The 69,176-nt window shown below is 49.4% G+C and overlaps 2 protein-coding genes across 2 annotated transcripts; both read left to right on the top strand.

The window, feature by feature from the left end:
• Positions 1-9,379: 9,379 nt before the first annotated feature.
• LOC141919099 (hydrocephalus-inducing protein homolog) lies at positions 9,380-19,406 on the top strand. Its single transcript, XM_074814085.1, has 14 exons — positions 9,380-9,469; positions 9,997-10,209; positions 10,891-11,029; positions 11,163-11,183; positions 11,292-11,360; positions 11,782-11,828; positions 12,096-12,303; positions 12,567-12,785; positions 13,259-13,512; positions 13,696-13,894; positions 15,569-15,849; positions 16,196-16,415; positions 17,254-17,446; positions 19,270-19,406. The coding sequence occupies exons 1-13, from the start codon at positions 9,417-9,419 to the stop codon at positions 17,350-17,352; spliced, it is 2,022 nt and encodes a 673-aa protein (XP_074670186.1). The 5' UTR covers positions 9,380-9,416; the 3' UTR covers positions 17,353-17,446; positions 19,270-19,406.
• Positions 18,616-21,992, top strand: LOC141919098 (hydrocephalus-inducing protein-like). The gene is given in 7 exon segments (XM_074814084.1): positions 18,616-18,690; positions 19,082-19,420; positions 19,844-20,074; positions 20,699-20,922; positions 21,103-21,139; positions 21,412-21,601; positions 21,604-21,992. Coding segments are annotated over 7 exon segments (1,377 nt in total). The 3' UTR covers positions 21,885-21,992.
• Positions 21,993-69,176: the final 47,184 nt, after the last annotated feature.

Genomic DNA, 69,176 nt, shown 5'->3' with positions numbered 1-69,176 from the left:
TGCTTTACAGGAGAAAAAAAATCCTGGGCATCTTCCTTGGAGGAGTCTGGGGTTGCAACCCAGGATTAGGCCTGCCTTAAAGCTGGGGTCAAAGCACTGCAGGACATGCCTGAGAGGAGTCTTGGGTGGGTTCTGGAGCAAACCTCTTGCTTTACAGGAGAAAAAAAATCCTGGGTATCTTCCTTGGAGGAGTCTGGGGTTGCAACCCAGGATTAGGCCTGCCTTAAAGCTGGGGTCAAAGCACTGCAGGACATGCCTGAGAGGAGTCTTGGGTGGGTTCTGGAGCAAAACTCTTGCTTTTACAGGAGAAAAAAAATCCTGGGCATCTTCCTTGGAGGAGTCTGGGGTTGCAACCCAGGATTAGGCCTGCCTTAAAGCTGGGGTCAAAGCACTGCAGGACATGCCTGAGAGGAGTCTTGGGTGGGTTCTGGAGCAAAACTCTTGCTTTACAGGAGAAAAAAAATCCTGGGCATCTTCCTTGGAGGAGTCTGGGGTTGCAACCCAGGATTAGGCCTGCCTTAAAGCTGGGGTCAAAGCACTGCAGGACATGCCTGAGAGGAGTCTTGGGTGGGTTCTGGAGCAAACCTCTTGCTTTACAGGAGAAAAAAAATCCTGGGTATCTTCCTTGGAGGAGTCTGGGGTTGCAACCCAGGATTAGGCCTGCCTTAAAGCTGGGGTCAAAGCACTGCAGGACATGCCTGAGAGGAGTCTTGGGTGGGTTCTGGAGCAAAACTCTTGCTTTACAGGAGAAAAAAAATCCTGGGTATCTTCCTTGGAGGAGTCTGGGGTTGCAACCCAGGATTAGGCCTGCCTTAAAGCTGGGGTCAAAGCACTGCAGGACATGCCTGAGAGGAGTCTTGGGTGGGTTCTGGAGCAAACCTCTTGCTTTACAGGAGAAAAAAAATCCTGGGTATCTTCCTTGGAGGAGTCTGGGGTTGCAACCCAGGATTAGGCCTGCCTTAAAGCTGGGGTCAAAGCACTGCAGGACATGCCTGAGAGGAGTCTTGGGTGGGTTCTGGAGCAAACCTCTTGCTTTACAGGAGAAAAAAAATCCTGGGCATCTTCCTTGGAGGAGTCTGGGGTTGCAACCCAGGATTAGGCCTGCCTTAAAGCTGGGGTCAAAGCACTGCAGGACATGCCTGAGAGGAGTCTTGGGTGGGTTCTGGAGCAAACCTCTTGCTTTACAGGAGAAAAAAAATCCTGGGTATCTTCCTTGGAGGAGTCTGGGGTTGCAACCCAGGATTAGGCCTGCCTTAAAGCTGGGGTCAAAGCACTGCAGGACATGCCTGAGAGGAGTCTTGGGTGGGTTCTGGAGCAAAACTCTTGCTTTTACAGGAGAAAAAAAATCCTGGGCATCTTCCTTGGAGGAGTCTGGGGTTGCAACCCAGGATTAGGCCTGCCTTAAAGCTGGGGTCAAAGCACTGCAGGACATGCCTGAGAGGAGTCTTGGGTGGGTTCTGGAGCAAAACTCTTGCTTTACAGGAGAAAAAAAATCCTGGGCATCTTCCTTGGAGGAGTCTGGGGTTGCAACCCAGGATTAGGCCTGCCTTAAAGCTGGGGTCAAAGCACTGCAGGACATGCCTGAGAGGAGTCTTGGGTGGGTTCTGGAGCAAACCTCTTGCTTTACAGGAGAAAAAAAATCCTGGGTATCTTCCTTGGAGGAGTCTGGGGTTGCAACCCAGGATTAGGCCTGCCTTAAAGCTGGGGTCAAAGCACTGCAGGACATGCCTGAGAGGAGTCTTGGGTGGGTTCTGGAGCAAACCTCTTGCTTTACAGGAGAAAAAAAATCCTGGGTATCTTCCTTGGAGGAGTCTGGGGTTGCAACCCAGGATTAGGCCTGCCTTAAAGCTGGGGTCAAAGCACTGCAGGACATGCCTGAGAGGAGTCTTGAGTGGGTTCTGGAGCAAACCTCTTGCTTTACAGGAGAAAAAAAATCCTGGGTATCTTCCTTGGAGGAGTCTGGGGTTGCAACCCAGGATTAGGCCTGCCTTAAAGCTGGGGTCAAAGTACTCCTGTACTCCCATTTTACTACATTTGAATTAAACTCTATTGTAGTTTAATTACATTCTGCTCCTTTTAGTATTTTCTGTACTGTTTGGTTGTATTTTAATTACATTCCAATGCCTCTGAACAGTTTTTTTTCCTGTCTGATTTTACTTAAACTTTGTGCTAACAGCTGTGTTTGAAGCAGGGTAGCATGCTGGGTTCTCCATGCTGGACCAGCAGCAGTGCGTTGTCAATCCACATGCCACCCTGTACCCACACCAGTGGGGTTGTGTTCTGTGTTCCCTTTTCTTAGTTGATGATAGACCTGTTGGATGAAGGGGGAGTTTTCTTCTTGAAAGCCAGGCCCGCCACACACTGCATCTACCAAGCTGCAGGCATGGAGGAGGACGCTCCTGGAGAAGGTAAATTCAATAACCATCAAGTGTGGTCAGTCATTGGGAAGATGTGTGCCCTGCTCTTGGCTTGGCCAAGCAGCAGCCAGATGTTAGACACAGTTTCTTTCCTGGGGCTCTCTGTACCCCTAGTTTTTCATGTGGATGCTTTGTAGGGTTTCCTCCTAACAAGTTGTAGGAAGTTTTTCTGTTCTTCTGGACATGGTGGGGTTGAGTTGTGGGGGACTATCACCACTTCAGTGAGGTCTTCGCTGCATTTGGGAAGTTACCAGCCTGAATGGAGGCAGCCCTTGAGCCCACAGCCAGCCAACAGAAATCAAAACCACCCTTTGACTCAGCTTTATGTATAGCAGGAGCTGGCTGGGTGCAGTTTGAGTGAGAGCTGGGTGTTACCCTGAGGTTAAGACACTTTAGCAGTGATATGCACAGTGGTGTCATAGTCTTGTGACCATAGGAGGAGGGTCTGGAACCATCGGTGGGAGAACCTGTGCTTAGAGACAGCTGGGTTTCAACCTCTTACTCCTCCTATACCCCATGGAAATATTTTTCTCTCTACAGCTGTATCACTTTTCTCTGATTTCCATTGTTGTGCAGAGAGGAGGCCTCACACCGCTTCCTTGGTCCTGCATCACGGGGAATCAGCAGAGTTTGATGTGCTTTTCAAACCCACCCTGGCCCAATGTGTGGAAGCGAGGATCCACCTATCAGTGGTGGACAACCCCTACGAAGAAACCAACATTCAGCTGGTGGGTGAAGGCTACGAGGATGACTTCATGCTAGATAACATCCATGAACTAATGGCAAACAGCGAGGAGAACACTGAGGGCAATATGGAGGAAGACATAATTGAGGGTAAGAGAGGAGAGACTGACAAGATGGAGCAAGGAATAGGAAAATCCACATTTCTGCTCACCTTGTGCTGGTGCAGGTGTGGTCCAACCTTAGGAGACAGATCCTGTTGCCTTTTGTAGCCTGGAGAGCAGCCACACTTGAGAACAAAGGGAAGATCCTCTGTCAAGGGAGAAGCTTACAGGCTAGTAGGGTGGGGTCAGAGATACCAGCATTCAGCTGAGTATCTCTAAAAGGAGGTCTGCTCGCCCGTGGGATATTGTGGAGATGAAGACCGTGTATGATAATCTGTGTCCTCTATATGAGCAGGCCTGTGCTGTCACCCAGCGGAGCTGGCGGTCTGTGAGCGTGCCAGCCGTGTGCACAGAGGCAGTGCAGGCTGTACTGCATGTCTCTGCACAGCTGCAACCACATGTTTAGGGATGTGTCAGGGCGTTTCCCTGAAAGTGGTAGGATGGGGAGCAGCTGCATCTCCCAGGGGGAGGAAGGTTTGGAGCAAGGAAGAGTTGGACATAACGTGTCTGTAGATGGGGGGGGGCAGATGGACCTCACCACACACTGAGATCCCTTGCTCTCATTGTTAACAGCTGCCAGAGGTGGATCACATGCAGTTCGGGGACTGTCACATCGGGACACCCTACACCGTGAGCTTCACAATCACCAATCGCAGCAGGACGGAGGCGATGTGGTTTGAGTGGCTGGCAGGCGCCCTGTTTCACTTCTCCCCCCAGGTGAGCTTGGACAGCTCTGCCTTTCCCCGCTGCTCAAGCAGTGCCCGGCGGGTTCCCGGGAGCTCGCAGGGAGTCCCCACAGACCAGTGAGAGCCCGGCTCAGAGCCATGTAGGAGCTGCGATCCCTGGCTTTGCTGGGGCAGGGCTGTCTGCCCCACAGAAAAGGCTCCATGTTACGGGAGGTGGCATCTTTTGTTTGTACTTTATCAAACTTCAGATAGATACACAGTAAGACGCAGATTCCTGGCACAGCTGCTCAGCACATCAGTCCCTTTGCTGTCAGTCCTGCCCTTGCCAAGGATTCCAGTTTGGTCTTCGGTCTCTGGTTCTGCCTAGGTGGGACACCTCCATGCTGGCTGTGCTAAGAACATCACAGTGACCCTGAGATCGGACATTGCAGTCGCCTTCAAAAAGCACCCTGTGAGGTGTAAGGTGGCTCGGATCGCTTTGCAGCTGCTGCCAGAGCAGGTTCCCGACTGGGACGACTGCCTGCACACCGTCAAGTGGGTGGATGCCATGAGGGGCCCGGCAGCCACATGGCCTGTCAAGAAGAAGGTAAGAAGCACAATAGCAAAAGCTAACTGAGCATCCACAAGAAGAACAGCCAACGGCAGCAGGCTGCCATCTCTGCTGGCTAAGCAGTTCCTGCCTCCTCCTGACATTTAATCCACCTGTGCGGTTAACCAGCAGTGCATTTCAGGAGAGGTGGATGCACGGTGGCCTGATACACCCCCACAAGATGGGGAAGTCTTTTTGACAAGAGACATTTTGCCACTTGCAAACTATTGGTCTCTGCCAAAAGCAGAAGTGTTGCAGCCTGTGTTGAATGCCACATTTTATGATAATACATTTTATGGTGTTAAAATCTCTTCACCTGATTCAGTACCTTTTCACCAACAAGGAGTTAAATCCACTGTGCTCTGTCTCTTGTTCTGAAGTGGAGAGCAACACTAGTGCTCTTCTGTGTGTGCTGGCTAGCCCACCAGCACGCTGTGGGCGAGCTCTGAGCTCTGCCTACACTGGTACCAGAGGTTCTGGTTGTGGTCTCTGTATGGTGTAGGATGTCTCATTATGGAGCAGCCCAGGTACTGTATGGCAGTCACGCAGGAGTCTGGAGAAGTGTCATCTCCAGAAACTCTTGCTTTTACTATTGTTGTTGCCAGACACATTTATCTTGGGTGATGGTTCTTCCCCAGTTTCTGAACCATTTTAAGACCTGTAAACCGAACTTCTTCCCCATCAGAGCATCAGCAGTCGGAGACTTTCCTAGTGAGTTCACTCCCATCCCAAAATGCCCATCCCCAGCCACCACCAGTGTGGCTGTTGCCCCGCACATGACATCTGGAAAGCACTTTCTCCTGAGACAAGAAGGAAAAGGTGCTTTCTAGGTTTGTTCAGTCTTGGGGTTCTCCATCCACAGAGCTCCAGCAGGGGAACTTAATCCTGATTTGGAAGCCTGCTGGACTTGTAGGAGGCCAGGAAAAAGGTCAGACACTACAGGGTTGAAACACAGAGGCTGATACCCGGTCATAGTCCCCATGGGTGTATTCACAGTCGTGGTGACTGCTGTGATCAGTAGGTAGAAACAAATACTATAGCGGAAGGGTCAAATTTGGTTATCTTTCGAGGGAAATAAATGGGAATGGTCCTTTCTAGCCCTTATATGTGGCTGATTTTAGAGGCCAAAAGATTCCCTGCTCAGCCTGGCTTTCTGGGCTCTGGTCAGTGATTCTTCCCTCTCCTGTTTGGAGGTGATCGAGACCGACCCAGAACCAGCTCACACTGTCCTGGAGAAGAGCATCCGTGAGGTGGAACTTCGCCTCAGTGCTGTCGTTGACTATGCCAAGTTCAAGCTGAAGACGGACATGATTGAGTTCAAGGAGACCTTGCTCTTCCAGACGAGGATGTTCACATGAGTGCCAGACAGGGACCTACAAGTGGGGACTGCCTTTGCCCAGGGCTGACCCATGTCTGCTTCCCCAGAGCTGCGCTGTGCTCTCCGGTGGCCACTGCTTTTCCTTCTACTCATGGTCCTGTGCCCGCTAAAGTTACACTGACATGTTTATTGCTCAGCCACTTAATAAACCTCTTCTGATTTCTAACAGGCTGATCAGCCTTAGAGGGGGGTGCTCCTGCCTGCTGAGTCTGAGGTTTCAGCTTCCACACATAATCTGGCACATCCCAGGGCCTGGAGATCTCCCACATGTGGACCTGAGTCCCTTCTCGGGCTTTACATTCAGTCTCACCTGCTGTTCATCCTTTTAAACAAATCCTTTATTGTTTCATCCTTTCCAAGTCCTGGCTGGGTGCTGGGGCCCATATATATGCACAGAAAGCCAAGCAGGAGATGGTGGCTGCCATTGCACCAAGGCGTGCCAGCAGAGGTTCAATTCTGCTGTGCCTTTCTGCTGAGAACAGCCGTGGTTTTGCTTTCATTGCATGGTGCCTGTCCTTATCTGCTCAAGGACGGGTTTGCAGTCAAAATAATGTGAAACGGAGACGTAAGACCAGAATAAGTCTCCTGGGCACCATGTCTGCCCTTTCCTCTGTAACTTCCAAACTCGGAAATACTTCTGGGGCAGCCCAGGGCAGCAATCTAGATGTGGCAGAGTTGTCTGGGAAAGAAGATGCTACTCAGCATAAAGAAAGGGGTGTCAGGAGCCCACCACACAGTGTTACTTCTCTACTCACTTTGTATTTATTAGGCTTTTTCTTTTTTTTTTTTTTAAACTCCTCCTTGCTTTCCAGTTTCCAGCTGTCCAATACAGGGAATGTGGCCCTGGAATACACCTGGATGGCGGCCATGGAGGATGAAAGTGCAGTGAGCCATGCTGGGGAGCCGCTCCCACCCAGTCTGGATGGTAAGGGACTGGCTCTGTGTGACAGCTCAGGGTGCCCAGGGCATTTTGGCTGGCAGCTGAGGGCTTGGGGAGATGACCATGCCGCTTCCCCCCAAAACATGAATTTCTTTTTTGTCCCTGTCTGGTTGTCCACTTTCATCAGCATCTTCCCAGCTGCAGCTGGAGACTTTTTCCCTGCCCCTTCTCTACCTTTCAGAGCCTCCTGTGAGTGTTCTGACACTTGTGCTCTGCACGGGAGCTGAGCCTGGCTCGGGGGAGAGCCACGTGGTGGGTCAGGTCTGGGAAGGGGGAGATTCGGGCACCTCTTTGGGAAGTCTCTGAGACTGGGGAAAATTCATGGTGTAACGACGAGTTAGCTGACCTGCAGTCACTGTCCGTGTGCAATTCCCTGATCCAGGGAAAATGCGACGTCACTGTCGAAAACTAACCCTCTTAACTCGGGCAGGGGAGTGTTTGCTGCAGGCAGAGCCCCTGCTCACAGCAGCCATTGGAGCTCAATGGCGGGGCCGTGACTCACCAACCCGCAGTAACGCGGTTGTGTCTGAGCGCACAGTCTGCTTGGGAGCAGCGTGGTTCTACAGGGAAACAGGGCTGTGTGTCCAAGAGGTCTCATCAGAAACAGGAGTGAGGAGAGCTGGCAACCCATGTGTTTCCTAGCACAGGCAGCTTGCCTGATGGTCAAGATGGGACAACTCAGCCCAAGTCCTTGATGCCCTGAACATGCTTATCTCCCTCCTCTGTGCGTCCTGGCATTGGCTCTTCCCCGGCACAGGGCACACTTGTGCTGAAGCCAGTCTGCTGGGCTGTGCCATCAGCTCTCTGGTCATTGGTTATGAAAGCCCGACAAAGAGGAAGGGGGGAAAGGGTGTGAAGGTCAGAGCAGCGCTGTTCCCCAAAGCCTTCTCTCCACCACATGTAACAAACAAAACTCAATTCTGCAGGCGACAGGGGAGCAGGACTTAATGCTGTCCTTAATGAACATATCCTTAATGCTAAGCACTGAGGCTTGTATCGGCAGTAGCGTGGCCAGCAGGGACAGGGAAGTGATCTTCCCCCTGTGCTCGGCACTTGTGAGGCCGCACCTCAATTACTGTGTTCAGTTTTGGGCCCCTCACTACAAAAAGGACATTGAATTACTCGAGCATTGTGGCATTGCTGGAGAACAACGGACATGTTGTGAGCGATCCAGACCGAGGGGCCTCACTGTAACAGCAAGCTGCAGCTGTGTTCAAGGACATAAACAAGGCCGAGATGGCCTGAGAAACTACATTCCTGGCCAAGAGATAAAGATGTTGGAATGTCGAAAACAGGGGGTCTACCTGGGGGGAGAGCAGCGCATGGACACCACACCGGGACCAATCATAGAGGGCAGAAGGGCGAGTGAACAAGTAGCTTTAGCCTATTAACAAGAAGATAGCGCTGCGTGAAGCTTCTGATAGTGTATAAATTGATGTGTATCCTGTAATAAAGTGGCATCAACTTGATCAAATTGGTCATATAAGTTGTGTCCGGGACTTCCACGTCAGCAGAGCGTGTCCAGAGAAGGGCAACGAAGCTGGTGAAGGGTCTGGAGCACATGTCGTACGAGGAGCGGCTGAGGGAACTGGGGTTGTTTAGTCTGGAGAAGAGGAGGCTGAGGGGAGACCTCATCACCCTCTACAACTCCCTGAAAGAAGGTTGCAGAGAACTGGGGATGAGTCTCTTTAACCAAGTCATAGACAATAGGACAAGAGGGAATGGCCTCAAGTTGCACCAGGGAAGGTTTAGACTAGATATTAGGAAGTATTTCTTTCCAGAAGGGGTTGTTGGGCGTTGGAATGGGCTGCCAGGGAGGTGGTGGAGTTCCCATCCCTGGAGGTGTTTAAGAGTAGAGTCGACATAGCGCTTAGGAATATGATGTAGTTGGGAACTGTCAGTGCTAGGTTAACGGTTGGACTGGATGATCTTCAAGGTCTTTTCCAATCTAGATGATTCTGTGATTCTGAGGCTGGCTGTACTGGGACATGAAATGATGCCCAGAAATTTATCCAGGTGCTGTAACACACACACATCTCTACTGTTAGTTCCTGGACATGATTCGGGAATGAAAGCTGGCCAGAAACCATTCTGCAGAAGTTTGCATTAGGTCCCCAGTCCTGGAGATGGAGAGAGTTTAACAGACTGGAGTGAAGCAGTTGACTTCAGTCCTGGGCCTGTTGAATTTGCTAACATACACTTTCCCTTTGCTTCACTGGGAGTCCTGCTGAAAACCCTTGGCCAGAGGTGCTCCAAGTGCATCCCAGCTCCCTTCTGTCCACCTGCAGCAGGAGGCAGAGTTGCTGGGAACAAAGGATTTTCTCCTTGAAAGAAGATGTCATGCTATAACCTCTTCCTTTACTGCAGGGGGTTTCCTCGCCTCCACTTCTGGTGCCTCTGTGAAGCTCCAGTCTAGCCGCTGTTCGAGCCAGCTGGGCCGCGCTCTGGAGCAGGTCTCTTCCTCCCTGAGCTCGTCTCTGAACACCGTCAGTGCCTCCTCACTGTTCTCTGTCAAGCCCCGCAGCAGCACCATCCCTGCAGGACAGGAGCAGCTCTTGTAGATGAAGTTCTCTCCGGTGTACGTGGGGGACTTTGAGAGCCGTATGCTCTGCAGGTAGGAAGCATCCAGGCACTTTTCAACTCGTGCTACTGCTGGGTAGTTGTGGTATTGCCTGTGATTGGGGTGGGTGGGAGTGCAGACCTGGGGACAGCCAGCCCCAGTGAGGCAGCAGAAACAACCAACATACAGGAGCAAAGGCAAATTATCATCCAGCCTTGGTAGAAGCAGGTATGGAGACACTGGGACAAGACACTGTATGAAATACTAAGCTTCCGGAGGGTTCCAAAATCTGGAACGAGAGATCCAGAAAGGCTGTCAAGGGGCCAGCTAGTCCCTAGCTATGCTTTCTTATCAGACAAGCATGGCCACCTTATCTACCTAGAAACCTGTGTGCTGCAGTCAGTCTCTGTGTTTCTGCCATTTCACCTCCACTGCCTCTGGTGGGGAGTGCAGTTCTGTTTGATTTGCTGATCGGTGCTTGCATGGAGAGAGGATGCAACACTGTGCTGCACAAGGAGATAAACAAGCAGCTGGCTGGCTGGAAATGTTAGTCTGGCTAATACTGGTCCCTTTCTTTCTAGTATTCCTAACCTGAGGCCAAATCAGAAGGGCCCGGAGGTGGCTGTGAAGGGGAGAAGCCTGATGTCACTTTGCCACTTTGAGCTGGAAGACTCTGACTACATCACTGCAAAAAGGCGTGTACCAGAGTTGCAGGGACCAAAGGGGGCAACGTTAGATCTCAACACAAGAGTGATTGAGTTTGAGGCAATTGGAGTGCGTGGCAGGCACAGCAGGTAAGTGTGTGGACATGGCTTCTCCTGATGACCGTCTCCTGGTCACCCTTCTTAACCAGAGACCTCTCCAGCTGCTCTTCCAAGCCTCAGGGCACATTTGTGCCTTGTCTCTGATCTGCTGACCCTTGGCCATGAGTCTGTTTTGGACCTGGCACAAGGTGGTCACTGAAGTCCAACTGGCCCATTTTTTGTTCTCTTTGTCCCTTTCTTCAATAAGGTATGGGTCAGTCTGGGACGACCACGTAACCCCAGCTTGTGCAATAGGGCCAGTACAACCTTCGTCCCTTTGAAGAGCATCCTTGGGACATTCTTGCTCTTTTGAGATACCAGTCAGACATGGTCAATGAAGGCTGCAACCACAACCAAGAGTACCATCTTCCAAAGGAGTCTGACTGGACTTGATTTTACCATTTTCGCTTGATCTTATCGTTTTAGCATGCAAGACTTTGGCTATATCCTTGCGAATTTCTTTGTCAATAGACGTTAATCTGTAGCCACCCAGGAAACAGACAGGGCCCTTATAAAGCAGATGAAATGTTTGTGCTCCCAATCTTGTTCCACTGTACCAAATAACTCCTTCCGGGTAGTGTCGAGGACGGGCAGTGCCTGATGTCTGCTGCAGGACAGAGTCACTAATGTCCCAGCACCACCTTAGTAGTCCTTTTTGCTTTGTGTTCCCAGGACCTTCATGGTTATGAACCCATCCAGTTCCACGTATTCCTTCCAGTGGACTTGCCAAGACCCTGAAGCCCCACCAGAACAGGTGGCCGCCTTCTGCCACACAGAGAGAGGTCGCATCCAGCCAGGGAAGCAAGCAGAGGTGGGTGCAGAAATTCAGGCTTTGGATCTTCTAGTTTTGGTGACAAAAGCATGTTTGGGGGTATTACCCCTGTGACCCCTGAGCCAGCAGCTCTAAGTGGGCAAGGTCTCCTCTCTTCCCTGTGTTCCTTTAGCGAGAAAGCCCACCATGCGCGGTCGGTGCAGGGCCAAAAACAACAAAGCACAGAAGCAGCACTGCAGGCAGCATTTGAGCCCGTCATGGGGGACAGCAACAGGCTTAGGCGACTAGCTGTGTTTTGCAGGATCACCTGTCAGAAAGCAGATGCTCTTTTCTTGTAAACTGCAGCCATGATTTGTGCTCAGACGTGATCGTGAGTTCAAGCGGTATAAGCAGTCACCAACTCATTTGCTGATCCATCATGGATGTCCCTGTGCCCACTCCCAGCCTGCCAGGGTGTAAGGAGAACACATTAGCTCCAGGCAGCTTTGCTGTGTCTTAAAAGATGCTGAATTTTGGCTTGCCACAGAGTGCAAGAAAGCATCCTGCATCAGTTACTGTGGCTCACCTGAGAAGTGGTAATTCCTTAAATCTCTGTAGTTTGTTTGGTTTTGATCACATACCCAGAAATTACCCACAAAAATTACAAAGAGGCAGTTTGGTGGCACCCACGCTGTGCTGCTGTCACGGGAGCTGGACGACTCCTCTTGGCAAAGAGGATGTTACTTACCCTTGTCATATAGATCAGAGAGACTGGGGGTCTCCATGAGTGCCCTCCTTTGTGTCTGGGACAGAAGCGGGGTCTCGACCCGGTGGTGCCCTGTAGCACGTGGACAGGGCAGTAAGGTCAGCGTTAGCTCAGGGTTTGATGCCTTGTTGTTGTATCCTCTGGCATTTCATTGCATGGGATCATTGTACCCTAAGCAGGGCTGACCAGGGCTTGCTCCATAGTGGAAGGCCCTGGAAAGGCAGAGTGCTGCTCCTGCTTTCTCCCAGGCCTGGGGCCTCACCAGGGCCATTGCACAGCTGCTCTCCCATAGAGCAGGCAACGTGTGGCCAGGAAAGCCAAGAGATGGCAAATGGAGCAAAAAGGGTCTTCTCTCGCCAGGTTTCCCATTACAGTCTTCTTCACACCAACGCTAGAAGGAGAGGCGGTCTTCAGCCTCAAGTGCGATGTCAAGAGGAAGACCCAGCCCCTCTCCTTGAATATCAAGGCCACCGGCTATAGCGTGCACACGTCTGTCAGGTGTGAGGACAGCGACGGCTGTGTCACGGAGCTCAGTGCACAGGAGATCAACGTCATTGATTTCAAGGAGGTGAGCAGCACTGCTTCCCTGAACCATTTGCCCCACAAAGGCCTGCAACGTTGGGCCTGAACCAGGAGCTTCACAGAGATGTTTGAACACAAGGGAATGTTTTTCTTCATTTATGGGTCTCTGGAGGGAGGGAGATTGATCTTTCATACAGGTCATTAGCTGAATATGAAAAATGCAGGAGCACATTAGGGAGGAGCACTTGCTGGGCCAGCTGACACTTTGCATGTGCTCTAACCCCCAGTCCTCACTGCTTTTCCCTGCAGGTACAGCTGAACAAGAATGTCCAGCATCTCTTTAGCATCCACAATAACAGCAAGTTCAGCTTCACCTTCTCGTGGGAACTGAGTGGCCCCGCAGCCTGTAAGCAGGTCCTTACTGTCACCCCTCAGACAGTCTTGCAGGCGAAGGGGAAAGCAGAGACCCAGCTGGCTTTTCACCCACAGAGGATGTGCTCTTTAAAAGACGTAGAGCTGACGCTTCAGGTGAGGCACGAGGGTTTAATACGGGACCTTCACCTCCTACGCAGCAGCTTGGCAGCAGGAGCCCAGAGCTAGGGGTGAGCTCTGTCACTGAAGAGCCTGAACAAGGCAAAGAGGCTCCTGTTGCAGAAATAAAGAGCCTGACAGCTTCTGAATGGAGTATTTTAATAAGTGCTTACCCAGGATGACTTTGGGCAGCACTTTTGTGGCAGGGCATATCCCCCAGGCCCCCTCTGCCCCTAATCTGGGGGGGTCCTAGATGTGTGTGGAGATGGAGCTGTTTCTCCTTGCCAGGCCTCTGCTGCGCTGGTCCCACCGTGCAGAAAGGTCCTGCCAGCATGTGGCCGCACAGCTCAGCATGTGGCTGCACAAAGCAGGGCCACGACTCTCCAAAAACCCATTCCCTCTTGGACCAAGCCTTCTACCTTCTATTGCCATTCTGGAGTCTTTTGGCACTTGCTTTTCCTTATTGTCAGTGCAGCCAGCTGCCCCCCATCCTCTTCCTCGGTGTTTGCAGTTGTAGTTCCCATCTCTTCAGTGGGCTTATGCTGTCTTTCTCCTCGCCAGATCAACAAGGGTTTACCTGCGTGTTCCTGGCCACTGTGGTAGTGCCCACTGTCCACTTCTCCACTACCAGACTCAACTTTGGAACCTGCTTCATCTACTATGCTGGAATGGCACCTTCCCATCAGAGCCTCATCATCACGAACCAGCCAGATAAGGATGTGAGGTAGGCCTTCTCCACACACTCCTTCGGCCCTTGCTTAGCATGTGCCTGCTCCATGTCTTCATGAGCACTGTGGGTGACATCCTGAGGACGCAGGGAGAGGAGACAGGAGAGCCCTAAGTAGCCCTGATGTTGCACACACAGCCTTGTGACACCTCTGCTCCTCTCAGCTGTGCTTTCTGCCAGTCTGAGCTGCTTGTTCACCAGCACCTCACACCTCCATGTGGACTTCCCAGGGTACGTCCTACGCCCAGGAGGGACAGTGGCGGTGCCCATCACTTTCTATCCCAGAGAGATTGCGTCTTACCATGAGCTCATCCCTTTTGAAATCAACGGTCTTTGCCAGCAAACTATTGAGGTCCGAGGAAGGGGCACGGAAATGAAGGTGAGATGAAATCCAAATCTTAAAACCCCAGGTGGCACAGGCCGCGGGCACAGCTTTCTCGCTCGTTTTCCTCGTCTCTTCCCCAGCCTACCATGTTTTAGTTTTCTGCCACAAGGGTGTCAGAAAACCTTTTCTCCTTCTTTCCTTTTGCTTTATATTAATTTCTCCTGCCTTAGGTTGACGTTGTGGTGTTTTGCTGATTAGGGATATCAATTAAACTCAGACACCAGAGTGAAAAGAGCAGGCATATTTTACTAGAAATAACTAAATAATATAACAGAATAATACAGAAAACATACAGTAAGAAAAGACAGAATAGTGCATTTAAACAAATAGGAAAATACAGGGTAATGCATGAAATCATTACTACCTGAGAGAGAGAATAGTGATTAAGAAAGATCCATCACCACTTGCACCCGTTCCCACCATCCAGACCTGCAGGCGCTGGGCAGCCCCGGGTGCAGCGAGGATTTGTTGAGCCTGTCCCGGCGAGTGGGAAATCCTACGCAGTGCGTCCACCCATAGGTGAGGGACCCAAAGTCACTGTGAGCGGGTCCAGCCTTATATACCTAAAAATCAGCAAGCCAGAATAGCTGGCACCTTTGTTTTAAGTGGAAATATCTGGTTTAAATTTCACATTAGGTTCCCCCCAGAGCCTGGCCAGGGCTCAAGGAAGAAACTAAGGGAATTTCTCTGCTTATCGGATCGGATTATGCACAAGGTCTCACATCAGGCCTCGAGGACAGGCACCTGCCTCCATGACTCTGTTATTCTATTCATATACAAAGGAAGGGAAAGATACATCCAAGATAGCTCCATCCTCCATGCATATTTCATTAATGATTACATACTGAGTTAACAGTTTTGGTTCAGGGCCTGTTGCTCAGGCTTCAACACTTCCACCCTTTATATCAGAATAGGTGGTTTGTTATAACTTAGTATAATACCTGTTAGCACAATGGTTATAAAATATACAGGATTCATCTATAGGTCAACTCTGGCTTGGGCCTATGGTCCAAGCCTTAGCACTTCATGTGGAACCACAAGGAAAGGTGGTGAAGCTGGGAGCCCTCTCCATCGGACAGATGGTGAAGAAGATTGTCACCATAGCCAACAACAGTGCTGCTCCTCTCACTTTTAAGCTCAGTCTCAAGTCAACCATGCCAGAGCTGCAGGAAGGCCCCTTTCTTCACTGGAGAGCACTTTGCTGTGCCTCCAGGGATGCCTGCAGGTAGCTGTGAGCTGCTCTGGGGGGAGCTAGTAGCTAATTACAGTTGTGTGCTGTCCTGTCCTCCCTGCTGGGCAGTGTGAGTGCCTCATCTGAGCCAGGTGTCAGGACTCCCCTCATAGCCAGAAGTGAGAAGAAGGTACCATTCCTCACCTGTTTCAGACACATATGTTAGGATGTATTAGGTATGGAAATGTAATCTTTAAAGACCAAGAGTTATGGCTCTCCTGGAGCTCAAGTGAAATTACTTTGGAAGACGTAGTCCAGCTCACCGTGGCTGGATGCACACATCACAGGAAAATTCCTTTGGTAGCTGAGGATGTGTACCTGGGAATGAGTAGGACTGGGGCAATGTTGATGGGAACAGAACAGGAATGGGAAGACTCTATGGAGGATTCACAGCTCGGTTGCCCGATGAAGTAGTCTCCACTCATTTCTTTGGGCAGGTTCTCTGCTTGAAGCCCACCAATGAACTAAGCCTGAAGCCCAAAGGAGAGACCTGTAAAGTGGAAGTGATCTTCTCCCCAAAGTGCTGCATCCAGCCGTTCACCGAAGAAGTGATGTTGGAGTGCAGTGGCCTGGTGCGTTCCCTCTTCATGGTGTGGGGCTCCTGCCAGGGCACCCACGTGAGCTTGGACCAGGAACACCTCAGCTTCGGAGTGGTGGTGCAGCAGAGCTACACATCCTGGCACCTCACCATGCAGAACACGGGCGACATAGGAGTCAAGTAATGCAAAGCCCTGTCCTCTCTGGTGGCCGAGAGCTTGGGTGAGGGTTGGATGGAGCTGTAGCTTGCCCAGAGAGTTGTCGTCTGCTTTTCCATTCCAGTGGGGAGTTGTGCAGCCAAGGCTGTGCAGTCAGGCCCTGGAACTTAGCAAGGGGTACAACCAAAAGCTTGTTTACGGATGGGTGCAGCTGAGTCCTGCCCAACCTGAAGCCTTAGTGCCAGGTGGCTCAGCACCCTGCCTGAGATGCTGTGGAAAAGCCCACAAGAGAATTAGAAATGGCACGTTGTGTTCGCAGCCTCCCGGTTGTTAATCGTTCCTTTCTGTCCTTGTGCTTTCCTTGGCAAGGTTTAAGTGGGACATCAAGAGCTTCAAGCCAGATTTCTGCATCAGCCCCACAAAGGGTTACATCTTCCCAGGAATGGACGTTCCCTTCGTTGTGACCTTCTGCCCCTCTAAGCTGAGCTGTGCTATCCAGTGCGAGGGCCTGCAGTGCTTCATCGAGGGCAGTGAGCCGCTCCAGCTTACGCTGGCAGGATGCTGCATGGAGACCCCTGTGTCCAAAGAGGTAACTGGAACAGAGACAGGACAGGTGCCCCCTTACCCCACCATTTGCACCACATCTCTCCCAGGGCAGGAACTAGAGGAATCTTACAGGCATAGAGTCACTCCTGCCTGTCATCCTGCCTGGGTGTCCTAGAGAGCTGAGAAAACCCCTGGGCAGGGTTCCCAAAATCTGTGAGCCCTGTAGTTGCCTTCCTCACCTATTAAAGGTGCTGTTCCTCCAGCGAGTACCTCAGCTGTCCTGGCTCTGCCCTGCAGCACCTTTGCCGTGGGGACACCCTGCAGGGCTTTTCTGAGACCCCCCCCACGTCCCCCAGAGCCACCCATCTATAGCCACAATATGGCACCGGCACCCACATTTTTCCTCCCTGTCGGGGCGGGGGAGGGCATTCAGCACTAGGAGCGGACAAGGCATCTGCATCCAGCTCCTGGGGAACAGGGATGCCACGTGAAGGACTCCTGGCCCTTACAGGCCTTGCAGGAGCATGCAGCTGGGAGGTGTTGGCTCTTGCTCCCAAGAGAGAATCAGGAACTGCTCGTCAGCCTGCCCACGAAGGGACTGCGCGGCTGCAGGACTTGTCCTTGCACAGGAGAGAGATCCTTCCAGGGCTTTCAGTTTTCTTTCTCCCCTCCTAGGGAGGCAGCAGCCCCCTTCACCCAGCATGCAAAAGACTCATTCCTCTTCCTTCTCTAAGAACCAACAATTTGATTTACGCCAAGATCTATGCTCAAATGGAAATTTGGTATACGACAAGGAAAAGCCTCTCCCTGTGCATAAAGCTAGTCAGAGTGGAAAGGGTTCCTCGCTGTGACCAAGCAGCCTCTGTGCTCCTCTGTTGCAGACGCTGACTTTCACGTGTGCCATGCGCGAGAAGCACAGTCAGACCATCCTCCTGTCCAACCCGAACAATAAGGACTTGCACTGTGCAAGGCGTCATTGAGGGGCAACACTGGAAGGGGCCTGAATTTTTCCACAAGCCCTACACGATCACTTACGAACCCCTAACCATGAGCTCTGAGAACAAGAAGCATCAGGTATGTGAGCTGTGCCAGCACGCTGACCCTCAGAGCATGACCCTCATTGCTTTGGGCAGGAGGTTGGACGAGATGACCTTCAGAGGTCCCCTATGAACAGAAATTATCCTGAGATCCTATGTTGGAAACTGGGTTTCTTGGTGGCTAGAGGCCAGGTGTAAGGGAAGTTCAGGTGGGAGGTCTGGACTGACCACTAAACGTACTGGAGCAGCTAACCTAAAAAGCCAGGCTGTCTGATGGTCCAGGAAATGAAGTTTGTTTTGTGCAGCTCCTGGTCGTTGCCTGTGCAGCCCAGGGGGGCTCAGAGACCCCTGTGCTCAGCCCTATGGGCTGCACAGGCTCCCCACGCCCTGGGCATGACCACTTCTGCCTGCACTGCCCTGCTGGGGCCCTTTTGCAGCACACAGGGAACTAGAGGGGAGAAGCTGCCTTGCCATTTCTCAGTGCCCCCCCCGGCCATGAGCAGCCAGGTGGGAAATGACACTGAGATCTCTCTTGACATCTCCTTCAGGAGCTTTGGAAAGAGCCCTTCCTGCAGGTCTGGGACTGGGCAGATGGGGGTGACTGGCCCCTCTGGTCGCATGGGCAGACCAGGGGCAAGCTCTTAAATCAAGGGGGTCAGTGCAGAAGGGCTCTGGGGTGCTGGAGCTGCTGGGGTCCTTGTCCCACTCCAGCTGACCTTCTCCCACACCAGAATTTAGGCCTGAGTGGAGGCTGGAGACTTGTGGGCACAATCTCCAGGGTGCTCAGCAGATCCGTGCCCTGTGGGGTTGGACATGCTCAGCATCTCTTTAACATACAGCCCTGCATGAAGAGTCCCACAGTTTTCAGCTGCTCTGGAGGCAGAGGAGATGCCCCAGGGTAGGTGGCTGTGACCCACTGGCACCCCAGATGAGGACTGGATATGAACTTTCCATGGCTCACCCTGGCTGGTGGGACCCTGCCGTGCCAGCTGACAGGCAGTAATGCTGGGGCAGTCGAGCTTAGCAGGGACTGCCACCCCCTTAGCACAGCTGTCCCTGCACGAGCACAGGGCTGGCAGCTGATGTGCCCAGGGAAAGGGGTGTTAGGATGGTCAGAGCAGCTCTGCTGCAGGGCCGCTGTGAGCTTGCTCTGCCCAGACATGCTGCCCGTGTCCTGTCACTGCGCCAGCCCCAGTGGGTACGACGATGCCATCTCCACCGGCGAAAGACACGGGGCTGCGGTCACAGGTCTGCCAGCTGGACCTGCCCAAAGCTGCTCAGGTGGCAGCCTGAGACATGGGACTGTCCAGGTGTGCTGAAGAGCCAGTAACTGGTCCAGGCAGAGAGCAGGCGAGCTCACTTACCCTATTTCTTGTCTCTAGGACTCCCTCTATTTCCCATTGCCAGATGGGACAGGCTTGTACTATCTCCTGCAAGGGACTGCTGAGACCCCAAAGTGTTCAGGGACCATTTCCAGCAGGTGCCATGTAGGACTTCCTACACTGAGCTCATCCCTGTCTCCAACTGGCTGAACAGGCCACACAGTGGTGACTCTAGCCCAGGAAGTCTCATCCCATCAGCAATCCCTGCAGTGGTGCAAGGAAGAGCTTCCCACTGCCTGGAAGCTCCTTCCTGCAAGCTTTTCACTCTCCTTGGTTATTTCTGCCTGTAGGTGTCTGGGATCACACTGGCCATGTTCTGCCTACGCAGACCCGTCCTGGAGGGCTTTCCTCCCAGGCAGATGAGAGCTGGCTCCCTCGGGGGCATTGAGGAAGAGAGGGGCTGGGTTGTACCCCACCATGAGGGGTGTCCTGTGGGAGTCCTTCCTGTTGACCTTCACTGCATTCTTCTCACCCACAGGTTCCTCGTGGTGGTAGACATGCTCAAACCAGAAAACCTGGAAAGCAGTTCTGTGCTGCAGGGGCTGGAATACATTGATGTGCCAGGCTCTGCCAAGAAGGACTACAAGCTCACCTTCCTCTCCTACAAGGAAGCAGTCTTTAACGCAATGGTAAGTGTGGACATGGGGCTGTGGGGCCTTCCAAGGAGCTGTTGACTTCCTGAGAAGCTACACGCCTGCTCTCATACCTCCCCGTGCCCACTGGTGGGACTGTAGGTGTCCTGGGTGGGTACTGAACAGCAGGCATCTCTCCACACCCCCCACTCACCTGTCAGTCTCTGTGAGGGTCCCACCGGGGGCTGCTAAGCACAGGTGGACCAGGACACTGGTGAGCTGGAATCAATGGGCAGTCGGGAGAGTATCAAGTAGAAATACCTCACACGCTTTCCCCAGCCTCGCACTCTTCCTCGGTGGCTGCTTACAGCCGTTCTTGGAAGCAGGGTGCTGAGCTTGGTGCTCTTGAGGCTGGCTTCAGCACAGCTGGTATATTTTTATGTGCAGAATGACCAGCGCTGCCCTTTTTCTCCGATTCAGGTGACCTTCCTCAACAAGGTGACCAAGGAGTACTTGTTCTACATGGTGACTTTCAAGGCCACTGCTTCAGGACCCATCAGCACTCTTGAAGTGACCGGTGCTGTTGGGCAGAGAGTGTCTGCCACCGTCAAGGTGGACAACCCTCTGCCTGTCCCGGTGACGTTTGCTGTACGTTGCAAAGTGCCCGACATCAGTGTTCCCCCACATTTCACTGTTCCTGCGCAGTCGGAGGTAGGAGCAAAGCTCATGCAGTGTGCTCTCCTCTCCTGCAGCCTTTCTGGGAGTGGGTGGTCCTGAGGGGTGACGCCCTGCATGAACCATCTGGGGCTTCTTCCCAAGGGTGACAGCTCCCACCTACTAATAATCTGGAGGGGAAGCAGAGTGTAAGAAGATGCCTAGTGGGAATCGCCCTGCGCTGGTGGAGTCTGCCATGCTACCCCTTCTGAGATGTTTCCATCAGGCCTCACAGGGCGGGTCCTTGTGCCACAGGCTCTGTATTTAGTGTGGGTATTTTCAGTTTAGAGTGGCTGCAGGGCATGCCTCACCCCACTGGCAGGGAGTTTGCAGCCTCGATCGATAGGTGTTTTTTGCCCTGGGGGAGTAGAGGGGCATTTTAGGGTGGGAAGCTTCTGGGATAGTGCTGGAGGGCTCTGAGCTGTTGGGGACGGTCCCCCGAGTGAACTGTCCCCCAGATGTAGCAAGGCTCTGCCCCAGAGAGAGGGACCTGGAGCAAGGGAGGGTGCTGGGCTGCCTTCCAGCACTGCTGGAGCACACCAGGGACCGATTTCCCCTGTTGCAGGCCCTGCTTTCCCCATCTCTGCCTGACTCAGTGGCTTCTCCTTTGGTTCCTCCCAGGATGATCTTGTCTTTGAGTATCAGCCTGTGAAAGTGGGTGAGAGCACCGGGTGCCTGGTGCTCCGGAGCAGCAGCTTGGGCTCTTTCTATTACAATCTGCACCTGAAAGCCACCATGAGTGGGCCGGAGAAGCCCCTCTACTTCTGCACCACACTGGGCTCTAGTCAGACCATGACCACCAAAATAATGAATTACGCCCAGCAGAAGACCAACTACCACTCCAGGTGACCCCAGCCTGCCCTGGGCCCTTGCTGGGAGGCAGCTTGTCTGGCCAGCATCAGCCCTCTCTGTCAAGGGATCCTACCCCTCTAGCTTGGCCTGGCTGAGCTGGGGTGGCCACATGAGCCTGCGGGTCTCCCCACCAATGCTGGGCTTGTCCCCAGCCGGCCTGTCTTCACTTGCAGATGTTCTCTGCTGCCCTTTCTGGAGCTGCTCTTGCAGGTTCCGTGGCCCATGCAAGACTTCCCCGTTACTGCCAGGGCTGGGGTTTAAGGTCCTCCAGAACTTGGGTGCAGGGTTGTCCCTGCTGGGCACGTTTGGACATTCCTGATGGCCATTCCTCACTGGCAAGTGGTGGGGGGGACAGGCGCAGTGACAGGCAAGGGACAGGGACCCTAGACAATGTGACGGTGGGGACCTTCTGTTTCTTCCTGAGGTGCTGGATCTGCTTTTGTGACCCGCCCCCTCCATGGTCTCTTCTCTCCCCTGTGCAGACCAACTGCGCCGGCTTCCTGACGAAAACCATCGGCGTGTCCCCTGCCAACCCGGGAGGCTCGGAGGTGAGCATGGATGTGACCTTCGAGCCCTGCCAGCTGGGTGAAGCCAGGGCCACACTGCAGCTCTCCTCCCTGCTTGGTGGGGAATACAGCATCCCCCTCTTGGGCCTGGCCCTCCCCCCAAGTCCCAGGGCCCCTCCCCCATCCAGGCTGATGACAGCACCTCCATCCCCTTCAAGAACATCTTCCTGCAGCCCATGGCCTTCCAGTACCGGGTGGAGCACCTGGCCTTCACCCTCAGGGCCCCCGAGAGCTTGCGCTCCAAGCAGACCACCTCCCTCTCCATCTCCTTCGAGGGTGGCCTGACCCCTGGCACAGCCCCCGTCACCCGCAAGATGGTGGTGTCCTGCACTGGGGCAGGGGGTGTCTCCTGGGTCTACTACCTCCGGGGCCTTCCCCCTCACAGGTGAGCTGTGCCCCCCCAGGAGCCCCTTGGGCTCAAGGCCGCAGCTGTTGGGGCGTGACCTGAGGGCGCAGTTACTGCTACAGCGGTTGCTCTGGACTAACCCCCTTCCCTTTGCAATAACCACGCTAGTTTTGGACTAAACCGTTGGTTTTGGACTAAACCTGCTTGCTTTGGAGTAAACCCAGAGCAGACCAGGGTGCGGGGCCGGTGGCGCCGGGGCTGGGGCAAGTGCAGGAGTCCTCCACACTGCGCAGGGGTGCTCTGCAGCATGGCGGAGGGGTCCAGTGGTGGCTGAGCGGGAGGCAGCGGTCGGGTGCTGAAATACGAGCTCTGCAGGGGGTGGAAGGTGGTGGCCTACAAGGCTGAGGAGATGGATGGGGGTGGCGGGAGCCGGCCCGTGCTGCTCGGCTCACACTGCTGGCTCACACTGAGCCTGCTGTCAGCCAGCGCCCCTGCATCCCTTTCTGCAGGGATGCTCTCCAGCCACTCCTCTCCCCATTATGCTTGTGCCTGACATAGTGCCCTCCCAAGTGCAGAAGCCGGTATTTTCATTTCTTAAATTTCATCCCATTAATGATTGCCCAGTGCTCCAATCTATCTAGATCCCTCTGCAAGGCCTCCTGTCCTTCAAGAGAGTCATCAGCACCTCCCAGTTTGGTATCACTGGCAAACTTGCCAGTGGTACATTCAACTCCTCCAGTGAGATCATTGATAAAATACTGAACAGAGCTGGCCCTAGGACTGAATCCTGAGGAACGCCGATGGTGGCTTGTCTCCAACCAGATGTAGCCTCAGTCACTACAAGGCTTTGAGCTCTGCCCTTCAACCAGTTCTTCACCCAGTGCACCATCAACCTGCTCATCCCACAGTCGGACAACTTGTCCAGAAGGATGCTATGAGGGACACTATCAAAAACCTTTACTAGAATCCAGAAGAACTACATCCACTGCCATCCCTTCACCACTAGGTGGGTGAAATGTCAAAACTTAGAAACTTTCTCAAGTCTCAAAAACATCTAAGAAGGAAATACAAAAAAAATTCTGAGATAAGAATCCACATTAGTATATTTGTGATAAGCTTTCTTCCCAGTCCTCCTGAGTTCAGTGTAACACAGTGAAGCCGGTAATATAGAAGGGGTTTTTTAACATGATGGCTAAGGATTTCAAAGTAAAACATATTTTTAACACATACAGTTAAATTAGAGAACATTTGCCAAATGACTTGTATGTGATCCTTTAAAGCGACTCGAGTTGCTGGATGATGCTGGCATCACCCCTGTGAAATCAGAGTTTCTGCTGTCACAAGCGTGATTTAACATTACCATGTCACCAATCCCTTCTTCAAAAACACTGATAATATTGTGCATGCTGACATCATTCACTGAACAAAACCCATTAATTCTCCTTACTAGAAATTAGGTTTGACCCTGTAAAACATTTCAATAAATAAAGTTATTAAAACGTAGATTTAACTAGGATGGTCTGATGCAGTTTTAAATGGTGACGCATAAATACATTCTTTCGAGTGAAGGAAGGCCTGGAACAACTGCAAAATTCATTTTGAAAAACTCATGGCTAAATGCTTCTGCAAGAATTTGAGAAAATGAGAATGCATCACATCTAGAAAACCACATTCTAGCCCCAAAAGAACGCTTAATGCGTCTAAACTAAGAGTTTAGTAATTCACAGTTTTCAGCATAATTAAAAAGGTCAAATACGTCTTTCTCTAAGTACCAAGTCAGAGAGAGAGAGAGACGGGGCTTTGCGAACAAGGCAGCCTGGCTCCCCGCAGGAGCGTCTGACCTTGTGTCTGCCGAGACGACCTCGTGTGACAGCGGGGAGGGAGTCAGACCTGTGTCACTGCAGGTGGCTTCTGGTTGCGTGGCTTGATCAGCGTCAATCCTAGCGGGGGGGGGGGGGGGGCGGGGGGGGGCGGGCGGCGCGTGGTGTGATCACCGTCAATCGTATGGGCATCCTCTCTATTCCAAAGACTGACAACTCATTGACACCAACACGCCTCCCGTCAACCAACTCAAGCCCCTGCTGGTAATCACGGCTCACCTCTCAGGAGGGGCAGAAGAAACCTTTCCCACCAGGAAAGCTGCTACTGCGCCAGTGCTCAAAATGCTCTTGCCAGAAATCATTCCCACATACACAATGCCTGGACCCAGAGGAGCCGGCCAGGATTCTCATTCCGCAGCAGCAATACTAAGCAACATTTGTCAAAGTTGAAGAATACAGCGACAGCTACATCCTCCACATCATCTGCAGTTCTCAGGACAGATGGAAAGAAGGAATAAATGACAAGTGCTAAAAAGATTAAAATAAAAGGTCTTAAAACATGGAGTAAGGTAGATCTGAAGTTTTATCTGAATTGGAGTTTGAATCTGAAATTTTAGGGATAGCGCTTTGGGATATTCCAAGTACCCCTAGCCAACCTCTGGGCTTCTCACCAGCAGAAAGAACGTTTGGCAGGCACTGAGCTCCACCTGGGACCTTCGTCCCTGCTAGGACCAGCCTCCTCGATGGAGATGAACGGTTGAGCCAAGACGTCCTGTTATTAGGAAGCATTTGTTTGCCAAGAGGGAGGTCAAACACTGGAACAAAATTCCTGGAGAGGTGGTTGATGCCCCAAGCTTGTCAGTGTTTAAGAGGCATCTGGACAACGCCCTTAACAACAGGTTTTAACTTTTGGTCAGCCCTGAATTGATCAAGCAGTTGGACTGGATGGTCGCTGTACGTCCCTTCCACATGAAACAGTCTATTCTAGTCTGTTCTAAACGATATGACCTGTCTTTTTGGATGTGGCAGTCAGTGCAGTGATCGATTGATACTGAGCACTGTCTGGGAATGCAGTTAGTACTGCCAGAGTTAAATTCTTTCAGGATGTGCTATTTCAGCACCTCCTGGCCTTGCAGGGCCCTTGCAAAGAGGAAAGCATGCTCTTAAGATGCACTGCCTTGGAAACTGGTTCGTTTCCAAGTGTGACTCAAAGTGCAGGTTTTAGCTGATAAAGTAGATGTGGTTTGAAGTCCTGGCTCCTGACAGGCTGTCTTCTTCCTAACAGCCCTCTGCAGAGGGGGCACTCCTGGCAAGGGAACTCATCTCTAGCCTCACTCTGCCTGCTGCTCCATCAGAGCCATGTCTGGACAGGGGCGAGGGCCTGTCTCTTCACACCTGGCTGGCATCAAAATGTTGTGATTCTTTAACTGAGTCAACATAGCCTGGCAGCTTTCCGCCCTCATTTCACTAGTTTTGCAGACTGATTCATTACCAGGCATGTGCTAGAGGATTGGTTTATATCGTTGCTTTTATTAATTTAAAAGAAAACCAAAAAAAGCAGCTCCTTTGCATCTGAATAACCTCATCAGTAACTTCATCCCCCCACCATTCCAGGCGGTTTCAGCTGTGCCCAGTGCATGGCCACCAAGGGCAGGGACAGCCCCTGGGCCTCCTGGGCACAGCGACTGCCTCGGGGCCAGCACCCCAAAGGCTTCCTCTGAAGGGTGCTGGGCGGAGGGGGCGGGCGGGGCTGTGCGTGGGGGGCCCTGTCAGTCACCCCCACGTCACAATGCCGCCCCCACGTCACAATGTCACCCCCGGCAACGCAGCAGTCGCAGTGCCCCGGGGCAGTATAAAAGGGGGCACCTGCCAGTGTCCAGCTGTGCCAGAGCTGCCCCAGGGGCAGCCCAAAGACATCTGAGAGGAAGCCCTTGAGGAGAGGGTGGGATTACTGGGAGGGGGCTGAGGGAGGAAGGCTGGAACCTGCTCGAGGATGCTGGAGGTTCTCTGCTGCAAGGCCAGCTCCTGGCAGGGCCACCTTCAAATCTCATCTGACGGATGGAAATCCTGCTTCAAGCCTTCCGGGAACAGATGCAAACCCCTCAGGAGATGAGAAGAGCCACCAAGCGCTGGATGTGCCCTAGGCTATCAGGCCGTTTCTGCTGGAGAGCCGTGGCCAGCCGAAGGGAATGAATGCCGCCTTGAGGAGCACTGCAGAGCTCGCCGTCGCAGCCGTAAGAAATGGGATGCAGGGATGTTGTCAGGGGTCCCAGTGCTTTGGAGCACCCGCTAGACAGGCACAGGAAAGATTCTTGCCCCCAAGGTCAATCTGACCAGGGGCATTTGGCCACTCTCGGAAGCCCCTGAGATGGCTCCAAGGTGAGGGAGAACAGGGCTTGGGCATCTCCTGGGAGGCGTGACCAGCCTGTGGGATGAGGAGGCAGGTCTTGCTCACCTGCTCAGGGAATAGCCGATCGCCAGCACTCTGGGGTCAGGAAGGAATTTTCCCCCAGGGCACATTGGCACTGGTCCCCGGGGGTTTTTTGCCTTCCTCTGCAGCACTGAGCAGGACCACTTGCCAGGGCTCCTCCGGTCCCTTTTGGCTGGCTTACTGCCTGCTGCTCGTGCACCACGAAGATGGCCTCTCATGACCTTCAGCTGCGGGGAGGAAGGCTTTTTTCCCCCCACGGTGCGCTAGCAGGTGTCCCCTGGGGTTTTTTGCCTTCCTCTGCAGCGCTGAGCACGGCCCCTGGCCAGGGGTCCTTTGGGCCATGCTGGCCAGTTGCCTGCTGCTCTTGCTCCATGAAGGTGGCCCTCGTGCCCCGCATCCGGGGGGAGGAAGCTTTCTAGACTCCCAGGGTGGGCCCCAAGGGTGGCCCCCGGGGGTTGCTGCTTGTCCTCTGTAGCACTGAGCACAGCCCCTTGTCAGGGCTCCTCTGAGTCCTTTTGGCTCCGTCCTTGCCTGCGGCTCTGGCACCACCAAGCCAGAAACACCCCTCGTGCCCTGGCTCTCCTTCCCATGCCTGGCCCAGAAGCACAGCAGAGCAGGTTTTGGAGGGCCGAAAGTACGACTGGCGTTGGCAAGTGTAATACTTTGGAAAATACCACGTACCTCCTTCTTGCTCCTCCTCTTTTCAAAGTGTGTCATTGGTCCTGGTCCTCATTCTGCAGATTCTCGCTCTTGAGGAAACAGGGAATACCTGGCCTGCTTTCTTGCTGCCACTTTATCATCCTAAGTCAAATGTGGCATTGATGATAGCCCTTTCTTACAGTCTGAAACAAAGTATTTAGAAACACGAGAGCAAAACTAAGGATAAAAATAGTAAAAAAAGCCCAATTAAAAGAATAAAAAGAGCAAAATTAATAATAAAAATAGCCATTCAAATAGTTATAAAATAGTTATAGGAATAGCTATAAAAACAAATATAAAAAGCTATAAAATCGAATTATCAAAATGAAACAAAGAATTTAGAAACACGAGAGCAAAACTACGGATAAAAATAAAAAGACCAATTAAAAGAATAAAAGTAAAGAGCAAAATTAATAAAAAAATAGCCATTCAAATAGTTATAAAATAGTTATAGGAATAGCTATAAAAACAAATATAAAAAGCTATAAAATCGAAATATCAAAATAGAATTCTAGAAATTATATAAATCAAAGGTAGCATTGATGATAGTCCTTTCTTACAGACTGAAACAATTTAGAAACACGAGACCAAAACTAAGGATAAAAATAATATAAAAAAAGCCCAATTAAAGAATAAAAAGTAAAGAGCAAAAATAATAATAAAAATAGCCATTCAAATAGTTATAAAATAGTTATAGGAATAGCTATAAAAACAAATATAAAAATCTATAAAATCGAATTATCAAAATAGAATTCTAGAAATTATTTACGTCAAACGTGGCATTGATGATCATCCTTTCTTACAGTCTGAAACAAAGGATTTAGAAACACGAGAGCAAAACTAAGGATAAAAATAGTAAAAAAAGCCCAATTAAAAGAATAAAAGTAAAGAGGAAAATTAATAAAAATAGCCATTCAAATAGTTATAAAATAGTTACAGGAATATCTATAAAAACAAATCTAAAAAGCTATAAAATCGAAATATCAAAATAGAATTCTAAAAATTATATAAATCAAACGTGGCATTGATGATAGTCCTTTCTTACAGTCTGAAACAAAGGATTTAGAAACACAAGAGCAAAACTAAGGATAAAAATAATTTAAAAAGCCCAATTAAAAGAATAACAAGTAAAGAGCAAAAATGATAATAAAAATAGCCATTCAAATAGTTATAAAAATAGTTATAGGAATACCTATAAAAACAAATATAAAAAGCTATAAAATCGAAATATCAAAATAGAATTCTAGAAATTATTTAAGTCAAATGTGGCATTGATGATCGTCCTTTCTTAGAGTCCGAAACAAAGGATTTACAAACACGAGAGCAAAACTAAGGATAAAAATAATTTTAAAAGCCCAATTAAAAGAATAAAAGTAAAGAGCAAAATTAATAATACAAACAGCCAAATAGTTATAAAATAGTTATAGGAAAAGCTATAAAAACAAATGTAAAAAGCTATAAAATCGAATTACCTTAATAGAATTCTAAAAAATTATATAAATCAAACAAGGCATTGATGATCATCCTTTCTTAGAATCTGAAACAAAGAATTTAGAAACACGAGAGCAAAATTAAGGATAAAAATAATTTTAAAAGCCCAATTAAAAGAATAAAAGTAAAGAGCAAAATTAATAATAAAAATAGCCATTCAAATAGTTATAAAATAATTATAGGAATAGCTATAAAAACAAATCTAAAAAGCTATAAAATCGAATTATCAAAATAGAATTCTAGAAATTATATAAATCAAAGGTGGCATTGATGATAGTCCTTTCTTACAGTCTGAAACAAAGAATTTAGAAACATGAGAGCAAAACTAAGGATAAAAATAATAAAAATAGCCCAATTAAAAGAATATAAAGTAAAGAGTAAAAATAATATTAAAAATAACCATTCAAATAGTTATAAAAATAGTTATAGGAATAGCTATAGAAACAAATATAAAAAGATATAAAATCGAATTATCAAAATAGAATTCTAGAAATTATTTAAGTCAAACGTGGCATTGATGATCGTCCTTTCTTACAGTCTGAAACAAAGAATTTAGAAACACGAGAGCAAAACAGGATAAAAATAATTAAAAAAGCCCAATTAAAAAAAAAATAAAGAGCAAAATTAATAATAAAAATAGCCATTCAAATAGTTATAAAATCGTTATAGGAATACCTATAAAAACAAATATAAACAGTTATGAAATCGAATTATAAAAATAGAATTCTAAAAATTATATAAATCAAACGTGGCATTGATGATAGTCCTTTCTTACAGTCTGAAACAAAGGATTTAGAAACACAAGAGCAAAACTAAGGATAAAAATAATTTAAAAAGCCCAATTAAAAGAATAACAAGTAAAGAGCAAAAATGATAATAAAAATAGCCATTCAAATAGTTATAAAAATAGTTATAGGAATACCTATAAAAACAAATATAAAAAGCTATAAAATCGAAATATCAAAATAGAATTCTAGAAATTATTTAAGTCAAATGTGGCATTGATGATCGTCCTTTCTTAGAGTCCGAAACAAAGGATTTACAAACACGAGAGCAAAACTAAGGATAAAAATAATTTTAAAAGCCCAATCAAAAGAATAAAAAGTAAAGAGCAAAAAAATATAATAATAAAAAATAAAATTATAAAAATATAAATATTATTAAAATGTAATTATAAAAATATAAAAATAATTATAAACTAGGTGCAGGAATGTTTAGGTGGTTTTTGGATGCCAGGATGGAAATTCATGTGAAAATAGTTCATTCCCAAAAAAAGGGAGAAAGGTCACATTCTTAAAACTTTTCAGTTTGCTCTCAAGAGCACCTTCTCTGTGCATCAGTCAGTTATCTGCTTTCCTTTTTCCGGCAAAGATTAATATTTTCTTAACCATAATATCCACGCATCTGTCCCTCCACACGACGCAGGGCATTTGTGACTTTCTGTGGCTCTCACTTGCCTTTGCCAGGCTTCAAGTGATGTTTTTTTCAAGCTAAACCGAGGACTGCATCAGCCTGCTCCTGGCTACACATCTGCACCATGTTAATGCTTGTGAGCATCTGCTCTGAAACAATAAAATCCTGTTAGCCCTTGTAACCTTTGTGATGCGTGTCCTTGAATGTGGTTTTGGAGCTCAAAAAGCCCTGACATTTCAGGCAAGCGACAGTCTCCTTGCTGTTCGTCTCACTGGGAGGGAAGTGGAAGTGGGGAAGGGAAATGGGAAATGGGGAAGGGAATGTATAGTTCAGCTGGAAGAAACCTACTAGGATTGTCCAGTCCCACTGCGTGACCACTTCAGTGCTGACCAAAAGTTAAAGCCTGTTGTTAAGGGCATTGTCCAGAGCCCTCTTAAACACTGACAGGCTTGGGGCATCAACCACCTCTGCAGGAATTTTGTTCCAGTGTTTGACCTCCCTCTTGGCAAACAAATGCTTCCTAATGTCCGCCCTAAACCTCCCCTGGCGCAGCTTTGAACCTTTCCCACACACCCTCGCCCTGGATACCAGGGAGAAGAGATCAGCACCTCCCCCTCCCCTTCCCCCTCCTCAGGAAGCTCTAGAGAACAATGAGGTCACACCTCAGCCTCCTTCTCACCAAGCCAAACAAACCCAAAGTCCCCCACTGCTCCTCACAGGATAGTCCTTCCAGCCCTTTCACCAGCTTGCTTGCCCTTCTCGGGACACATTCCAGGACCTTCACAGCCTTCTCAAATGGTGGGGCCCAGAACTACCACAGCACTCAAGGTGAGGCCGCAACAACGCTGAACACAGCAGGATAATCCCCTCTTTTGCCCGGCTGCTTATACTGTGGCTGATGCACCCCAGGGTGCGGTTTCCGCTCTTGGCTGCCAGGGCGCACGCTGCTGGCTCACACTGAGCCTGCTGTCAGCCAGTGCCCCTGGATCCATTTCTGCAGGGATGCTCTCCAGCCACTCCTCTCCCTATTATAATTGTGCCTGCCGTAGCGCCCTCCCAAGTGCAGAAGCCGGTATTTTCATTTCTTAAATTTCATCCCATTAACGATTGCCCAGTGCTCCAATCTATCTAGATCCCTCTGCAATGCCTCCTGTCCTTCAAGAGAGTCATCAGCACCTCACAGTTTGGTATCACTTGCACAAAAGCGATTCTGCAAAGCAATGGGAACACTTCTCCTTCGCAGGCACAGAGAAGATGCTAGCAGGGAATTCTCTGCCTGCCTTTCCCCAGTGCTCTGCAAGCTCTCCAGGACAACATAGAATCTGGGGCTCTGTGCTTTCTTTCCTTCTGAACAAGTGTTAGTGTTTTCTGCACAAAAGCGATTCTGCGAAGCAATGTGAACAGGCACAGAGAAGGTGCTAGCAGGGAATTCTCTGCCTGCCTTTCCCCAGTGCTCTGCAAGCTCTCCAGGACAACATAAAATCTGGGGCTCTGTGCTTTCTTTCGTTCTGAACAAGTGTTAGTGTTTTCTGCACAAAAGCGATTCTGCGAAGCAATGTGAACAGGCACAGAGAAGGTGCTAGCAGGGAATTCTCTGCCTGCCTTTCCCCAGTGCTCTGCAAGCTCTCCAGGACAACATAAAATCTGGGGCTCTGTGCTTTCTTTCGTTCTGAACAAGTGTTAGTGTTTTCTGCACAAAAGCGATTCTGCGAAGCAATGTGAACACATCTGCTTCCCAGGCACAGAGAAGGTGCTAGCAAGGAATTCTCTGCCTGCCTTTCCCCAGTGCTCTGCAAGCTCTCCAGGACAACATAAAATCTGGGGCTCATGCTTTCTTTCGTTCTGAACAAGTGTTACTGTTTTCTGCACAAAAGCGATTCTGCGAAGCAATGTGAACAGGCACAGAGAAGGTGCTAGCAGTGAATTCTCTGCCTGCCTTTCCCCAGTGCTCTGCAAGCTCTCCAGGACAACATAAAATCTGGGGCTCTGTGCTTCCTTTCGTTCTGAACAAGTGTTACTGTTTTCTGCACAAAAGCGATTCTTGCGAAGCAATGTGAACACTTCTGCTTCCCAGGCACAGAGAAGGTGCTAGCAGGGAATTCTCTGCCTGCCTTTCCCCAGTGCTCTGCAAGCTCTCCTGGACAACATAAAATCTGGGGCTCTGTGCTTTCTTTCGTTCTGAACAAGTGTTACTGTTTTCTGCACAAAAGCGATTCTGCGAAGCAATGTGAACACTTCTGCTTCCCAGGCACAGAGAAGGTGCTAGCAAGGAATTCTCTGCCTGCCTTTCCCCAGTGCTCTGCAAGCGCTCCAGGACAACAGCAAATCTGGGGCTCTGTGCTTTCTTTCGTTCTGAACAAGTGTTACTGTTTTCTGCACAAAAGCGATTCTGCGAAGCAATGTGCACACTTCTGCTTCCCAGGCACAGAGAAGGTGCTAGCAGGGAATTCTCTGCCTGCCTTTCCCCAGTGCTCTGCAAGCTCTCCAGGACAACATAGAATCTGGGGCTCTGTGCTTTCTTTCGTTCTGAACAAGTGTTACTGTTTTCTGCACAAAAGCGATTCTGCGAAGCAATGTGAACAGGCACAGAGAAGGTGCTAGCAGGGAATTCTCTGCCTGCCTTTCCCCAGTGCTCTGCAAGCTCCCCAGGACAACATAAAATCTGGGGCTCATGCTTTCTTTCGTTCTGAACAAGTGTTACTGTTTTCTGCACAAAAGCGATTCTGCGAAGCAATGTGAACAGGCACAGAGAAGGTGCTAGCAGGGAATTCTCTGCCTGCCTTTCCCCAGTACTCTGCAAGCTCTCCAGGACAACATAAAATCTGGGGCTCTGTGCTTTCTTTCCTTCTGAACAAGTGTTACTGTTTTCTGCACAAAAGCGATTCTGCGAAGCAATGTGAACAGGCACAGAGAAGGTGCTAGCAGGGAATTCTCTGCCTGCCTTTCCCCAGTACTCTGCAAGCTCTCCAGGACAACATAAAATCTGGGGCTCTGTGCTTTCTTTCGTTCTGAACAAGTGTTACTGTTTTCTGCACAAAAGCGATTCTGCCAAGCAATGTGAACACTTCTGCTTCCCAGGCACAGAGAAGGTGCTAGCAGGGAATTCTCTGCCTGCCTTTCCCCAGTGCTCTGCAAGCTCTCCAGGACAACAGCAAATCTGGGGCTCTGTGCTTTCTTTCTTTCTGAACAAGTGTTACTGTTTTCTGCACAAAAGCGATTCTGCCAAGCAATGTGAACACTTCTGCTTCCCAGGCACAGAGAAGGTGCTAGCAGGGAATTCTCTGCCTGCCTTTCCCCAGTGCTCTGCAAGCTCTCCAGGACAACAGCAAATCTGGGGCTCTGTGCTTTCTTTCGTTCTGAACAAGTGTTACTGTTTTCTGCACAAAAGCGATTCTGCCAAGCAATGTGAACACATCTGCTTCCCAGGCACAGAGAAGGTGCTAGCAAGGAATTCTCTGCCTGCCTTTCCCCAGTGCTCTGCAAGCTCTCCATGACAACAGCAAATCTGGGGCTCTGTGCTTTCTTTCGTTCTGAACAAGTGTTACTCTTTTCTGCACAAAAGCGATTCTGCGAAGCAATGTGAACAGGCACAGAGAAGGTGCTAGCAGGGAATTCTCTGCCTGCCTTTCCCCAGTGCTCTGCAAGCTCTCCAGGACAACATAAAATCTGGGGCTCTGTGCTTTCTTTCCTTCTGAACAAGTGTTACTGTTTTCTGCACAAAAGCGATTCTGCGAAGCAATGTGAACACTTCTGCTTCCCAGGCGCAGAGAAGGTGCTAGCAAGGAATTCTCTGCCTGCCTTTCCCCAGTGCTCTGCAAGCTCTCCAGGACAACATAGAATCTGGGGCTCTGTGCTTTCTTTCGTTCTGAACAAGTGTTACTGTTTTCTGCACAAAAGCGATTCTGCGAAGCAATGTGAACAGGCACAGAGAAGGTGCTAGCAGGGAATTCTCTGCCTGCCTTTCCCCGGTGCTCTGCAAGCTCTCCAGGACAACATAAAATCTGGGGCTCATGCTTTCTTTCTTTCTGAACAAGTGTTACTGTTTTCTGCACAAAAGCGATTCTGCGAAGCAATGTGAACAGGCACAGAGAAGGTGCTAGCAGGGAATTCTCTGCCTGCCTTTCCCCAGTGCTCTGCAAGCTCTCCAGGACAACATAAAATCTGGGGCTCTGTGCTTTCTTTCCTTCTGAACAAGTGTTACTGTTTTCTGCACAAAAGCGATTCTGCGAAGCAATGTGAACACTTCTGCTTCCCAGGCACAGAGAAGGTGCTAGCAAGGAATTCTCTGCCTGCCTTTCCCCAGTGCTCTGCAAGCTCTCCAGGACAACATAGATTCTGGGGCTCTGTGCTTTCTTTCCTTCTGAACAAGTGTTAGTGTTTTCTGCACAAAAGCGATTCTGCGAAGCAATGTGAACACTTCTGCTTCCCAGGCACAGAGAAGGTGCTAGCAAGGAATTCTCTGCCTGCCTTTCCCCAGTGCTCTGCAAGCTCTCCAGGACAACATAAAATCTGGGGCTCTGTGCTTTCTTTCGTTCTGAACAAGTGTTAGTGTTTTCTGCACAAAAGCAATTCTGCGAAGCAATGTGAACACTTCTGCTTCCCAGGCACAGAGAAGGTGCTAGCAGGGAATTCTCTGCCTGCCCTTCCCCAGTGCTCTGCAAGCTCTCCAGGACAACATAGAATCCGGGGCTCTGTGCTTTCTTTCGTTCTGAACAAGTGTTACTGTTTTCTGCACAAAAGCGATTCTGCGAAGCAATGTGAACAGGCACAGAGAAGGTGCTAGCAGGGAATTCTCTGCCTGCCTTTCCCCGGTGCTCTGCAAGCTCTCCAGGACAACATAAAATCTGGGGCTCATGCTTTCTTTCTTTCTGAACAAGTGTTACTGTTTTCTGCACAAAAGCGATTCTGCGAAGCAATGTGAACAGGCACAGAGAAGGTGCTAGCAGGGAATTCTCTGCCTGCCTTTCCCCAGTGCTCTGCAAGCTCTCCAGGACAACATAGAATCTGGGGCTCTGTGCTTTCTTTCCTTCTGAACAAGTGTTAGTGTTTTCTGCACAAAAGCGATTCTGCGAAGCAATGTGAACAGGCACAGAGAAGGTGCTAGCAGGGAATTCTCTGCCTGCCTTTCCCCAGTGCTCTGCAAGCTCTCCAGGACAACATAAAATCTGGGGCTCTGTGCTTTCTTTCTTTCTGAACAAGTGTTACTGTTTTCTGCACAAAAGCAATTCTGCGAAGCAATGTGAACACTTCTGCTTCCCAGGCACAGAGAAGGTGCTAGCAGGGAATTCTCTGCCTGCCCTTCCCCAGTGCTCTGCAAGCTCTCCAGGACAACATAGAATCCGGGGCTCTGTGCTTTCTTTCGTTCTGAACAAGTGTTACTGTTTTCTGCACAAAAGCGATTCTGCGAAGCAATGTGAACAGGCACAGAGAAGGTGCTAGCAGGGAATTCTCTGCCTGCCTTTCCCCGGTGCTCTGCAAGCTCTCCAGGACAACATAAAATCTGGGGCTCATGCTTTCTTTCTTTCTGAACAAGTGTTACTGTTTTCTGCACAAAAGCGATTCTGCCAAGCAATGTGAACACTTCTGCTTCCCAGGCACAGAGAAGGTGCTAGCAGGGAATTCTCTGCCTGCCTTTCCCCAGTGCTCTGCAAGCTCTCCAGGACAACAGCAAATCTGGGGCTCTGTGCTTTCTTTCTTTCTGAACAAGTGTTACTGTTTTCTGCACAAAAGCGATTCTGCCAAGCAATGTGAACACTTCTGCTTCCCAGGCACAGAGAAGGTGCTAGCAGGGAATTCTCTGCCTGCCTTTCCCCAGTGCTCTGCAAGCTCTCCAGGACAACAGCAAATCTGGGGCTCTGTGCTTTCTTTCGTTCTGAACAAGTGTTACTGTTTTCTGCACAAAAGCGATTCTGCCAAGCAATGTGAACACATCTGCTTCCCAGGCACAGAGAAGGTGCTAGCAAGGAATTCTCTGCCTGCCTTTCCCCAGTGCTCTGCAAGCTCTCCATGACAACAGCAAATCTGGGGCTCTGTGCTTTCTTTCGTTCTGAACAAGTGTTACTCTTTTCTGCACAAAAGCGATTCTGCGAAGCAATGTGAACAGGCACAGAGAAGGTGCTAGCAGGGAATTCTCTGCCTGCCTTTCCCCAGTGCTCTGCAAGCTCTCCAGGACAACATAAAATCTGGGGCTCTGTGCTTTCTTTCCTTCTGAACAAGTGTTACTGTTTTCTGCACAAAAGCGATTCTGCGAAGCAATGTGAACACTTCTGCTTCCCAGGCACAGAGAAGGTGCTAGCAAGGAATTCTCTGCCTGCCTTTCCCCAGTGCTCTGCAAGCTCTCCAGGACAACATAGAATCTGGGGCTCTGTGCTTTCTTTCGTTCTGAACAAGTGTTACTGTTTTCTGCACAAAAGCGATTCTGCGAAGCAATGTGAACAGGCACAGAGAAGGTGCTAGCAGGGAATTCTCTGCCTGCCTTTCCCCGGTGCTCTGCAAGCTCTCCAGGACAACATAAAATCTGGGGCTCATGCTTTCTTTCTTTCTGAACAAGTGTTACTGTTTTCTGCACAAAAGCGATTCTGCGAAGCAATGTGAACAGGCACAGAGAAGGTGCTAGCAGGGAATTCTCTGCCTGCCTTTCCCCAGTGCTCTGCAAGCTCTCCAGGACAACATAAAATCTGGGGCTCTGTGCTTTCTTTCCTTCTGAACAAGTGTTACTGTTTTCTGCACAAAAGCGATTCTGCGAAGCAATGTGAACACTTCTGCTTCCCAGGCACAGAGAAGGTGCTAGCAAGGAATTCTCTGCCTGCCTTTCCCCAGTGCTCTGCAAGCTCTCCAGGACAACATAGATTCTGGGGCTCTGTGCTTTCTTTCCTTCTGAACAAGTGTTAGTGTTTTCTGCACAAAAGCGATTCTGCGAAGCAATGTGAACACTTCTGCTTCCCAGGCACAGAGAAGGTGCTAGCAAGGAATTCTCTGCCTGCCTTTCCCCAGTGCTCTGCAAGCTCTCCAGGACAACATAAAATCTGGGGCTCTGTGCTTTCTTTCGTTCTGAACAAGTGTTAGTGTTTTCTGCACAAAAGCAATTCTGCGAAGCAATGTGAACACTTCTGCTTCCCAGGCACAGAGAAGGTGCTAGCAGGGAATTCTCTGCCTGCCCTTCCCCAGTGCTCTGCAAGCTCTCCAGGACAACATAGAATCCGGGGCTCTGTGCTTTCTTTCGTTCTGAACAAGTGTTACTGTTTTCTGCACAAAAGCGATTCTGCGAAGCAATGTGAACAGGCACAGAGAAGGTGCTAGCAGGGAATTCTCTGCCTGCCTTTCCCCGGTGCTCTGCAAGCTCTCCAGGACAACATAAAATCTGGGGCTCATGCTTTCTTTCTTTCTGAACAAGTGTTACTGTTTTCTGCACAAAAGCGATTCTGCGAAGCAATGTGAACAGGCACAGAGAAGGTGCTAGCAGGGAATTCTCTGCCTGCCTTTCCCCAGTGCTCTGCAAGCTCTCCAGGACAACATAGAATCTGGGGCTCTGTGCTTTCTTTCCTTCTGAACAAGTGTTAGTGTTTTCTGCACAAAAGCGATTCTGCGAAGCAATGTGAACAGGCACAGAGAAGGTGCTAGCAGGGAATTCTCTGCCTGCCTTTCCCCAGTGCTCTGCAAGCTCTCCAGGACAACATAAAATCTGGGGCTCTGTGCTTTCTTTCGTTCTGAACAAGTGTTAGTGTTTTCTGCACAAAAGCGATTCTGCGAAGCAATGTGAACACTTCTGCTTCCCAGGCACAGAGAAGGTGCTAGCAGGGAATTCTCTGCCTGCCTTTCCCCAGTGCTCTGCAAGCTCTCCAGGACAACATAGAATCTGGGGCTCTGTGCTTTCTTTCGTTCTGAACAAGTGTTACTGTTTTCTGCACAAAAGCAATTCTGCGAAGCAATGTGAACAGGCACAGAGAAGGTGCTAGCAGGGAATTCTCTGCCTGCCTTTCCCCAGTACTCTGCAAGCTCTCCAGGACAACATAAAATCTGGGGCTCTGTGCTTTCTTTCCTTCTGAACAAGTGTTACTGTTTTCTGCACAAAAGCGATTCTGCGAAGCAATGTGAACACTTCTGCTTCCCAGGCACAGAGAAGGTGCTAGCAGGGAATTCTCTGCCTGCCTTTCCCCAGTGCTCTGCAAGCTCTCCAGGACAACATAAAATCTGGGGCTCTGTGCTTTCTTTCGTTCTGAACAAGTGTTACTGTTTTCTGCACAAAAGCGATTCTGCGAAGCAATGTGAACAGGCACAGAGAAGGTGCTAGCAGGGAATTCTCTGCCTGCCTTTCCCCAGTGCTCTGCAAGCTCTCCAGGACAACATAAAATCTGGGGCTCATGCTTTCTTTCGTTCTGAACAAGTGTTACTGTTTTCTGCACAAAAGCGATTCTGCGAAGCAATGTGAACAGGCACAGAGAAGGTGCTAGCAAGGAATTCTCTGCCTGCCTTTCCCCAGTGCTCTGCAAGCTCTCCAGGACAACATAGAATCTGGGGCTCTGTGCTTTCTTTCCTTCTGAACAAGTGTTACTGTTTTCTGCACAAAAGCGATTCTGCGAAGCAATGTGAACACTTCTGCTTCCCAGGCACAGAGAAGGTGCTAGCAGGGAATTCTCTGCCTGCCTTTCCCCAGTGCTCTGCAAGCTCTCCAGGACAACATCAAATCTGAGGCTCTGTGCTTTCTTTCGTTCTGAACAAGTGTTACTGTTTTCTGCACAAAAGCGATTCTGCGAAGCAATGTGAACACTTCTGCTTCCCAGGCACAGAGAAGGTGCTAGCAGGGAATTCTCTGCCTGCCTTTCCCCAGTGCTCTGCAAGCTCTCCAGGACAACATAAAATCTGGGGCTCTGTGCTTTCTTTCGTAATGAGCAAGTGTTACTGTTTTCTGCACAAAAGCGATTCTGCGAAGCAATGTGAACACTTCTGTTTCCCAGGCACAGAGAAGGTGCTAGCAGGGAATTCTCTGCCTGCCTTTCCCCAGTGCTCTGCAAGCTCTCCAAGACAACAGCAAATCTGGGGCTCTGTGCTTTCTTTCCTTCTGAACAAGTGTTAGTGTTTTCTGCACAAAAGCGATTCTGCGAAGCAATGTGAACACTTCTGCTTCCCAGGCACAGAGAAGGTGCTAGCAGGGAATTCTCTGCCTGCCTTTCCCCAGTGCTCTGCAAGCTCTCCAGGACAACATAGAATCTGGGGCTCTGTGCTTTCTTTCGTTCTGAACAAGTGTTACTGTTTTCTGCACAAAAGCGATTCTGCGAAGCAATGTGAACAGGCACAGAGAAGGTGCTAGCAGGGAATTCTCTGCCTGCCTTTCCCCAGTGCTCTGCAAGCTCTCCAGGACAACATAAAATCTGGGGCTCTGTGCTTTCTTTCGTTCTGAACAAGTGTTAGTGTTTTCTGCACAAAAGCGATTCTGCCAAGCAATGTGAACACTTCTGCTTCCCAGGCACAGAGAAGGTGCTAGCAAGGAATTCTCTGCCTGCCTTTCCCCAGTGCTCTGCAAGCTCTCCAGGACAACATAGAATCTGGGGCTCTGTGCTTTCTTTCGTTCTGAACAAGTGTTACTGTTTTCTGCAGAAAAGCGATTCTGCGAAGCAATGTGAACAGGCACAGAGAAGGTGCTAGCAGGGAATTCTCTGCCTGCCTTTCCCCAGTGCTCTGCAAGCTCTCCAGGACAACATAAAATCTGGGGCTCTGTGCTTTCTTTCCTTCTGAACAAGTGTTACTGTTTTCTGCACAAAAGCGATTCTGCGAAGCAATGTGAACACTTCTGCTTCCCAGGCACAGAGAAGGTGCTAGCAAGGAATTCTCTGCCTGCCTTTCCCCAGTGCTCTGCAAGCTCTCCAGGACAACATAAAATCTGGGGCTCTGTGCTTTCTTTCGTTCTGAACAAGTGTTACTGTTTTCTGCACAAAAGCGATTCTGCGAAGCAATGTGAACACTTCTGCTTCCCAGGCACAGAGAAGGTGCTAGCAGGGAATTCTCTGCCTGCCTTTCCCCAGTGCTCTGCAAGCTCTCCAGGACAACAGCAAATCTGGGGCTCATGCTTTCTTTCGTTCTGAACAAGTGTTACTGTTTTCTGCACAAAAGCAATTCTGCGAAGCAATGTGAACAGGCACAGAGAAGGTGCTAGCAGGGAATTCTCTGCCTGCCTTTCCCCAGTGCTCTGCAAGCTCTCCAGGACAACATAAAATCTGGGGCTCTGTGCTTTCTTTCGTTCTGAACAAGTGTTACTGTTTTCTGCACAAAAGCGATTCTGCGAAGCAATGTGAACAGGCACAGAGAAGGTGCTAGCAGGGAATTCTCTGCCTGCCTTTCCCCAGTGCTCTGCAAGCTCTCCAGGACAACATAGAATCTGGGGCTCTGTGCTTTCTTTCGTTCTGAACAAGTGTTAGTGTTTTCTGCACAAAAGCGATGCTGCCAAGCAATGTGAACACTTCTGCTTCCCAGGCACAGAGAAGGTGCTAGCAAGGAATTCTCTGCCTGCCTTTCCCCAGTGCTCTGCAAGCTCTCCAGGACAACATAGAATCTGGGGCTCTGTGCTTTCTTTCGTTCTGAACAAGTGTTACTGTTTTCTGCACAAAGCGATTCTTGCGAAGCAATGTGAACAGGCACAGAGAAGGTGCTAGCAGGGAATTCTCTGCCTGCCTTTCCCCGGTGCTCTGCAAGCTCTCCAGGACAACATAAAATCTGGGGCTCATGCTTTCTTTCTTTCTGAACAAGTGTTACTGTTTTCTGCACAAAAGCGAATCTGCGAAGCAATGTGAACAGGCACAGAGAAGGTGCTAGCAGGGAATTCTCTGCCTGCCTTTCCCCAGTGCTCTGCAAGCTCTCCAGGACAACATAAAATCTGGGGCTCTGTGCTTTCTTTCCTTCTGAACAAGTGTTACTGTTTTCTGCACAAAAGCGATTCTGCGAAGCAATGTGAACACTTCTGCTTCCCAGGCACAGAGAAGGTGCTAGCAAGGAATTCTCTGCCTGCCTTTCCCCAGTACTCTGCAAGCTCTCCAGGACAACATAGATTCTGGGGCTCTGTGCTTTCTTTCCTTCCAGACAAGTGTTAGTGTTTTCTGCACAAAAGCGATGCTGCCAAGCAATGTGAACACTTCTGCTTCCCAGGCACAGAGAAGGTGCTAGCAGGGAATTCTCTGCCTGCCTTTCCCCAGTGCTCTGCAAGCTCTCCAGGACAACATAAAATCTGGGGCTCTGTGCTTTCTTTCCTTCTGAACAAGTGTTACTGTTTTCTGCACAAAAGCGATTCTGCGAAGCAATGTGAACACTTCTGCTTCCCAGGCACAGAGAAGGTGCTAGCAGGGAATTCTCTGCCTGCCCTTCCCCAGTGCTCTGCAAGCTCTCCAGGACAACATAGAATCCGGGGCTCTGTGCTTTCTTTCGTTCTGAACAAGTGTTACTGTTTTCTGCACAAAAGCGATTCTGCGAAGCAATGTGAACAGGCACAGAGAAGGTGCTAGCAGGGAATTCTCTGCCTGCCTTTCCCCGGTGCTCTGCAAGCTCTCCAGGACAACATAAAATCTGGGGCTCATGCTTTCTTTCTTTCTGAACAAGTGTTACTGTTTTCTGCACAAAAGCGATTCTGCGAAGCAATGTGAACAGGCACAGAGAAGGTGCTAGCAGGGAATTCTCTGCCTGCCTTTCCCCAGTGCTCTGCAAGCTCTCCAGGACAACATAGAATCTGGGGCTCTGTGCTTTCTTTCCTTCTGAACAAGTGTTAGTGTTTTCTGCACAAAAGCGATTCTGCGAAGCAATGTGAACAGGCACAGAGAAGGTGCTAGCAGGGAATTCTCTGCCTGCCTTTCCCCAGTGCTCTGCAAGCTCTCCAGGACAACATAAAATCTGGGGCTCTGTGCTTTCTTTCGTTCTGAACAAGTGTTAGTGTTTTCTGCACAAAAGCGATTCTGCGAAGCAATGTGAACACTTCTGCTTCCCAGGCACAGAGAAGGTGCTAGCAGGGAATTCTCTGCCTGCCTTTCCCCAGTGCTCTGCAAGCTCTCCAGGACAACATAGAATCTGGGGCTCTGTGCTTTCTTTCGTTCTGAACAAGTGTTACTGTTTTCTGCACAAAAGCAATTCTGCGAAGCAATGTGAACAGGCACAGAGAAGGTGCTAGCAGGGAATTCTCTGCCTGCCTTTCCCCAGTACTCTGCAAGCTCTCCAGGACAACATAAAATCTGGGGCTCTGTGCTTTCTTTCCTTCTGAACAAGTGTTACTGTTTTCTGCACAAAAGCGATTCTGCGAAGCAATGTGAACACTTCTGCTTCCCAGGCACAGAGAAGGTGCTAGCAGGGAATTCTCTGCCTGCCTTTCCCCAGTGCTCTGCAAGCTCTCCAGGACAACATAAAATCTGGGGCTCTGTGCTTTCTTTCGTTCTGAACAAGTGTTACTGTTTTCTGCACAAAAGCGATTCTGCGAAGCAATGTGAACAGGCACAGAGAAGGTGCTAGCAGGGAATTCTCTGCCTGCCTTTCCCCAGTGCTCTGCAAGCTCTCCAGGACAACATAAAATCTGGGGCTCATGCTTTCTTTCGTTCTGAACAAGTGTTACTGTTTTCTGCACAAAAGCGATTCTGCGAAGCAATGTGAACAGGCACAGAGAAGGTGCTAGCAAGGAATTCTCTGCCTGCCTTTCCCCAGTGCTCTGCAAGCTCTCCAGGACAACATAGAATCTGGGGCTCTGTGCTTTCTTTCCTTCTGAACAAGTGTTACTGTTTTCTGCACAAAAGCGATTCTGCGAAGCAATGTGAACACTTCTGCTTCCCAGGCACAGAGAAGGTGCTAGCAGGGAATTCTCTGCCTGCCTTTCCCCAGTGCTCTGCAAGCTCTCCAGGACAACATCAAATCTGAGGCTCTGTGCTTTCTTTCGTTCTGAACAAGTGTTACTGTTTTCTGCACAAAAGCGATTCTGCGAAGCAATGTGAACACTTCTGCTTCCCAGGCACAGAGAAGGTGCTAGCAGGGAATTCTCTGCCTGCCTTTCCCCAGTGCTCTGCAAGCTCTCCAGGACAACATAAAATCTGGGGCTCTGTGCTTTCTTTCGTAATGAGCAAGTGTTACTGTTTTCTGCACAAAAGCGATTCTGCGAAGCAATGTGAACACTTCTGTTTCCCAGGCACAGAGAAGGTGCTAGCAGGGAATTCTCTGCCTGCCTTTCCCCAGTGCTCTGCAAGCTCTCCAAGACAACAGCAAATCTGGGGCTCTGTGCTTTCTTTCCTTCTGAACAAGTGTTAGTGTTTTCTGCACAAAAGCGATTCTGCGAAGCAATGTGAACACTTCTGCTTCCCAGGCACAGAGAAGGTGCTAGCAGGGAATTCTCTGCCTGCCTTTCCCCAGTGCTCTGCAAGCTCTCCAGGACAACATAGAATCTGGGGCTCTGTGCTTTCTTTCGTTCTGAACAAGTGTTACTGTTTTCTGCACAAAAGCGATTCTGCGAAGCAATGTGAACAGGCACAGAGAAGGTGCTAGCAGGGAATTCTCTGCCTGCCTTTCCCCAGTGCTCTGCAAGCTCTCCAGGACAACATAAAATCTGGGGCTCTGTGCTTTCTTTCGTTCTGAACAAGTGTTAGTGTTTTCTGCACAAAAGCGATTCTGCCAAGCAATGTGAACACTTCTGCTTCCCAGGCACAGAGAAGGTGCTAGCAAGGAATTCTCTGCCTGCCTTTCCCCAGTGCTCTGCAAGCTCTCCAGGACAACATAGAATCTGGGGCTCTGTGCTTTCTTTCGTTCTGAACAAGTGTTACTGTTTTCTGCAGAAAAGCGATTCTGCGAAGCAATGTGAACAGGCACAGAGAAGGTGCTAGCAGGGAATTCTCTGCCTGCCTTTCCCCAGTGCTCTGCAAGCTCTCCAGGACAACATAAAATCTGGGGCTCTGTGCTTTCTTTCCTTCTGAACAAGTGTTACTGTTTTCTGCACAAAAGCGATTCTGCGAAGCAATGTGAACACTTCTGCTTCCCAGGCACAGAGAAGGTGCTAGCAAGGAATTCTCTGCCTGCCTTTCCCCAGTGCTCTGCAAGCTCTCCAGGACAACATAAAATCTGGGGCTCTGTGCTTTCTTTCGTTCTGAACAAGTGTTACTGTTTTCTGCACAAAAGCGATTCTGCGAAGCAATGTGAACACTTCTGCTTCCCAGGCACAGAGAAGGTGCTAGCAGGGAATTCTCTGCCTGCCTTTCCCCAGTGCTCTGCAAGCTCTCCAGGACAACAGCAAATCTGGGGCTCATGCTTTCTTTCGTTCTGAACAAGTGTTACTGTTTTCTGCACAAAAGCAATTCTGCGAAGCAATGTGAACAGGCACAGAGAAGGTGCTAGCAGGGAATTCTCTGCCTGCCTTTCCCCAGTGCTCTGCAAGCTCTCCAGGACAACATAAAATCTGGGGCTCTGTGCTTTCTTTCGTTCTGAACAAGTGTTACTGTTTTCTGCACAAAAGCGATTCTGCGAAGCAATGTGAACAGGCACAGAGAAGGTGCTAGCAGGGAATTCTCTGCCTGCCTTTCCCCAGTGCTCTGCAAGCTCTCCAGGACAACATAGAATCTGGGGCTCTGTGCTTTCTTTCGTTCTGAACAAGTGTTAGTGTTTTCTGCACAAAAGCGATGCTGCCAAGCAATGTGAACACTTCTGCTTCCCAGGCACAGAGAAGGTGCTAGCAAGGAATTCTCTGCCTGCCTTTCCCCAGTGCTCTGCAAGCTCTCCAGGACAACATAGAATCTGGGGCTCTGTGCTTTCTTTCGTTCTGAACAAGTGTTACTGTTTTCTGCACAAAGCGATTCTTGCGAAGCAATGTGAACAGGCACAGAGAAGGTGCTAGCAGGGAATTCTCTGCCTGCCTTTCCCCGGTGCTCTGCAAGCTCTCCAGGACAACATAAAATCTGGGGCTCATGCTTTCTTTCTTTCTGAACAAGTGTTACTGTTTTCTGCACAAAAGCGAATCTGCGAAGCAATGTGAACAGGCACAGAGAAGGTGCTAGCAGGGAATTCTCTGCCTGCCTTTCCCCAGTGCTCTGCAAGCTCTCCAGGACAACATAAAATCTGGGGCTCTGTGCTTTCTTTCCTTCTGAACAAGTGTTACTGTTTTCTGCACAAAAGCGATTCTGCGAAGCAATGTGAACACTTCTGCTTCCCAGGCACAGAGAAGGTGCTAGCAAGGAATTCTCTGCCTGCCTTTCCCCAGTACTCTGCAAGCTCTCCAGGACAACATAGATTCTGGGGCTCTGTGCTTTCTTTCCTTCCAGACAAGTGTTAGTGTTTTCTGCACAAAAGCGATGCTGCCAAGCAATGTGAACACTTCTGCTTCCCAGGCACAGAGAAGGTGCTAGCAGGGAATTCTCTGCCTGCCTTTCCCCAGTGCTCTGCAAGCTCTCCAGGACAACATAAAATCTGGGGCTCTGTGCTTTCTTTCCTTCTGAACAAGTGTTACTGTTTTCTGCACAAAAGCGATTCTGCGAAGCAATGTGAACACTTCTGCTTCCCAGGCACAGAGAAGGTGCTAGCAAGGAATTCTCTGCCTGCCTTTCCCCAGTGCTCTGCAAGCTCTCCAGGACAACAGCAAATCTGGGGCTCTGTGCTTTCTTTCGTTCTGAACAAGTGTTACTGTTTTCTGCACAAAAGCGATTCTGCGAAGCAATGTGACCAGGCACAGAGAAGGTGCTAGCAGGGAATTCTCTGCCTGCCTTTCCCCAGTGCTCTGCAAGCTCTCCAGGACAACATAAAATCTGGGGCTCTGTGCTTTCTTTCGTTCTGAACAAGTGTTACTGTTTTCTGCACAAAAGCGATTCTGCGAAGCAATGTGAACACTTCTGCTTCCCAGGCACAGAGAAGGTGCTAGCAGGGAATTCTCTGCCTGCCTTTCCCCAGTGCTCTGCAAGCTCTCCAGGACAACAGCAAATCTGGGGCTCTGTGCTTTCTTTCGTTCTGAACAAGTGTTAGTGTTTTCTGCACAAAAGCGATTCTGCGAAGCAATGTGAACACTTCTGCTTCCCAGGCACAGAGAAGGTGCTAGCAAGGAATTCTCTGCCTGCCTTTCCCCAGTGCTCTGCAAGCTCTCCAGGACAACATAAAATCTGGGGCTCTGTGCTTTCTTTCGTTCTGAACAAGTGTTAGTGTTTTCTGCACAAAAGCAATTCTGCGAAGCAATGTGAACACTTCTGCTTCCCAGGCACAGAGAAGGTGCTAGCAAGGAATTCTCTGCCTGCCTTTCCCCAGTGCTGTGCAAGCTCTCCAGGGCAACATAGAATCCGGGGCTCTGTGCTTTCTTTCGTTCTGAACAAGTGTTACTGTTTTCTGCACAAAAGCGATTCTGCGAAGCAATGTGAACAGGCACAGAGAAGGTGCTAGCAGGGAATTCTCTGCCTGCCTTTCCCCGGTGCTCTGCAAGCTCTCCAGGACAACATAAAATCTGGGGCTCATGCTTTCTTTCTTTCTGAACAAGTGTTACTGTTTTCTGCACAAAAGCGATTCTTGCGAAGCAATGTGAACAGGCACAGAGAAGGTGCTAGCAGGGAATTCTCTGCCTGCCTTTCCCCAGTGCTCTGCAAGCTCTCCAAGACAACAGCAAATCTGGGGCTCTGTGCTTTCTTTCGTTCTGAACAAGTGTTACTGTTTTCTGCACAAAAGCGATTCTGCGAAGCAATGTGAACACTTCTGCTTCCCAGGCACAGAGAAGGTGCTAGCAGGGAATTCTCTGCCTGCCTTTCCCCAGTGCTCTGCAAGCTCTCCAGGACAACATAGAATCTGGGGCTCTGTGCTTTCTTTCCTTCTGAACAAGTGTTACTGTTTTCTGCACAAAAGCGATTCTGCGAAGCAATGTGAACAGGCACAGAGAAGGTGCTAGCAGGGAATTCTCTGCCTGCCTTTCCCCAGTGCTCTGCAAGCTCTCCAGGACAACATAAAATCTGGGGCTCTGTGCTTTCTTTCGTTCTGAACAAGTGTTAGTGTTTTCTGCACAAAAGCGATTCTGCCAAGCAATGTGAACACTTCTGCTTCCCAGGCACAGAGAAGGTGCTAGCAAGGAATTCTCTGCCTGCCTTTCCCCAGTGCTCTGCAAGCTCTCCAGGACAACATAGAATCTGGGGCTCTGTGCTTTCTTTCGTTCTGAACAAGTGTTACTGTTTTCTGCAGAAAAGCGATTCTGCGAAGCAATGTGAACAGGCACAGAGAAGGTGCTAGCAGGGAATTCTCTGCCTGCCTTTCCCCAGTGCTCTGCAAGCTCTCCAGGACAACATAAAATCTGGGGCTCTGTGCTTTCTTTCCTTCTGAACAAGTGTTACTGTTTTCTGCACAAAAGCGATTCTGCGAAGCAATGTGAACACTTCTGCTTCCCAGGCACAGAGAAGGTGCTAGCAAGGAATTCTCTGCCTGCCTTTCCCCAGTGCTCTGCAAGCTCTCCAGGACAACATAAAATCTGGGGCTCTGTGCTTTCTTTCGTTCTGAACAAGTGTTACTGTTTTCTGCACAAAAGCGATTCTGCGAAGCAATGTGAACACTTCTGCTTCCCAGGCACAGAGAAGGTGCTAGCAGGGAATTCTCTGCCTGCCTTTCCCCAGTGCTCTGCAAGCTCTCCAGGACAACAGCAAATCTGGGGCTCATGCTTTCTTTCGTTCTGAACAAGTGTTACTGTTTTCTGCACAAAAGCAATTCTGCGAAGCAATGTGAACAGGCACAGAGAAGGTGCTAGCAGGGAATTCTCTGCCTGCCTTTCCCCAGTGCTCTGCAAGCTCTCCAGGACAACATAAAATCTGGGGCTCTGTGCTTTCTTTCGTTCTGAACAAGTGTTACTGTTTTCTGCACAAAAGCGATTCTGCGAAGCAATGTGAACAGGCACAGAGAAGGTGCTAGCAGGGAATTCTCTGCCTGCCTTTCCCCAGTGCTCTGCAAGCTCTCCAGGACAACATAGAATCTGGGGCTCTGTGCTTTCTTTCGTTCTGAACAAGTGTTAGTGTTTTCTGCACAAAAGCGATGCTGCCAAGCAATGTGAACACTTCTGCTTCCCAGGCACAGAGAAGGTGCTAGCAAGGAATTCTCTGCCTGCCTTTCCCCAGTGCTCTGCAAGCTCTCCAGGACAACATAGAATCTGGGGCTCTGTGCTTTCTTTCGTTCTGAACAAGTGTTACTGTTTTCTGCACAAAGCGATTCTTGCGAAGCAATGTGAACAGGCACAGAGAAGGTGCTAGCAGGGAATTCTCTGCCTGCCTTTCCCCGGTGCTCTGCAAGCTCTCCAGGACAACATAAAATCTGGGGCTCATGCTTTCTTTCTTTCTGAACAAGTGTTACTGTTTTCTGCACAAAAGCGAATCTGCGAAGCAATGTGAACAGGCACAGAGAAGGTGCTAGCAGGGAATTCTCTGCCTGCCTTTCCCCAGTGCTCTGCAAGCTCTCCAGGACAACATAAAATCTGGGGCTCTGTGCTTTCTTTCCTTCTGAACAAGTGTTACTGTTTTCTGCACAAAAGCGATTCTGCGAAGCAATGTGAACACTTCTGCTTCCCAGGCACAGAGAAGGTGCTAGCAAGGAATTCTCTGCCTGCCTTTCCCCAGTACTCTGCAAGCTCTCCAGGACAACATAGATTCTGGGGCTCTGTGCTTTCTTTCCTTCCAGACAAGTGTTAGTGTTTTCTGCACAAAAGCGATGCTGCCAAGCAATGTGAACACTTCTGCTTCCCAGGCACAGAGAAGGTGCTAGCAGGGAATTCTCTGCCTGCCTTTCCCCAGTGCTCTGCAAGCTCTCCAGGACAACATAAAATCTGGGGCTCTGTGCTTTCTTTCCTTCTGAACAAGTGTTACTGTTTTCTGCACAAAAGCGATTCTGCGAAGCAATGTGAACACTTCTGCTTCCCAGGCACAGAGAAGGTGCTAGCAAGGAATTCTCTGCCTGCCTTTCCCCAGTGCTCTGCAAGCTCTCCAGGACAACAGCAAATCTGGGGCTCTGTGCTTTCTTTCGTTCTGAACAAGTGTTACTGTTTTCTGCACAAAAGCGATTCTGCGAAGCAATGTGACCAGGCACAGAGAAGGTGCTAGCAGGGAATTCTCTGCCTGCCTTTCCCCAGTGCTCTGCAAGCTCTCCAGGACAACATAAAATCTGGGGCTCTGTGCTTTCTTTCGTTCTGAACAAGTGTTACTGTTTTCTGCACAAAAGCGATTCTGCGAAGCAATGTGAACACTTCTGCTTCCCAGGCACAGAGAAGGTGCTAGCAGGGAATTCTCTGCCTGCCTTTCCCCAGTGCTCTGCAAGCTCTCCAGGACAACAGCAAATCTGGGGCTCTGTGCTTTCTTTCGTTCTGAACAAGTGTTAGTGTTTTCTGCACAAAAGCGATTCTGCGAAGCAATGTGAACACTTCTGCTTCCCAGGCACAGAGAAGGTGCTAGCAAGGAATTCTCTGCCTGCCTTTCCCCAGTGCTCTGCAAGCTCTCCAGGACAACATAAAATCTGGGGCTCTGTGCTTTCTTTCGTTCTGAACAAGTGTTAGTGTTTTCTGCACAAAAGCAATTCTGCGAAGCAATGTGAACACTTCTGCTTCCCAGGCACAGAGAAGGTGCTAGCAAGGAATTCTCTGCCTGCCTTTCCCCAGTGCTGTGCAAGCTCTCCAGGGCAACATAGAATCCGGGGCTCTGTGCTTTCTTTCGTTCTGAACAAGTGTTACTGTTTTCTGCACAAAAGCGATTCTGCGAAGCAATGTGAACAGGCACAGAGAAGGTGCTAGCAGGGAATTCTCTGCCTGCCTTTCCCCGGTGCTCTGCAAGCTCTCCAGGACAACATAAAATCTGGGGCTCATGCTTTCTTTCTTTCTGAACAAGTGTTACTGTTTTCTGCACAAAAGCGATTCTTGCGAAGCAATGTGAACAGGCACAGAGAAGGTGCTAGCAGGGAATTCTCTGCCTGCCTTTCCCCAGTGCTCTGCAAGCTCTCCAAGACAACAGCAAATCTGGGGCTCTGTGCTTTCTTTCGTTCTGAACAAGTGTTACTGTTTTCTGCACAAAAGCGATTCTGCGAAGCAATGTGAACACTTCTGCTTCCCAGGCACAGAGAAGGTGCTAGCAGGGAATTCTCTGCCTGCCTTTCCCCAGTGCTCTGCAAGCTCTCCAGGACAACATAGAATCTGGGGCTCTGTGCTTTCTTTCCTTCTGAACAAGTGTTACTGTTTTCTGCACAAAAGCGATTCTGCGAAGCAATGTGAAGAGGCACAGAGAAGGTGCTAGCAGGGAATTCTCTGCCTGCCTTTCCCCAGTGCTCTGCAAGCTCTCCAGGACAACATAAAATCTGGGGCTCTGTGCTTTCTTTCGTTCTGAACAAGTGTTAGTGTTTTCTGCACAAAAGCGATTCTGCCAAGCAATGTGAACACTTCTGCTTCCCAGGCACAGAGAAGGTGCTAGCAAGGAATTCTCTGCCTGCCTTTCCCCAGTGCTCTGCAAGCTCTCCAGGACAACATAGAATCTGGGGCTCTGTGCTTTCTTTCGTTCTGAACAAGTGTTACTGTTTTCTGCACAAAAGCGATTCTGCGAAGCAATGTGAACAGGCACAGAGAAGGTGCTAGCAGGGAATTCTCTGCCTGCCTTTCCCCAGTGCTCTGCAAGCTCTCCAGGACAACATAAAATCTGGGGCTCTGTGCTTTCTTTCCTTCTGAACAAGTGTTACTGTTTTCTGCACAAAAGCGATTCTGCGAAGCAATGTGAACACTTCTGCTTCCCAGGCACAGAGAAGGTGCTAGCAAGGAATTCTCTGCCTGCCTTTCCCCAGTGCTGTGCAAGCTCTCCAGGGCAACATAGAATCCGGGGCTCTGTGCTTTCTTTCGTTCTGAACAAGTGTTACTGTTTTCTGCACAAAAGCGATTCTGCGAAGCAATGTGAACAGGCACAGAGAAGGTGCTAGCAGGGAATTCTCTGCCTGCCTTTCCCCAGTGCTCTGCAAGCTCTCCAGGACAACATAAAATCTGGGGCTCTGTGCTTTCTTTCGTTCTGAACAAGTGTTAGTGTTTTCTGCACAAAAGCGATTCTGCCAAGCAATGTGAACACTTCTGCTTCCCAGGCACAGAGAAGGTGCTAGCAGGGAATTCTCTGCCTGCCTTTCCCCAGTGCTCTGCAAGCTCTCCAGGACAACATAAAATCTGGGGCTCTGTGCTTTCTTTCGTTCTGAACAAGTGTTACTGTTTTCTGCACAAAAGCGATTCTGCGAAGCAATGTGAACAGGCACAGAGAAGGTGCTAGCAGGGAATTCTCTGCCTGCCTTTCCCCAGTGCTCTGCAAGCTCTCCAGGACAACATAAAATCTGGGGCTCATGCTTTCTTTCGTTCTGAACAAGTGTTACTGTTTTCTGCACAAAAGCGATTCTGCGAAGCAATGTGAACAGGCACAGAGAAGGTGCTAGCAAGGAATTCTCTGCCTGCCTTTCCCCAGTGCTCTGCAAGCTCTCCAGGACAACATAGAATCTGGGGCTCTGTGCTTTCTTTCCTTCTGAACAAGTGTTACTGTTTTCTGCACAAAAGCGATTCTGCGAAGCAATGTGAACACTTCTGCTTCCCAGGCACAGAGAAGGTGCTAGCAGGGAATTCTCTGCCTGCCTTTCCCCAGTGCTCTGCAAGCTCTCCAGGACAACATCAAATCTGAGGCTCTGTGCTTTCTTTCCTTCTGAACAAGTGTTAGTGTTTTCTGCACAAAAGCGATTCTGCGAAGCAATGTGAACACTTCTGCTTCCCAGGCACAGAGAAGGTGCTAGCAGGGAATTCTCTGCCTGCCTTTCCCCAGTGCTCTGCAAGCTCTCCAGGACAACATAGAATCTGGGGCTCTGTGCTTTCTTTCGTTCTGAACAAGTGTTACTGTTTTCTGCACAAAAGCGATTCTGCGAAGCAATGTGAACAGGCACAGAGAAGGTGCTAGCAGGGAATTCTCTGCCTGCCTTTCCCCAGTGCTCTGCAAGCTCTCCAGGACAACATAAAATCTGGGGCTCTGTGCTTTCTTTCGTTCTGAACAAGTGTTAGTGTTTTCTGCACAAAAGCGATTCTGCCAAGCAATGTGAACACTTCTGCTTCCCAGGCACAGAGAAGGTGCTAGCAAGGAATTCTCTGCCTGCCTTTCCCCAGTGCTCTGCAAGCTCTCCAGGACAACATAGAATCTGGGGCTCTGTGCTTTCTTTCGTTCTGAACAAGTGTTACTGTTTTCTGCAGAAAAGCGATTCTGCGAAGCAATGTGAACAGGCACAGAGAAGGTGCTAGCAGGGAATTCTCTGCCTGCCTTTCCCCAGTGCTCTGCAAGCTCTCCAGGACAACATAAAATCTGGGGCTCTGTGCTTTCTTTCCTTCTGAACAAGTGTTACTGTTTTCTGCACAAAAGCGATTCTGCGAAGCAATGTGAACACTTCTGCTTCCCAGGCACAGAGAAGGTGCTAGCAAGGAATTCTCTGCCTGCCTTTCCCCAGTGCTCTGCAAGCTCTCCAGGACAACATAAAATCTGGGGCTCTGTGCTTTCTTTCGTTCTGAACAAGTGTTACTGTTTTCTGCACAAAAGCGATTCTGCGAAGCAATGTGAACACTTCTGCTTCCCAGGCACAGAGAAGGTGCTAGCAGGGAATTCTCTGCCTGCCTTTCCCCAGTGCTCTGCAAGCTCTCCAGGACAACATAGAATCTGGGGCTCATGCTTTCTTTCGTTCTGAACAAGTGTTACTGTTTTCTGCACAAAAGCAATTCTGCGAAGCAATGTGAACAGGCACAGAGAAGGTGCTAGCAGGGAATTCTCTGCCTGCCTTTCCCCAGTGCTCTGCAAGCTCTCCAGGACAACATAAAATCTGGGGCTCTGTGCTTTCTTTCGTTCTGAACAAGTGTTACTGTTTTCTGCACAAAAGCGATTCTGCGAAGCAATGTGAACAGGCACAGAGAAGGTGCTAGCAGGGAATTCTCTGCCTGCCTTTCCCCAGTGCTCTGCAAGCTCTCCAGGACAACATAGAATCTGGGGCTCTGTGCTTTCTTTCGTTCTGAACAAGTGTTAGTGTTTTCTGCACAAAAGCGATGCTGCCAAGCAATGTGAACACTTCTGCTTCCCAGGCACAGAGAAGGTGCTAGCAAGGAATTCTCTGCCTGCCTTTCCCCAGTGCTCTGCAAGCTCTCCAGGACAACATAGAATCTGGGGCTCTGTGCTTTCTTTCGTTCTGAACAAGTGTTACTGTTTTCTGCACAAAGCGATTCTTGCGAAGCAATGTGAACAGGCACAGAGAAGGTGCTAGCAGGGAATTCTCGGCCTGCCTTTCCCCGGTGCTCTGCAAGCTCTCCAGGACAACATAAAATCTGGGGCTCATGCTTTCTTTCTTTCTGAACAAGTGTTACTGTTTTCTGCACAAAAGCGAATCTGCGAAGCAATGTGAACAGGCACAGAGAAGGTGCTAGCAGGGAATTCTCTGCCTGCCTTTCCCCAGTGCTCTGCAAGCTCTCCAGGACAACATAAAATCTGGGGCTCTGTGCTTTCTTTCCTTCTGAACAAGTGTTACTGTTTTCTGCACAAAAGCGATTCTGCGAAGCAATGTGAACACTTCTGCTTCCCAGGCACAGAGAAGGTGCTAGCAAGGAATTCTCTGCCTGCCTTTCCCCAGTACTCTGCAAGCTCTCCAGGACAACATAGATTCTGGGGCTCTGTGCTTTCTTTCCTTCCAGACAAGTGTTAGTGTTTTCTGCACAAAAGCGATGCTGCCAAGCAATGTGAACACTTCTGCTTCCCAGGCACAGAGAAGGTGCTAGCAGGGAATTCTCTGCCTGCCTTTCCCCAGTGCTCTGCAAGCTCTCCAGGACAACATAAAATCTGGGGCTCTGTGCTTTCTTTCCTTCTGAACAAGTGTTACTGTTTTCTGCACAAAAGCGATTCTGCGAAGCAATGTGAACACTTCTGCTTCCCAGGCACAGAGAAGGTGCTAGCAAGGAATTCTCTGCCTGCCTTTCCCCAGTGCTCTGCAAGCTCTCCAGGACAACAGCAAATCTGGGGCTCTGTGCTTTCTTTCGTTCTGAACAAGTGTTACTGTTTTCTGCACAAAAGCGATTCTGCGAAGCAATGTGACCAGGCACAGAGAAGGTGCTAGCAGGGAATTCTCTGCCTGCCTTTCCCCAGTGCTCTGCAAGCTCTCCAGGACAACATAAAATCTGGGGCTCTGTGCTTTCTTTCGTTCTGAACAAGTGTTACTGTTTTCTGCACAAAAGCGATTCTGCGAAGCAATGTGAACACTTCTGCTTCCCAGGCACAGAGAAGGTGCTAGCAGGGAATTCTCTGCCTGCCTTTCCCCAGTGCTCTGCAAGCTCTCCAGGACAACAGCAAATCTGGGGCTCTGTGCTTTCTTTCGTTCTGAACAAGTGTTAGTGTTTTCTGCACAAAAGCGATTCTGCGAAGCAATGTGAACACTTCTGCTTCCCAGGCACAGAGAAGGTGCTAGCAAGGAATTCTCTGCCTGCCTTTCCCCAGTGCTCTGCAAGCTCTCCAGGACAACATAAAATCTGGGGCTCTGTGCTTTCTTTCGTTCTGAACAAGTGTTAGTGTTTTCTGCACAAAAGCAATTCTGCGAAGCAATGTGAACACTTCTGCTTCCCAGGCACAGAGAAGGTGCTAGCAAGGAATTCTCTGCCTGCCTTTCCCCAGTGCTGTGCAAGCTCTCCAGGGCAACATAGAATCCGGGGCTCTGTGCTTTCTTTCGTTCTGAACAAGTGTTACTGTTTTCTGCACAAAAGCGATTCTGCGAAGCAATGTGAACAGGCACAGAGAAGGTGCTAGCAGGGAATTCTCTGCCTGCCTTTCCCCGGTGCTCTGCAAGCTCTCCAGGACAACATAAAATCTGGGGCTCATGCTTTCTTTCTTTCTGAACAAGTGTTACTGTTTTCTGCACAAAAGCGATTCTTGCGAAGCAATGTGAACAGGCACAGAGAAGGTGCTAGCAGGGAATTCTCTGCCTGCCTTTCCCCAGTGCTCTGCAAGCTCTCCAAGACAACAGCAAATCTGGGGCTCTGTGCTTTCTTTCGTTCTGAACAAGTGTTACTGTTTTCTGCACAAAAGCGATTCTGCGAAGCAATGTGAACACTTCTGCTTCCCAGGCACAGAGAAGGTGCTAGCAGGGAATTCTCTGCCTGCCTTTCCCCAGTGCTCTGCAAGCTCTCCAGGACAACATAGAATCTGGGGCTCTGTGCTTTCTTTCCTTCTGAACAAGTGTTACTGTTTTCTGCACAAAAGCGATTCTGCGAAGCAATGTGAACAGGCACAGAGAAGGTGCTAGCAGGGAATTCTCTGCCTGCCTTTCCCCAGTGCTCTGCAAGCTCTCCAGGACAACATAAAATCTGGGGCTCTGTGCTTTCTTTCGTTCTGAACAAGTGTTAGTGTTTTCTGCACAAAAGCGATTCTGCCAAGCAATGTGAACACTTCTGCTTCCCAGGCACAGAGAAGGTGCTAGCAAGGAATTCTCTGCCTGCCTTTCCCCAGTGCTCTGCAAGCTCTCCAGGACAACATAGAATCTGGGGCTCTGTGCTTTCTTTCGTTCTGAACAAGTGTTACTGTTTTCTGCACAAAAGCGATTCTGCGAAGCAATGTGAACAGGCACAGAGAAGGTGCTAGCAGGGAATTCTCTGCCTGCCTTTCCCCAGTGCTCTGCAAGCTCTCCAGGACAACATAAAATCTGGGGCTCTGTGCTTTCTTTCCTTCTGAACAAGTGTTACTGTTTTCTGCACAAAAGCGATTCTGCGAAGCAATGTGAACACTTCTGCTTCCCAGGCACAGAGAAGGTGCTAGCAAGGAATTCTCTGCCTGCCTTTCCCCAGTGCTGTGCAAGCTCTCCAGGGCAACATAGAATCCGGGGCTCTGTGCTTTCTTTCGTTCTGAACAAGTGTTACTGTTTTCTGCACAAAAGCGATTCTGCGAAGCAATGTGAACAGGCACAGAGAAGGTGCTAGCAGGGAATTCTCTGCCTGCCTTTCCCCGGTGCTCTGCAAGCTCTCCAGGACAACATAAAATCTGGGGCTCATGCTTTCTTTCTTTCTGAACAAGTGTTACTGTTTTCTGCACAAAAGCGATTCTGCGAAGCAATGTGAACAGGCACAGAGAAGGTGCTAGCAGGGAATTCTCTGCCTGCCTTTCCCCAGTGCTCTGCAAGCTCTCCAAGACAACAGCAAATCTGGGGCTCTGTGCTTTCTTTCGTTCTGAACAAGTGTTACTGTTTTCTGCACAAAAGCGATTCTGCGAAGCAATGTGAACACTTCTGCTTCCCAGGCACAGAGAAGGTGCTAGCAGGGAATTCTCTGCCTGCCTTTCCCCAGTGCTCTGCAAGCTCTCCAGGACAACATAAAATCTGGGGCTCTGTGCTTTCTTTCGTTCTGAACAAGTGTTACTGTTTTCTGCACAAAAGCAATTCTGCGAAGCAATGTGAACAGGCACAGAGAAGGTGCTAGCAGGGAATTCTCTGCCTGCCTTTCCCCAGTGCTCTGCAAGCTCTCCAGGACAACATCAAATCTGGGGCTCTGTGCTTTCTTTCCTTCTGAACAAGTGTTACTGTTTTCTGCACAAAGGCGATTCTGCGAAGCAATGTGAACACTTCTGCTTCCCAGGCACAGAGAAGGTGCTAGCAGGGAATTCTCTGCCTGCCTTTCCCCAGTGCTCTGCAAGCTCTCCAGGACAACATCAAATCTGGGGCTCTGTGCTTTCTTTCCTTCTGAACAAGTGTTACTGTTTTCTGCACAAAAGCGATTCTGCGAAGCAATGTGAACACTTCTGCTTCCCAGGCGCAGAGAAGGTGCTAGCAAGGAATTCTCTGCCTGCCTTTCCCCAGTGCTCTGCAAGCTCTCCAGGACAACATAGAATCTGGGGCTCTGTGCTTTCTTTCGTTCTGAACAAGTGTTACTGTTTTCTGCACAAAAGCGATTCTGCGAAGCAATGTGAACACTTCTGCTTCCCAGGCACAGAGAAGGTGCTAGCAGGGAATTCTCTGCCTGCCTTTCCCCAGTGCTCTGCAAGCTCTCCAGGACAACATAAAATCTGGGGCTCTGTGCTTTCTTTCGTTCTGAACAAGTGTTACTGTTTTCTGCACAAAAGCGATTCTGCGAAGCAATGTGAACACTTCTGCTTCCCAGGCACAGAGAAGGTGCTAGCAAGGAATTCTCTGCCTGCCTTTCCCCAGTGCTCTGCAAGCTCTCCAGGACAACATAAAATCTGGGGCTCTGTGCTTTCTTTCCTTCTGAACAAGTGTTACTGTTTTCTGCACAAAAGCGATTCTGCGAAACAATGTCAACAGGCACAGAGAAGGTGCTATCAGGGAATTCTCTGCCTGCCTTTCCCCAGTGCTCTGCAAGCTCTCCAGGACAACATAGAATCTGGGGCTCTGTGCTTTCTTTCGTTCTGAACAACTGTTACTGTTTTCTGCACAAAAGCGATTCTTGCGAAGCAATGTGAACACTTCTGCTTCCCAGGCACAGAGAAGGTGCTAGCAGGGAATTCTCTGCCTGCCTTTCCCCAGTGCTCTGCAAGCTCTCCAGGACAACAGCAAATCTGGGGCTCTGTGCTTTCTTTCGTTCTGAACAAGTGTTACTGTTTTCTGCACAAAAGCGATTCTGCGAAGCAATGTGAACACTTCTGCTTCCCAGGCACAGAGAAGGTGCTAGCAAGGAATTCTCTGCCTGCCTTTCCCCAGTGCTCTGCAAGCTCTCCAGGACAACATAAAATCTGGGGCTCTGTGCTTTCTTTCGTTCTGAACAAGTGTTAGTGTTTCCTGCACAAAAGCAATTCTGCGAAGCAATGTGAACACTTCTGCTTCCCAGGCACAGAGAAGGTGCTAGCAAGGAATTCTCTGCCTGCCTTTCCCCAGTGCTCTGCAAGCTCTCCAGGGCAACATAGAATCCGGGGCTCTGTGCTTTCTTTCGTTCTGAACAAGTGTTACTGTTTTCTGCACAAAAGCGATTCTGCGAAGCAATGTGAACAGGCACAGAGAAGGTGCTAGCAGGGAATTCTCTGCCTGCCTTTCCCCGGTGCTCTGCAAGCTCTCCAGGACAACATAAAATCTGGGGCTCATGCTTTCTTTCTTTCTGAACAAGTGTTACTGTTTTCTGCACAAAAGCGATTCTTGCGAAGCAATGTGAACAGGCACAGAGAAGGTGCTAGCAGGGAATTCTCTGCCTGCCTTTCCCCAGTGCTCTGCAAGCTCTCCAAGACAACAGCAAATCTGGGGCTCTGTGCTTTCTTTCCTTCTGAACAAGTGTTAGTGTTTTCTGCACAAAAGCGATTCTGCGAAGCAATGTGAACACTTCTGCTTCCCAGGCACAGAGAAGGTGCTAGCAAGGAATTCTCTGCCTGCCTTTCCCCAGTGCTCTGCAAGCTCTCCAGGACAACATCAAATCTGGGGCTCTGTGCTTTCTTTCGTTCTGAACAAGTGTTACTGTTTTCTGCACAAAAGCGATTCTGCGAAGCAATGTGAACACTTCTGCTTCCCAGGCACAGAGAAGGTGCTAGCAAGGAATTCTCTGCCTGCCTTTCCCCAGTGCTGTGCAAGCTCTCCAGGGCAACATAGAATCCGGGGCTCTGTGCTTTCTTTCGTTCTGAACAAGTGTTACTGTTTTCTGCACAAAAGCGATTCTGCGAAGCAATGTGAACAGGCACAGAGAAGGTGCTAGCAGGGAATTCTCTGCCTGCCTTTCCCCAGTGCTCTGCAAGCTCTCCAAGACAACAGCAAATCTGGGGCTCTGTGCTTTCTTTCCTTCTGAACAAGTGTTACTGTTTTCTGCACAAAAGCGATTCTGCGAAGCAATGTGAACACTTCTGCTTCCCAGGCACAGAGAAGGTGCTAGCAGGGAATTCTCTGCCTGCCTTTCCCCAGTGCTCTGCAAGCTCTCCAGGACAACATAAAATCTGGGGCTCTGTGCTTTCTTTCGTTCTGAACAAGTGTTACTGTTTTCTGCACAAAAGCAATTCTGCGAAGCAATGTGAACAGGCACAGAGAAGGTGCTAGCAGGGAATTCTCTGCCTGCCTTTCCCCAGTGCTCTGCAAGCTCTCCAGGACAACATAAAATCTGGGGCTCTGTGCTTTCTTTCCTTCTGAACAAGTGTTACTGTTTTCTGCACAAAAGCGATTCTGCGAAGCAATGTGAACACTTCTGCTTCCCAGGCACAGAGAAGGTGCTAGCAGGGAATTCTCTGCCTGCCTTTCCCCAGTGCTCTGCAAGCTCTCCAGGACAACATAGAATCTGGGGCTCTGTGCTTTCTTTCGTTCTGAACAAATGTTACTGTTTTCTGCACAAAAGCGATTCTGCGAAGCAATGTGAACAGGCACAGAGAAGGTGCTAGCAGGGAATTCTCTGCCTGCCTTTCCCCAGTGCTCTGCAAGCTCTCCAGGACAACATAAAATCTGGGGCTCTGTGCTTTCTTTCCTTCTGAACAAGTGTTACTGTTTTCTGCACAAAAGCGATTCTGCGAAGCAATGTGAACACTTCTGCTTCCCAGGCACAGAGAAGGTGCTAGCAAGGAATTCTCTGCCTGCCTTTCCCCAGTGCTCTGCAAGCTCTCCAGGACAACATAAAATCTGGGGCTCTGTGCTTTCTTTCGTTCTGAACAAGTGTTACTGTTTTCTGCACAAAAGCGATTCTGCGAAGCAATGTGAACACTTCTGCTTCCCAGGCACAGAGAAGGTGCTAGCAAGGAATTCTCTGCCTGCCTTTCCCCAGTGCTGTGCAAGCTCTCCAGGGCAACATAGAATCCGGGGCTCTGTGCTTTCTTTCGTTCTGAACAAGTGTTACTGTTTTCTGCACAAAAGCGATTCTGCGAAGCAATGTGAACAGGCACAGAGAAGGTGCTAGCAGGGAATTCTCTGCCTGCCTTTCCCCGGTGCTCTGCAAGCTCTCCAGGACAACATAAAATCTGGGGCTCATGCTTTCTTTCTTTCTGAACAAGTGTTACTGTTTTCTGCACAAAAGCGATTCTGCGAAGCAATGTGAACAGGCACAGAGAAGGTGCTAGCAGGGAATTCTCTGCCTGCCTTTCCCCAGTGCTCTGCAAGCTCTCCAGGACAACATAAAATCTGGGGCTCTGTGCTTTCTTTCGTTCTGAACAAGTGTTAGTGTTTTCTGCACAAAAGCGATTCTGCGAAGCAATGTGAACACTTCTGCTTCCCAGGCACAGAGAAGGTGCTAGCAGGGAATTCTCTGCCTGCCTTTCCCCAGTGCTCTGCAAGCTCTCCAGGACAACATAGAATCTGGGGCTCTGTGCTTTCTTTCGTTCTGAACAAGTGTTACTGTTTTCTGCACAAAAGCGATTCTGCCAAGCAATGTGAACAGGCACAGAGAAGGTGCTAGCAGGGAATTCTCTGCCTGCCTTTCCCCAGTGCTCTGCAAGCTCTCCAGGACAACATAAAATCTGGGGCTCTGTGCTTTCTTTCGTTCTGAACAAGTGTTACTGTTTTCTGCACAAAAGCGATTCTGCGAAGCAATGTGAACACTTCTGCTTCCCAGGCACAGAGAAGGTGCTAGCAAGGAATTCTCTGCCTACCTTTCCCCAGTGCTCTGCAAGCTCTCCAGGACAACATAAAATCTGGGGCTCTGTGCTTTCTTTCGTTCTCAACAAGTGTTAGTGTTTTCTGCACAAAAGCGATGCTGCCAAGCAATGTGAACACTTCTGCTTCCCAGGCACAGAGAAGGTGCTAGCAAGGAATTCTCTGCCTGCCTTTCCCCAGTGCTGTGCAAGCTCTCCAGGGCAACATAGAATCCAGGGCTCTGTGCTTTCTTTCGTTCTGAACAAGTGTTACTGTTTTCTGCACAAAAGCGATTCTGCGAAGCAATGTGAACACTTCTGCTTCCCAGGCACAGAGAAGGTGCTAGCAGGGAATTCTCTGCCTGCCTTTCCCCAGTGCTCTGCAAGCTCTCCAGGACAACATCAAATCTGGGGCTCTGTGCTTTCTTTCCTTCTGAACAAGTGTTACTGTTTTCTGCACAAAAGCGATTCTGCGAAGCAATGTGAACACTTCTGCTTCCCAGGCGCAGAGAAGGTGCTAGCAAGGAATTCTCTGCCTGCCTTTCCCCAGTGCTCTGCAAGCTCTCCAGGACAACATAGAATCTGGGGCTCTGTGCTTTCTTTCGTTCTGAACAAGTGTTACTGTTTTCTGCACAAAAGCGATTCTGCGAAGCAATGTGAACACTTCTGCTTCCCAGGCACAGAGAAGGTGCTAGCAGGGAATTCTCTGCCTGCCTTTCCCCGGTGCTCTGCAAGCTCTCCAGGACAACATAAAATCTGGGGCTCATGCTTTCTTTCTTTCTGAACAAGTGTTACTGTTTTCTGCACAAAAGCGATTCTGCGAAGCAATGTGAACAGGCACAGAGAAGGTGCTAGCAGGGAATTCTCTGCCTGCCTTTCCCCAGTGCTCTGCAAGCTCTCCAAGACAACAGCAAATCTGGGGCTCTGTGCTTTCTTTCCTTCTGAACAAGTGTTAGTGTTTTCTGCAGAAAAGCCATTCTGCGAAGCAATGTGAACACTTCTGTTTCCCAGGCACAGAGAAGGTGCTAGCAGGGAATTCTCTGCCTGCCTTTCCCCAGTGCTCTGCAAGCTCTCCAGGACAACATAAAATCTGGGGCTCTGTGCTTTCTTTCCTTCTGAACAAGTGTTACTGTTTTCTGCACAAAAGCGATTCTGCGAAGCAATGTGAACAGGCACAGAGAAGGTGCTAGCAGAGAATTCTCTGCCTGCCTTTCCCCAGTGCTCTGCAAGCTCTCCAGGACAACATAAAATCTGGGGCTCTGTGCTTTCTTTCGTTCTGAACAAGTGTTAGTGTTTTCTGCACAAAAGCGATTCTGCCAAGCAATGTGAACACTTCTGCTTCCCAGGCACAGAGAAGGTGCTAGCAAGGAATTCTCTGCCTGCCTTTCCCCAGTGCTCTGCAAGCTCTCCAGGACAACATAGAATCTGGGGCTCTGTGCTTTCTTTCGTTCTGAACAAGTGTTACTGTTTTCTGCACAAAAGCGATTCTGCGAAGCAATGTGAACAGGCACAGAGAAGGTGCTAGCAGGGAATTCTCTGCCTGCCTTTCCCCAGTGCTCTGCAAGCTCTCCAGGACAACATAAAATCTGGGGCTCTGTGCTTTCTTTCCTTCTGAACAAGTGTTACTGTTTTCTGCACAAAAGCGATTCTGCGAAGCAATGTGAACACTTCTGCTTCCCAGGCACAGAGAAGGTGCTAGCAAGGGATTCTCTGCCTGCCTTTCCCCAGTGCTCTGCAAGCTCTCCAGGACAACATAAAATCTGGGGCTCTGTGCTTTCTTTCGTTCTGAACAAGTGTTACTGTTTTCTGCACAAAAGCGATTCTGCGAAGCAATGTGAACACTTCTGCTTCCCAGGCACAGAGAAGGTGCTAGCAAGGAATTCTCTGCCTGCCTTTCCCCAGTGCTGTGCAAGCTCTCCAGGGCAACATAGAATCCGGGGCTCTGTGCTTTCTTTCGTTCTGAACAAGTGTTACTGTTTTCTGCACAAAAGCGATTCTGCGAAGCAATGTGAACAGGCACAGAGAAGGTGCTAGCAGGGAATTCTCTGCCTGCCTTTTCCCGGTGCTCTGCAAGCTCTCCAGGACAACATAAAATCTGGGGCTCATGCTTTCTTTCTTTCTGAACAAGTGTTACTGTTTTCTGCACAAAAGCGATTCTGCGAAGCAATGTGAACAGGCACAGAGAAGGTGCTAGCAGGGAATTCTCTGCCTGCCTTTCCCCAGTGCTCTGCAAGCTCTCCAGGACAACATAAAATCTGGGGCTCTGTGCTTTCTTTCCTTCTGAACAAGTGTTACTGTTTTCTGCACAAAAGCGATTCTGCGAAGCAATGTGAACACTTCTGCTTCCCAGGCACAGAGAAGGTGCTAGCAAGGAATTCTCTGCCTACCTTTCCCCAGTGCTCTGCAAGCTCTCCAGGACAACATAAAATCTGGGGCTCTGTGCTTTCTTTCGTTCTGAACAAGTGTTACTGTTTTCTGCACAAAAGCGATTCTGCGAAGCAATGTGAACACTTCTGCTTCCCAGGCACAGAGAAGGTGCTAGCAAGGAATTCTCTGCCTGCCTTTCCCCAGTGCTGTGCAAGCTCTCCAGGGCAACATAGAATCCAGGGCTCTGTGCTTTCTTTCGTTCTGAACAAGTGTTACTGTTTTCTGCACAAAAGCGATTCTGCGAAGCAATGTGAACAGGCACAGAGAAGGTGCTAGCAGGGAATTCTCTGCCTGCCTTTCACCGGTGCTCTGCAAGCTCTCCAGGACAACATAAAATCTGGGGCTCATGCTTTCTTTCTTTCTGAACAAGTGTTACTGTTTTCTGCACAAAAGCGATTCTGCGAAGCAATGTGAACAGGCACAGAGAAGGTGCTAGCAGGGAATTCTCTGCCTGCCTTTCCCCAGTGCTCTGCAAGCTCTCCAGGACAACATCAAATCTGGGGCTCTGTGCTTTCTTTCCTTCTGAACAAGTGTTACTGTTTTCTGCACAAAAGCGATTCTGCGAAGCAATGTGAACACTGCTGCTTCCCAGGCGCAGAGAAGGTGCTAGCAAGGAATTCTCTGCCTGCCTTTCCCCAGTGCTCTGCAAGCTCTCCAGGACAACATAGAATCTGGGGCTCTGTGCTTTCTTTCGTTCTGAACAAGTGTTACTGTTTTCTGCACAAAAGCGATTCTGCGAAGCAATGTGAACAGGCACAGAGAAGGTGCTAGCAGGGAATTCTCTGCCTGCCTTTCCCCAGTGCTCTGCAAGCTCTCCAGGACAACAGCAAATCTGGGGCTCTGTGCTTTCTTTCGTTCTGAACAAGTGTTACTGTTTAATGCACAAAAGCGATTCTGCGAAGCAATGTGAACACTTCTGCTTCCCAGGCACAGAGAAGGTGCTAGCAGGGAATTCTCTGCCTGCCTTTCCCCAGTGCTCTGCAAGCTCTCCAGGACAACATAAAATCTGGGGCTCTGTGCTTTCTTTCCTTCTGAACAAGTGTTACTGTTTTCTGCACAAAAGCGATTCTGCGAAGCAATGTGAACACTTCTGCTTCCCAGGCACAGAGAAGGTGCTAGCAGGGAATTCTCTGCCTGCCTTTCCCCAGTGCTCTGCAAGCTCTCCAGGACAACATCAAATCTGGGGCTCTGTGCTTTCTTTCGTTCTGAACAAGTGTTACTGTTTTCTGCACAAAAGCGATTCTGCGAAGCAATGTGAACACTTCTGCTTCCCAGGCACAGAGAAGGTGCTAGCAAGGAATTCTCTGCCTACCTTTCCCCAGTGCTCTGCAAGCTCTCCAGGACAACATAAAATCTGGGGCTCTGTGCTTTCTTTCGTTCTGAACAAGTGTTACTGTTTTCTGCACAAAAGCGATTCTGCGAAGCAATGTGAACACTTCTGCTTCCCAGGCACAGAGAAGGTGCTAGCAAGGAATTCTCTGCCTGCCTTTCCCCGGTGCTCTGCAAGCTCTCCAGGGCAACATAGAATCCGGGGCTCTGTGCTTTCTTTCGTTCTGAACAAGTGTTACTGTTTTCTGCACAAAAGCGATTCTGCGAAGCAATGTGAACAGGCACAGAGAAGGTGCTAGCAGGGAATTCTCTGCCTGCCTTTCCCCAGTGCTCTGCAAGCTCTCCAGGACAACATAAAATCTGGGGCTCATGCTTTCTTTCGTTCTGAACAAGTGTTACTGTTTTCTGCACAAAAGCGATTCTGCGAAGCAATGTGAACAGGCACAGAGAAGGTGCTAGCAGGGAATTCTCTGCCTGCCTTTCCCCAGTGCTCTGCAAGCTCTCCAGGACAACATCAAATCTGGGGCTCTGTGCTTTCTTTCCTTCTGAACAAGTGTTACTGTTTTCTGCACAAAAGCGATTCTGCGAAGCAATGTGAACACTTCTGCTTCCCAGGCGCAGAAAAGGTGCTAGCAAGGAATTCTCTGCCTGCCTTTCCCCAGTGCTGTGCAAGCTCTCCAGGACAACATAGAATCTGGGGCTCTGTGCTTTCTTTCGTTCTGAACAAGTGTTACTGTTTTCTGCACAAAAGCGATTCTGCGAAGCAATGTGAACAGGCACAGAGAAGGTGCTAGCAGGGAATTCTCTGCCTGCCTTTCCCCAGTGCTCTGCAAGCTCTCCAGGACAACATAAAATCTGGGGCTCTGTGCTTTCTTTCGTTCTGAACAAGTGTTACTGTTTTCTGCACAAAAGCGATTCTGCGAAGCAATGTGAACACTTCTGCTTCCCAGGCACAGAGAAGGTGCTAGCAGGGAATTCTCTGCCTGCCTTTCCCCAGTGCTCTGCAAGCTCTCCAGGACAACATAAAATCTGGGGCTCTGTGCTTTCTTTCGTTCTGAACAAGTGTTAGTGTTTTCTGCACAAAAGCGATTCTGCGAAGCAATGTGAACAGGCACAGAGAAGGTGCTAGCAGGGAATTCTCTGCCTGCCTTTCCCCAGTGCTCTGCAAGCTCTCCAGGACAACATAAAATCTGGGGCTCATGCTTTCTTTCGTTCTGAACAAGTGTTACTGTTTTCTGCACAAAAGCGATTCTGCGAAGCAATGTGAACAGGCACAGAGAAGGTGCTAGCAAGGAATTCTCTGCCTGCCTTTCCCCAGTGCTCTGCAAGCTCTCCAGGACAACATAGATTCTGGGGCTCTGTGCTTTCTTTCCTTCTGAACAAGTGTTACTGTTTTCTGCACAAAAGCGATTCTGCGAAGCAATGTGAACAGGCACAGAGAAGGTGCTAGCAGGGAATTCTCTGCCTGCCTTTCCCCAGTGCTCTGCAAGCTCTCCAGGACAACATAAAATCTGGGGCTCTGTGCTTTCTTTCGTTCTGAACAAGTGTTACTGTTTTCTGCACAAAAGCGATTCTGCGAAGCAATGTGAACACTTCTGCTTCCCAGGCACAGAGAAGGTGCTAGCAGGGAATTCTCTGCCTGCCTTTCCCCAGTGCTCTGCAAGCTCTCCAGGACAACATAAAATCTGGGGCTCTGTGCTTTCTTTCGTAATGAGCAAGTGTTACTGTTTTCTGCACAAAAGCGATTCTGCGAAGCAATGTGAACACTTCTGCTTCCCAGGCACAGAGAAGGTGCTAGCAGGGAATTCTCTGCCTGCCTTTCCCCAGTGCTGTGCAAGCTCTCCAGGACAACATAGAATCTGGGGCTCTGTGCTTTCTTTCGTTCTGAACAAGTGTTACTGTTTTCTGCACAAAAGCGATTCTGCGAAGCAATGTGAACAGGCACAGAGAAGGTGCTAGCAGGGAATTCTCTGCCTGCCTTTCCCCGGTGCTCTGCAAGCTCGCCAGGACAACATAAAATCTGGGGCTCATGCTTTCTTTCTTTCTGAACAAGTGTTACTGTTTTCTGCACAAAAGCGATTCTGCGAAGCAATGTGAACAGGCACAGAGAAGGTGCTAGCAGGGAATTCTCTGCCTGCCTTTCCCCAGTGCTCTGCAAGCTCTCCAGGACAACATAAAATCTGGGGCTCTGTGCTTTCTTTCGTTCTGAACAAGTGTTACTGTTTTCTGCACAAAAGCGATTCTGCGAAGCAATGTGAACACTTCTGCTTCCCAGGCACAGAGAAGGTGCTAGCAGGGAATTCTCTGCCTGCCTTTCCCCAGTGCTCTGCAAGCTCTCCAGGACAACATAAAATCTGGGGCTCTGTGCTTTCTTTCGTTCTGAACAAGTATTACTGTTTTCTGCACAAAAGCGATTCTGCCAAGCAATGTGAACAGGCACAGAGAAGGTGCTAGCAGGGAATTCTCTGCCTGCCTTTCCCCAGTGCTCTGCAAGCTCTCCAGGACAACATAAAATCTGGGGCTCATGCTTTCTTTCGTTCTGAACAAGTGTTACTGTTTTCTGCACAAAAGCGATTCTGCGAAGCAATGTGAACAGGCACAGAGAAGGTGCTAGCAAGGAATTCTCTGCCTGCCTTTCCCCAGTGCTCTGCAAGCTCTCCAGGACAACATAGATTCTGGGGCTCTGTGCTTTCTTTCCTTCTGAACAAGTGTTAGTGTTTTCTGCACAAAAGCGATTCTGCGAAGCAATGTGAACAGGCACAGAGAAGGTGCTAGCAGGGAATTCTCTGCCTGCCTTTCCCCAGTGCTCTGCAAGCTCTCCAGGACAACATCAAATCTGGGGCTCTGTGCTTTCTTTCGTTCTGAACAAGTGTTACTGTTTTCTGCACAAAAGCGATTCTGCGAAGCAATGTGAACACTTCTGCTTCCCAGGCACAGAGAAGGTGCTAGCAGGGAATTCTCTGCCTGCCTTTCCCCAGTGCTCTGCAAGCTCTCCAGGACAACATAAAATCTGGGGCTCTGTGCTTTCTTTCGTTCTGAACAAGTGTTACTGTTTTCTGCACAAAAGCGATTCTGCCAAGCAATGTGAACAGGCACAGAGAAGGTGCTAGCAGGGAATTCTCTGCCTGCCTTTCCCCAGTGCTCTGCAAGCTCCCCAGGACAACATAAAATCTGGGGCTCATGCTTTCTTTCGTTCTGAATAAGTGTTACTGTTTTCTGCACAAAAGCGATTCTGCGAAGCAATGTGAACACTTCTGCTTCCCAGGCACAGAGAAGGTGCTAGCAGGGAATTCTCTGCCTGCCTTTCCCCAGTGCTCTGCAAGCTCTCCAGGGCAACAGCAAATCTGGGGCTCATGCTTTCTTTCGTTCTCAACAAGTGTTAGTGTTTTCTGCACAAAAGCGATTCTGCGAAGCAATGTGAACAGGCACAGAGAAGGTGCTAGCAGGGAATTCTCTGCCTGCCTTTCCCCAGTGCTCTGCAAGCTCTCCAGGACAACATAAAATCTGGGGCTCTGTGCTTTCTTTCGTTCTGAACGAGTGTTAGTGTTTTCTGCACAAAAGCGATTCTGCGAAGCAATGTGAACAGGCACAGAGAAGGTGCTAGCAGGGAATTCTCTGCCTGCCTTTCCCCAGTGCTCTGCAAGCTCTCCAGGACAACATAAAATCTGGGGCTCTGTGCTTTCTTTCGTTCTGAACAAGTGTTACTGTTTTCTGCACAAAAGCGATTCTGCGAAGCAATGTGAACACTTCTGCTTCCCAGGCACAGAGAAGGTGCTAGCAAGGAATTCTCTGCCTGCCTTTCCCCAGTGCTGTGCAAGCTTTCCAGGGCAACATAGAATCCGGGGCTCTGTGCTTTCTTTCGTTCTGAACAAGTGTTACTGTTTTCTGCACAAAAGCAATTCTGCGAAGCAATGTGAACAGGCACAGAGAAGGTGCTAGCAGGGAATTCTCTGCCTGCCTTTCTCCGGTGCTCTGCAAGCTCTCCAGGACAACATAAAATCTGGGGCTCATGCTTTCTTTCTTTCTGAACAAGTGTTACTGTTTTCTGCACAAAAGCGATTCTGCGAAGCAATGTGAACAGGCACAGAGAAGGTGCTAGCAGGGAATTCTCTGCCTGCCTTTCCCCAGTGCTCTGCAAGCTCTCCAGGACAACATAAAATCTGGGGCTCTGTGCTTTCTTTCCTTCTGAACAAGTGTTACTGTTTTCTGCACAAAAGCGATTCTGCGAAGCAATGTGAACACTTCTGCTTCCCAGGCGCAGAGAAGGTGCTAGCAAGGAATTCTCTGCCTGCCTTTCCCCAGTGCTCTGCAAGCTCTCCAGGACAACATAGAATCTGGGGCTCTGTGCTTTCTTTCGTTCTGAACAAGTGTTACTGTTTTCTGCACAAAAGCGATTCTGCGAAGCAATGTGAACAGGCACAGAGAAGGTGCTAGCAGGGAATTCTCTGCCTGCCTTTCCCCAGTGCTCTGCAAGCTCTCCAGGACAACATAAAATCTGGGGCTCTGTGCTTTCTTTCGTTCTGAACAAGTGTTACTGTTTTCTGCACAAAAGCGATTCTGCGAAGCAATGTGAACACTTCTGCTTCCCAGGCACAGAGAAGGTGCTAGCAGGGAATTCTCTGCCTGCCTTTCCCCAGTGCTCTGCAAGCTCCCCAGGACAACATAAAATCTGGGGCTCATGCTTTCTTTCTTTCTGAACAAGTGTTACTGTTTTCTGCACAAAAGCGATTCTGCGAAGCAATGTGAACAGGCACAGAGAAGGTGCTAGCAGGGAATTCTCTGCCTGCCTTTCCCCAGTGCTCTGCAAGCTCTCCAGGACAACAGCAAATCTGGGGCTCATGCTTTCTTTCGTTCTGAACAAGTGTTAGTGTTTTCTGCACAAAAGCGATTCTGCGAAGCAATGTGAACAGGCACAGAGAAGGTGCTAGCAGGGAATTCTCTGCCTGCCTTTCCCCAGTGCTCTGCAAGCTCTCCAGGACAACATCAAATCTGGGGCTCTGTGCTTTCTTTCGTTCTGAACGAGTGTTAGTGTTTTCTGCACAAAAGCGATTCTGCGAAGCAATGTGAACAGGCACAGAGAAGGTGCTAGCAGGGAATTCTCTGCCTGCCTTTCCCCAGTACTCTGCAAGCTCTCCAGGACAACATAAAATCTGGGGCTCTGTGCTTTCTTTCGTTCTGAACAAGTGTTACTGTTTTCTGCACAAAAGCGATTCTGCGAAGCAATGTGCACACTTCTGCTTCCCAGG

The sequence above is a fragment of the Strix aluco genome, unplaced genomic scaffold (assembly GCF_031877795.1).
Source record: "Strix aluco isolate bStrAlu1 unplaced genomic scaffold, bStrAlu1.hap1 HAP1_SCAFFOLD_60, whole genome shotgun sequence".
Lineage (NCBI taxonomy): Eukaryota > Metazoa > Chordata > Aves > Strigiformes > Strigidae > Strix > Strix aluco.
This window is presented reverse-complemented; position numbering and strand designations above follow the sequence as displayed.

Coding starts and splice junctions, on each gene's coding strand:
- LOC141919099 (XM_074814085.1), top strand. CDS start 9,417: ATGAAGTTCTCTCCGGTGTACGTGGGGGACTTTGAGAGCCGTATGCTC. Junction 12,304..12,566: donor ACGTCATTGATTTCAAGGAG/GTGAGCAGCACT, acceptor TTTTCCCTGCAG/GTACAGCTGAACAAGAATGT. Junction 15,850..16,195: donor ACGGGCGACATAGGAGTCAA/GTAATGCAAAGC, acceptor TTCCTTGGCAAG/GTTTAAGTGGGACATCAAGA.